A 59,834-nucleotide genomic window follows, 5' to 3' on the forward strand; every position below is an offset into this window, starting at 1 on the left:
TGAAGCTGTGCTTCAACTGGGCCCCTTTGAAGCTGTTTGTGCTCCTCTTCATTCTAAAATAGGCCACTAGCAACCAGAAGCGGTTTGATGAATGTACCTGAAGCCGTGCCGGTAGCCTTTATGTGCTTCATGGCCCACTAGCGACCGCTGTTCATCACCCTATCGGTTCTTTGCATCGGAGCCACGTCCATTAAAGTGATGAGAATGTTTATTAGATGGAATCCAAACCGTGTACTATTGCCTCTGAGCGTGGTGCAATTCACCGGCAGCATGGACGTTCTGGCCATCGATCTGTGCGATGAAATAGCAGTGTTCGTGCCTGCAGTACAACTCAATCCCTAATGTATCCTAGTTTTATGACTATCCCATGTGAAATATTCCTCCTTTTGTACATCCTTTCGGTTGCCGACGGTACGAGGAATGTTTGTTAATTCTCGATCCATTTAGTTGAACCTATTGTTCACATTCCATCCGCCCTTGATTGGATGCGTCACGAAGGACATACTCCGGTTCTGCTTCGGTGTTTGTCCGTTTTTCTCTTTCGATATTTTTGGCAACAAATTTACCCCCAAACGGCTTTCGATCGGCTTTCGATGGCTTTTCACAGCTTCAACCCATTGTCTGGACGTCGGGTTCCATTATGCCTTTTATTTTAAAAATCCCACGAAAAACCGCCGCGACCCTCGTACCGGTTCCGGTGGGAAGAGCATGAAAATTCGATTATGCCGTTAAGCGAACATCAATTATTGAGCGTTGTTTATGCGAGGGAATGCGGACGGCAGATGATAAAATGTGCTGCGACACCAAAGCACAATGGTTTGGTGTGAGGAAAGTGGGTTAGAATGCTTCCAACGTGCACACTTGTGCTATTATGTTCGAATGTTGTGGAATATCAATGACTTTCCTCTGTATTGTTGCAACGGAACACCATAGATAAAGTGCTTTGAACGAAGATTAAAATTGAAACATGTTTAGAGGGTTTTCAGTTGGGTAAGCATTTGAAAAATAAATAGAACAGTACGGAAACCAACAAGGACAAATGAAGAAGAACGACAAAATTGGTTGCCGGCTTTTGGATAGCAAAATTAATCTGGCGGCTTTCGTTATTGACCACATGTCAGCTCAATGGTTAACCTTGATAAGCTGCGGCAAGGCTTTACAAAGTAGTCTTTCCTAAATACTCCCACACTTGAAGATAACATTTGATAAAAAGCGGGCCAACAATCATTTGTGGTTCAACCGTGACGTAGACGACTAGACACGAAGAAAATCGGAAAGTCTATTACACGCAAAGAGGCCACACGATGGAACGGAACGGTCTAGGTAGTTCCCCGTTCCATGCACAAAAGTGGAAAAATAAAACTCTGTCTCGTCCCGTGTCGGTTCGATTGCATAACAGCCCTGACAGGGCACGGTGTGCGGGACACAGCGGAGCGAGATGGTGTGTCTACTTCCTTGAACGTTCTTCCCCAACCTCTCGCATTAAATTCGGTGAGTGACTGTGAGGCCCTTTTTGGGTTCGGGCGTCTGAGCGACCGGGATTCGTTTATTTTCTTTCATAAATTTCCCCACCATCCTCCAGCGGGGGGCCAGGGGTTCGGAAAAGATCGTTCCGTTCGTTTGCCCCCACTCCCCCTTGTAAATTATGACGAGAAAAGCCACCCCCCGTCCGTAGGTTTTCTTAGACTCTTAGCGGCTCCAAACGCCACAGTAGTCTTGCGTTTATCCGCACGCACGACCATAATCTTCCCGCGAATGACAAGAAAGCGCTGGAGCGGAGAGCAGCCGAAGGAAAACCGTAATAAAAACGGTGCTGGAAGCGTAGCATGAAAAGAAAAAAACCACCGTCAATCATGCATTACAGCATAGGAATCTACCACGTGCTCAAACATCCGTGCACGGTTCGGGGGGTGACATAAGCGGATTACCCCAAAGTGCCATATTCCGAACACGATGTAATGCCGCACAGAAAAGCATCGGCCGTTGTACGATTAATTAGTTTGTTATTTTCTCCACCCTCGATTGGGTCTGCTTTGTAGGGCGATTTTTTCTCCCACCGACTCGGTTCGCCTACGTTTGGCCGCACAATATTCCTCATTTCTGCTCAAATTAGCATCGTCGACGGTGGAGACACTTACGGTTGAAATAACAAGTCAAGAATGGCGCTGTGTTTTTGTTTGCTCTGACTGTGGCTTTCTGTGGCGTTTGGCGAAGAATGGAAACACTGGAACTACGATTCTGCAATATCTTATGTCACATTTCTCCGGTCGTTGTCATTTAACATTTATATCCACACTTATTTTGGTCACGGGTTTTTCCACACTGAACTCTAATGGCCGCTTAAGATCGAGCACACCACGTGCTAGACACTTGTTTTTTTTATTATTATTTTTATTACGGGCCCACACTTTGCACGCCGCAGCAAAAGCACAACGAAACACTCAGCGAAACAGTGAACCACCATGCGTCTCCATCGATATGTGTTGTGATTAGCTTCCCTCGAGCAACGCTCTAAACAGCACACCCTGCCGCTGCCAATAGCAACGGGCCCTCGCTACTACGACCAAACGTTCTGCTATCCCGAACCGCTGCCTTCTGCCGATTGAAAGCGGAAAAATGGAATATTGAATCCGCTCGAGCTGTGTGGGTCGGGAAAACGGTTGGTTGCGAACAAAAAACCGGGACGCTCCGCACAACGGATGCGACGACGCGCGTGTGCGCGTGTGTATTTGTGCGGCTCGACAACGAACACACCGGTGTGTGAAGCCGACCGAGACGTTTTTCGCAAAACTCGCGTCCTATCGCGTGGACCGGTGGAAAAGCATCCGCACGAAGGGAACGTTCATTTTCGACTGAACGGCGCTGCCTCGAGCCAACTTTGGCAAACTCTTTCGGGCGATATCGTCCGGCAAAGGCACAGCATCCACCGGGCTACCGAGCTACGGAGAGTGACCCACTCCCGAAGCCCCATTCTGATCGGGTCTCGCATTTCCCGGCCACTCAGCATTTCCCGGTTCCGCGTGGTGCCTTTTCATAGTGGATCCCGGAGAGTGAGTTCTCGGTAGTTGCGTGTGGCGGGAGTTCGACGACGTTGGCGTCCAGTCTCTCACGGGCCGATGTTGGCAGGAGGGGAAAACAATGTTGGTGAGTCACACCAATTCCGCTCGTACCGAGCTGTATATAAACAACTAAAATAAAAAAGAAGTACTCAAACAATTTCCCGGAAAACAGCTGAGGACAACGGTTGCTCGCCCGCAAATATCGGGTATGGGTTCATGTTGTATTTTTGCATGCCATTACTTTGCTAGTGTAGCTCGCAATGTATGACACTTAATTGATTTTTGATCACTGGTAATTTTCACCTTCTTTTGTTTATCAATTTCATATTTCACTTGAGATTTTTTACCACATTAAAGAAAATATTTTACTGAAGCATTTCGATTTAAGATTTCTATTCCAATAGTCCTACATTTGGGATGATATTTTTCAAAATCTATTCCAACATACCGGTTCCTAATAGGAAAATACGAAACGATGTGCCCATGGTTCCGTTGACGAAATAAAACAAACAAAAAGCCTTCCAGCTTATCGATAAGCCACACTCAGCACGGAGGGCAACGCGCCCGTCACGGATGAACTCCCTTCGTTGAGTGACATTTATCCTTCGGCCGCGCGATGTTCACGCAAAACAGCAAACGATGGATTCCGGTGGCTTTCTACGGGCCTCTTCATTCACGACGTCTTGTAAGACTGGGTGCATTGCTTAACCATTTCCTTTTGTGGTGAAAAATAATATGTTTTTTTATGTTTTGCCTTCTTGGAGCTCTGGCATTCTGGTTTAATTAAAATCCCCTCACAAATGCCCCCCCCCCCCCCCGATGCAGACAATCAAACGTGATGGAGTATAGTAAGCGCATCGACACGACCGGCTTGTCATTAATTTTCTGAGCTTCTGTACGAACCTCCGTCCTGTTGAGCCCGAGCGATTATGAACGAAGCCCGCTAAAGAGAACAATTTTCGCCTTCATCATACACCGATCTGGGACTGGGTGGTAAAATTACATCCGGATCCGTTTCGCACCCATCGTTGCGGGGTGGTTCCAAGCGATGAAAGAATAATCTGTCCCTTTTCTCGTGCTCGACGATCTTCGTGGTGTGTGGTGCGTGCGGTGAGGAATTCCGAGATTCCCACACGTCAGCACCACTTCCTGGCAAAAGGCAGGCCCATCATCGGAATGTGCCGTTTTGTGTATGCGTGTGTATCTGTGTGTGTGTGTGTGTGTGTGTGATGATAGTTATGGTTGGCTTCAAGTGTCTCGTAAAACTAACGCCACCCCGGGTGCCATTTATCGGACCATTCACACGAAGGATGGCGAAGCATGAAACCGGCGGAAAACCGGTTCGGTAAAGCCGGAAAAAGTGAAAGTTGCAGGGAACACCCCCGAACCCGCACTTTCGAGGAAGCGAGCAAAGTCTCGTGGGAAGAGTTTGACAGAATGAAATAGGTCGAACAACATCCTTCCCCCGTCTTCCGCCTTGCTCAGTCCCTTCGAATGTCATCGAGTTCCCTGCTGCGACGTCCAGGTGGTGTATAAAATATGCTTATTTAAGCTCAACAGACGATCGTCCCGAAGCGTAGCCAAGCGTGAAGGTCCTAAATTGTCGCCCGGGTTCTCCTGCTACCCCACACGCCCTCACTTTTCCGCTGCCGTGCGAGGCCAGCGAGGATGAAAAGTGTTGGCAGAAAATGATAATTTGGTGATTGTGATACGGGGAGCGTTTACGGCTGGTTAGCCAGCCCGGGATGGATACTCTTTCAAACAATGTATGGTTTTTTAGATGGCATTTTAAATAGATGTTTGAGCACCATTATCCTTTGTTGATGCCATGCCCGAGAACATTTTTTATCATTATCTCTTAGTGTCCTTCATCAGATGCAGAGATTTTCCGGCACGACTTTTATTTTTGTAAGTGTGTACTTATAATCATGCATTGAGGAACTTTATTGACCGAGATAAATGTAAAACATTCTTTTGGACTCATGCTTTGCCATTGACGGAAAATTTCACATCTATTTCAAGGCTAATTTCGTCCTTCTCCACGTACTTTCCGAATCGTCATATTGTACCAAATAAAGGTACAAGGTCACATTGAAAAATTCAAACTTAAATTATATTTTCAACCATGCATCTTGTTCAACTTTACAAAACAACCATTTTGATAAACAGGCCAAGCGCACACACTACCATAGGGCATAATATTGACACAACTCCGTAGACCGCAATGGCTTCCGTTTCGCTCCATATACCCACGAATCATCGTTTCACACATCGTTCAACGCGTTATACTTATCCCTTTCGGTACGCTTTCGGTAGCACACGTCCTCCGTTTGGGAGGCGGTTTGATTAATAATTAAACGTGAGATCGTCAACCGATGACATCGTGCCGGCACTTGGTCTTTAAGCAGAACGCAAATAATCGAGCGAAAGTGTCATGTGCTGGTTGCGGTGACAACTTTACGTCACTGCTAGAGTTTTTCGTTTGTTTTCTTTTTAATTTTTTCGATCGAATGTTCCAATGCCGATTGAATATATTGCTAATATTACAGTGTTATGCTTCAAAATAAGGCTTTTACATTGCTTTGTGAATGCAAGTGAGCGTACGCGTTTTGAAACTCTCTGCATCTCGAGACGTAAACCAGCCAACATCATCCTTAATCAATAAAATGGATTTACTAATCATTTTGTCCTTCATCGTGGTCTTAGTGTCAATGGCAGCCACGTCAAATCAGGGTTCTTCAAGGCAAGGTGAATGATAGAAGGTAGAAATTTATCATACACAGTTTAGATTGTCTGTGTGTGTGTGTTTGTGTTATGTATAAAGAGAGTATCGTTCCAGCGTTTGGTTGGTAGCATTAAAGATTAACGCACTTAAAAACCCCTTCGTTATCCTATCGCCACGAATCATACACAGCTACCCGCAACGATACACACACTCGTACCACAAGTTCATACCGGCTGATGGTGGGAACTGTAGCGTTAAGTTCTAGCGGCGGAACAGATGTTGCACGTGGGTTGGCGCTACCGAAGATGATACACGTTTCCATAACCTAGACGTCCAATCAAGAAGCACCGCGGTCGGTACAGCTGTACCGAAAGTTCTCATTGTTTGCTTGGCCGGAAACGCGCTGGGACGACGGGACGACGAATTCCCGGCAGCCACGTACACCCCAAGGCCGTCGAGGAAACGATCGGTCGCCCCCGGGGGGCTCAAACAATTTTCTTAAACCCGATTGATGCGTCGAGTGGGAAAGACGTATCATTGTTTCGTCCGAAAAAGCTTTCAACCGGCACTGCAAACCCTTATGCAATAGAATATTGTGTTTTGCGGGCGCTCTCGAACCGTTCATAAATCGATCAAGTTTGTGATAGTTAAAGTTTGGCCACGTACACGAAAGAAGGAAAAAGTTCTGCGCCGTTTCGGAACAAAACGAACGGTCGGGAAGTCAAGCGATAGCAAGCGAAAGACTTGCCCCGCGTTCGGGCATCCTTCCACAAGCGGAAGTGCTCGTCATGTTGCCCCTCTGATTGCCAGAGCAGCGCATCAAATAGTAAACAAGGAATGTGTAAAGTTTTCGCAAACTAAATCGACCTTCACACCGGTGGAGGATTCTTTCACCAAGTTGAAGTTTCTGGGAATCGCTTTTAAATCGAAATCGAAATCGAACACCCGTCCCTCGGAATAAAGTTGTGTGAGCAGTGTTGTGTAGGATACATATAAAATACAAACTATTTCAAAGTAAGTATTCATGGAGGTAAAACGAGAAACAAATAGTTGGAGTTCAAAGTTGGAGAAAAAGTCAATCGTAGTGTAGTACAAGAAAAAGAGTTTTATAAAAATTTGATGAATGAGTAAAAAAAGTAAAAAAAGCTAAGTCAATTGTTCAAGTCTTATAACTAAGACGAAAAAACTTATAAATCACTACTTATAAAAGTAATATATGTTATACGATAAAGTTGAAACAATTGGCAAAGAATGGCACGATAAAAATAATTATTTATTCGGAATACCCTTAGAAAGAGAGTTGAAAACTCTTATAGTTCTTTTTAATTTAAATTGTGTAATCTCTTTCAAAGGTTTAAATATCGATTCCTTTAAAAAAAAACAGGCGTGATATATCTGCTAGCAATAGAGAAATGTAAATGTGTATGGTGAATAGTACCTTTAAAGTGCATGCAACTATCGTTGTTGGATTGAATAACGTACTATTGTCGTAAAGGATATTTATAAACAACAAGTTCGCACGCTTCGGTTTGCAAAAAACAGGAGAAAAAAACTCTAATCCTTGAAATAGGTGATACATGAATAAAGGAATTAAATAGGATTGGCACACAAGTTGAACTGCAACTAAACTAAGCCTTTTCGAGGTATGTTTGATTTGTAGATCGTTGATAGTTTTTTCAAATCAGCAGATATCGAGGCACGATAAAGCGTTTCGCAAGTTCTTCCGTTCGCTTTTTCGCGTTGGCCGTTGCAAAAAAGACTGGGTACTGTTTGTTTGCCAAATTCGATAAATCATTTGATCGAATCGCGCCGTCCTTGGGCAAACATTGGCACCAATTCCGAGCAAATCCTCTTATGACCAGTTCCTTTTCTCTCCGCTCTTCTAACACACAATGCAGATGCAAGTCCAACCGACCAAATACGTCGGGCTGGTCGCGGACCTGATGCCGAACATTCGGCTCATGCAGGCCAGCGGTCACTTCCTATTTCGCTACGTCACCGGCCCGATACTGATCCGGAAGGTGTACTCCTGGTGGACGCTCGCCATGGTGCTGCTGCAGTTCTTCGCCATCCTCGGCAACCTGGCCACCAACGCGGACGACGTGAACGAGCTGACGGCCAACACCATCACGACGCTGTTCTTCACGCACTCGGTCACGAAGTTCATCTACTTTGCGCTCAACTCGGAGAACTTCTACCGCACGCTCGGCATCTGGAACCAGACCAACTCCCATCCGCTGTTCGCCGAGTCCGACGCGCGCTATCACTCGATTGCGCTGGCCAAGATGCGGAAGCTGCTCGTGCTGGTGATGGCCACCACCGTGCTCTCGGTCGTCGGTGAGTATCGTGAGCGTGTCCTTCCGCGAAGGAGGGGCCCGAAAGTCGATGCCGTACGTGCCAAAATGTGGTTCCGTGAAGGTTAGCGCCGATGGTTGGTGCTTCCTGCTGGGCCATCGGGAACGCGAGTCCGAAAATCCGTGGCTTCCAACTTGCGGTTGATTAATCGTTCTTTCGGCCCTTCTTTTCGACAAACTCCCGTGTGGAAGTGCGAAGCTAATTTTCGGCACCGTACGCCATTGCTATTTCTTCCTCCGCTTGCCAACGCTGCAGCCTGGGTAACGATAACGTTTTTCGGCGAAAGCGTGATAAACGTGTTCGATAAGGAAACGAACGAGACGTACACGGTGGAAATCCCCCGGCTGCCCATCAAGTCCTGGTATCCCTGGAATGCCATGAGCGGACCGGCGTACATCTTCTCCTTCATCTACCAGGTACGTACGTAGAACCGTCCGCCGCGAGTCCAGCATCTTCATCATCATCGTCGTCCTTGTCGTGGTCGCAAGGTATCACAAGAGGCGCTGGTTAAATTATGACCACGAGGGGTGCGCGATTTTTCCCGCGACCAGCACGGTGGAAAGATAACGTGCCAGACCCTGGAATGGCATTAAATGGGAGGGAAAAAGACGATTATGGAAATGTCCGACCCATTTTCTCGTCCGAAGTATTATCCGTGGCCAGTTGGTGGGTCGATAGCCCTGCGACCATTGTTGGTCCTTGGGAGGGATCTCGGGGGGAGGTTTTGGAGAGGAAGGTGGACATCCTTTTTGCCAGGTTCCATTACTAATGGACAACGGTTGATTGGAGGTAAGCCGAAGCAATTACGTTCAATATGGCGCAGTCGGGGTCACCTACGCGATTGAATAATGATGTTGAACACTCAGTAAATCTTACGATGCGCCATTAACTTTCACTGGACGATCGGTAGCACAATTGAATTAGACGAGAGCCATGAGAACAATTCATTTTATATTCATTAAATAAATAGGTAAGCTTGATTCTCATGCCACGTTATTAAATGTGAACAGCATTCATGCATTATTCAATCAACTTATTTAGGATATTCGTAACGAAGTAACGAAAGTAGCAACAAATAAGAAAGACGTATATCCTTTTTGTCTAATTGAACTATTTGTCCATTTCAATTGGCGCAATAAACAAACGGACAATTAAAACCTAGTGCATAATGGAGTTGAATTGTTTCCAGCTGGCGCGAAAAACACACAAAACTGCCATCGCAAAATGGCTCCGCGGGGCCTCAAGAATTGCTCCAGCCGGAAACCTGCCCCAGCGCTCCCATTCTCATAAACTTTGATGGGTTGTTTTTAATTTTATTTCCGCTCGTAAGCGACTAATGGACTTTTCATGCTCGGGTAGACTTGCAGTCAACTCGCCCCGAACGCTGCCCGAGGGTTGAGTGATTTCTTCCCGAATCCGTCGGGACAGGCTAAGCTGCCCGGTTGCCGATCGGGTTCCCAGTCTGTCTTACGGGACCGTTCCCCTCCCCCTCCGACGGGTGCAATTCTGATGTATTTTTGATTTTTTCCTTCATTTTCCGCGCGCAATTTAACGCTCCACAGATTTACTTCCTGCTGTTCTCGATGGTCCAGAGCAATCTCGCGGATGTTATGTTCTGCTCCTGGTTGCTGTTGGCCTGCGAGCAGCTGCAACACTTGAAGGTAGGTGGCCAGCTGCAGGAAGACGGTCGGAGGCATTTGAGGTAGAACGTGGGGCATTTGATTTTTCTTCAATTTCACTCACTTACCACAACTTTCCTTCCTTTCTCGTTCCGACCACCATGCTGCTCACAACACCACAATGTGCCCTAAATTGTTGGCGGACGCTCCGTTGTCCCACCGGCCGTTTCGCAACGTTTCGCGCAGGGAATCATGCGACCCCTAATGGAGCTGTCTGCCTCGCTGGATACCTATCGGCCCAACTCGGCCGCTCTGTTCCGAGCAATTTCAGCCGGCTCCAAATCGGAGCTTATCATCAACGAAGGTAGGTGGTGTGCGGGGCAGGAATGAAGCCGGGTCCGAAATCGAGGACCAACCTGCTGTATTCATCGAATACTGATGGAATGGTCGCGTCTTCATCGTTCTCGTTTGACCTTTCCTCGACGCTAAAGCTGGCACGATGAGACAAATGAAATGAAGCACGAAAAAAAAACCCACATCCCGAAACCAAACCCCCTGAGTGGATCAAAATGAAAAGCGAGGAAAAAACAAGGGTGCACGAAAAGGGACAGATAAAACAACGTGCGACACCGGTGGACTAGACTTTGGCGTAAAAAACATCCTATAAATTGAACTTTAAAAATAGCTTTCAATGTTCGCCGACCGTTGTGGCACTGGGTGGGAGTTTGGTTGGAAAACTCACAGTCCACCAGTTCATATGCGGCTACACTAGTGTCAAAATGTTTAGAAGAAAGTCAACATTAATGACATGACAACGAAGAGTAATCAAACATTAATTCAAGTAATTAAACATTAATTCGTTAAACAGTAATTGAACATTAATTCATTCATTAAACATTAATCCAGAGTGCATCTGTAAATTACATTTACAAGCATTTTATGTCAACTTGAAAAAGTTTTACTAATTTCACTTATGTTCTACTGATACGTCACTTCTGAAAACACAAGAAAGCGATTGCGTTTAAATCTGTGGCAATATTCCACAATTTTAAAATACAAAATAGAAATATTTCTCGTCTTACACATAAATATGGGCTGCCCTGTAAAATCACTCAACTTTCGAGAGTCAATTCCAACGAACTGCCACGGGCGTGGCTCGGTTTGTCAGGCTGGTACGCGAAATGCATATTAAAATCCCCCGCCAAGGTTTCACCGTACCTTTCACCAACAGCTAGTTGCTGTACTAGCGTATCCATTTTTAGCTCGCTTCCATTTCATCCCTTTGAACTAAGTGGGGGTCTTTGGTTTGGTTTTTACTTTTTCCATTTTTATTTTTTTTTTTACAAAGCGATACAGTTACGTATGCTTCGGTGAACTTGGCCGCGCCGGTTTATTATCAGCTTTGGCGTTTATCCCCACCTTGCGAGGGGAGGGGGGCAATAGCAGCTAAATGTAATTTATGGGGCTTATGTCGATCGCCAAGGATTTACTCGCAACGCCGTCCGGAAAAGAAGTGGGCCACGGTGGAGCTTTTGAACGCCGGTCAACCGCAACTACTCACCGAAGGGGGTGTAGCTCAAATGGTAGAGCGCTCGCTTAGCATGTGAGAGGTACCGGGATCGATACCCGGCATCTCCAAGGATATTCTTTAATATTTTTAAATTACAAACTTCTCTTGACCCATGCTCTTAGCTTATCTTAGAGATTTTATACCTAGCTATCCGTGTGTAGAGACACAATATATTTGTTTACTACTAGATGTAGAAAACTCTTATTCTGCGCGGACAACATTTTTTGTTTGAAAAGTTAACTTTCGCTTGGTTTTTTCCCAGAAAAAAATCCGGACGTAAAGGACTTCGATCTGAGCGGCATCTACAGCTCGAAGGCGGATTGGGGTGCCCAGTTCCGGGCGCCGTCGACGCTGCAAACGTTCGATGAAAATGGCCGCAACGGAAACCCGAACGGACTTACGCGCAAGCAGGAGATGATGGTGCGCAGCGCCATCAAGTACTGGGTTGAGCGGCACAAGCACGTCGTACGGTAGGTGTTTCGAATGTTGTAGAAATTCTGTTGATGAATTATGCGTAGCTCCGGATGCTCCGATGTACGTCTTCAACGGACAAAAGGTGTTTTTTGCATCACTGAATTTAATATGGTAAACTTCCCGAAAACCAACTCATGACAGTTCCTTCTGGTTTCGCGATCAGCAACGGTAGCTGGATGTGCTCAAGAAAACCTTAAGTATTCTTCAAGAGCAGCAGCCGGTGCTTTCGTCTTCGGTTCAGATGAAAGACGCTTCACCGAACGACAAAAGGAAAGCGACCAAGTATCTTTTCAGGTTGCCCATGGCAACACATCCACTTGACTGATAAGCACGAGGGCGAATCCTGGGCGTCAGTATTGCACCAATTTCTCCAGGCGTCAACAGGTTGAATACAATTTTCCTGTCTCTGCCTGAAGCACACCTTAAAGCTTTGATGTCGTGGCACTGCTCATCAAATTCATGTCAACCGAACCATGAAACGTCTCTGAGGACGTTGTAAAATTGGATTTTTTTCATGACTTTTTCATAAGTGAAATTGAATTGAAAGAAGAATTTGAAAACTTGGAAACACTTTATCGGCAGCTTTCAACTTTCCATGAGGTTCTTCTATTGGTTCTTTTGTCCTCAACTATTGTTAAACTAATTTGAAGCATCACCAAACATATTTGTAAAAATGTGAAAAGTAAAATCCTTCCCCATCCTAACCGCAGTACGAATGAAAGGAAAAACCCTTCCCGACATATTGAATGCTTGCCCAGCATCGTGCGGTCAAATCCCACGAAATCGAATAAACGGTTAGCGAAACCGGAGGTGGGCAGATGTCGGTTGCTCAAATCCCGGATTTGCGGGCTTGTGGAAATAGAAATTGTGATTCCTCCGTAACACTGCCATAAATCGCTGACGGCAGCACATTACCCGTCGTGGTATCGTAGCGGGAAAAAGGAGAGGCGAACAGCGTTTAGATGCCACTCGGGCAAATTGAATCATCTGGACGCGATGACTTGCGTGGGGCTTGAGCGTCGAAGGATAACTGCTCCAACATCTGGCCGGGCTAATACAGCTGTAAATTTCGTTAGACATCGTCTTGATGTTTGTAATACCAGGCCGATGTATCGGTAGGCCGCCGCTGTAGGAAGTGGCGCCGGTGTAATGGTATTATTCTTTGATTCTGCCTTCGTGCCTGATTTAAGACCAAACGCTCGGGGCTCCCTAGCGTCCTTATCGATGACCCACTTCTGCTTCTTGGAGGGTCGAACACTTTGTTTTTTCGCCGATCGTTATCCCAATCGTTGCCAATTTCCACCGAGAACTTTGGCCCAGCGCTACGACGCCCGGTTTGTGCCAAAACCACACGCACCAAGCGAGTGCCAAGCGTTTAACGAACTTTTTCCTAGCGTTTCCAGTGTGCGATGTAGGCGCTTTGTTTGTTGCCGCATCTTCGGGCGGCATTTGGCGCCTAATCGATATGCAATTGGCTTGATTTAGCTTGGAGTTAAGCTTACGCATCGATCGGATGGAGTTTTTATTACGGATTTGGTATTATTTTTATCAATTTCCTCTGCCTTTTCTTCCATTTTTTCGAATTGTTTTACTTATTTTAAGACACGACTAAAATTTCCTTATTTTCAAAAGCTTGATCGCAAAAGGGTGCTCGCGCTTTATGCAAATATGTTAACCCGGCGACGCCTCCTCAAATTATACCAAGCTTTTCTTTATGGCCAACTGATCCCTTAAAGCACAGCCGTCATCGGTGATGCATGCAAAATGAACCATACGAAGGAATTAAGGGTCGTGTTCTTTTATTATTGCGCTCCGTCTCGTATCCGCCGGCCGCGTCTCCATATCCCACCCGGAACCTACGAAACCCAAAGCCATGTGGCATTACGCAATCGAAACGGGTCGGAAAATGAACGCGCCAAATGAAAAGAAAATCCTTCTCGAGTGGTGCTGTTTTCCGGGCTGCCACCAGTGCCCTCCTTCATCTGCTTAAAGGAGGTTGACACGATGGCCTCCACGTTCCCTCACCAGTTCACGTGCCCTCTTTGACGCAATACGCCCCAACGTACGTCCTGGAATGATCTCGGCTTTGCGAATGTTCCGTCCACACGATTGCGACAAAAAAAAAAAAAAAACACACGCCGTTTTCATTCAAACGCTGAGCCGCTCGGTGCACCGAAGAACTCAGAACATCATTTCAGCCTGTGTCGTTTTCCCCGAGGCCAGCTTTTTGTTTGGCCTACCATTTCCCAGCACAGTTCGGGGGTTTCAATTCGGGGCCGCCGGCCGGTGGATGGGACAATTTTCTGTGCTGACTGGTTTTCCGCGTACTTTTAAACGACACTTCGACAAACAGAGTGTGTTGGGGTTTGGCGGTTGGCACGTGGGATATTTAACAGAAACAAGATTCCGCCCGACAACACAGCGACGTCTGACAACGGCGTGATTTGAATGGCGTTTCGCCGGCGGATGTGTGATTTTGGTTCTTCTTTGTGTGTTTGTGATTTTTTTTTGTCTCACTTTTTCCCTCCAACGGCACTGATCCTCAGGAGTGTTCCTCAGAGGTTGCGTCCCGCGAAGTTTCAAATTTCCCCGCCCGTAGGACGCACACTGGGAGGTGGCGAGCAAGCAGCGCGTTTCGTTCGTTCCGTTGAATTGGGAGTTGGGGCCTCGAATGCATTGGGGAATCGAATGTTTTCACATTGGAGGAAATGTTATTTGATAGCATTTCTGCCAACGTTGTTCAAGGCTCATTTATTTTGGACCATGTGCAGAGCAGTAAAATGACTTTGGAGATACGTGTTAACAGCACGTGAGATTTCGAACCGAGCAGCACAAAGCATGTGACATAAAATCTTTAAGGGTGTGTTTCTAGCTAACTAAATTATGTCTCAAATCGTTTTACTTTCTGAACATCGGCGTTGTGAATTTTTAATCTGAATACCCACCCAAAAGTTCGGCATAAAAGGAGTGTCCATGCAAGCAATCAGTTCAGCTTCAATGGCAGCAATTTGAAGCCATTAAGTGAACAACTTTCTCGCAATTGCACCATAAAGAGATGTTTAAAAGTTTCCTAAGGGAAGTCCAATCAAGTTATAGAGTTTCTCAGGGCACGATTTTAATGATGGAAATTAAAATGGATTCTCACCACTAATAGGACTTGAGGATGATAGAGAAAACCGGAACCACTCGGTATTCTTAATTCGGTTTACTTCTCTCCGTTTGCAAAGCTCATCAGATCCGAATTGTGCTCGTATCATTTGTACTTGTCAAATAGAGGGTTTAGTTAGGCTCGATTATGATCAATTGATACTGAATTTCATTTCGATATCACTTTAGGGTATCATTTTATTGAAGTATTCTTCGGGCGCCCGTTTTATTGCTCACAGCAGGAAAAACAGGCTGAACAAAACCACTCCCATCAGGAGACGATGGTGTCCCATCAGCTAATGCTGCCCTTATTTACTTTGCATGACAGATTGAATGATGGATGAATATGGAGGATGGAGCTACCAAGCGACGACCGGAACACGCCAACCGGAAGGGGAGTTATTTTTCTCATGAATCCAAACAGTCCGACCTAATATCGATCATGCATGAATTGATAAATATTTTTATTATTCACAAGTGCGGGGAAGCGACTTGTTGTCAGAATGTTACTTGTTCTTTTTTTTTTGTTGGAAAGCAAATCATCGTGTTGAAGGAAGTGGAAAAAAAGTACAAGTTATAATTTTTGTTGAACGAACAGCTAAAAGTATTTTCTTCAGCTGAAAGTGTGAACAAAAACTTCGTAGGATTGTGACCTAGTTGTTTTTTTCCTTTCTGCTTTAGCCTCGTGTCGGCCATCGGAGATACGTACGGTCCTGCGCTCCTGCTGCACATGCTGACCTCCACCATCAAGCTGACGCTGCTCGCGTACCAGGCCACCAAGATCGGCGGCGTCAACGTGTACGGGTTGACCGTCATCGGATACTTGTGCTACGCCCTGGCCCAGGTTTTCCTGTTCTGCATCTTTGGCAATCGGCTCATCGAGGAGGTACGTGCCGGGAAACCTCGAAAATCGTCCGCTGGAGAACGATGTTTTCCTTCTGCATTCGATGCTGCCAAAAAATAGCACGCCACTTTCCCACCTACTCAGCATCACATTGACGGGTTTCCATTGCGTTTTTCTCTTTTCATTTTTCGATGTTCTCGTACTACATTCTTTCGACGTTCGCCTCCAGAGCTCATCGGTGATGGAAGCGGCCTACTCGTGCCACTGGTACGATGGCTCCGAGGAGGCGAAAACCTTCGTCCAGATCGTGTGCCAGCAGTGCCAGAAGGCGATGACCATTTCCGGGGCGAAGTTTTTCACGGTATCGCTGGATCTGTTCGCATCGGTAAGTTTGGCTTGGTGCAAGAAGAATGAAAGTCAATGCTCGGACGACCATGCTCCAGCCTCCTCCCCGGGGGGGTGTATAATCCGTCCTTAAACGATTTCCCACCCGAAGGCGAGTGCGAGACGAACGCCTTGACAAAGGATCTGACTCGCACCATTCGGACACTTGCCTTCGTCACGTCGCGGTGCCGAAAACTCACTTGCTGATCTTTGATGTGGCGTGTTGTGTTTGCTTTTTTTCATTCTCTTCCGAACGTCGTGATAGGTCCTGGGAGCCGTGGTCACCTACTTCATGGTGTTGGTGCAGCTGAAGTAATCGATTCGAAGCGAGGAAAACATCCAACCACACGCACACGCACCTCCCACCGACATCCTTAGTACATTTAGTACACCCTCACTTTTGTCCCATTCTTCTGACGTTTTACCGAACACAAGGGATGGTCACGTTTGGAGCTGTTATCGAAAGGTAAAGTGAAGCGACCATCGGCATATGCAACCGATTCTCTGAAGCTGAAGCATTTGCTGTTGGAATGAAAGATGATTGTTTGTGAGAGAGCAAAATTACTACAATTGACCTGTTAACTTCATAAACTCTCAGAAAGCAAAAATTGTTTAATTTGGTCTTTAATGTGGCGTTGCCTCTGTGCCTGCTAGTCTGATACAAGTGAAGAAAAAGTACAAGTTTTTTAAAGCACTCAAACAAATTTACGAAACAATAAACAACAGTGAAGAATAAAGATTGCTCTTTATTTATTTTCCTGTTTTCTTTGAAGTATTTGAACTTTTCAGACCGATTAAATTTGTTTTATTTGTTTTTAAACAAATTTGCATTGAGTTGAAAGGATGATGTGAAAACTTGGTTTGTTTAGATACGCACTGTATTCCGTAAAGTGTGATAGTTTAAATAATTCAACAAAAAATTGGCTGATTATAATTTTTGAAAAATTACCAAAACAGAACAAGGTGTAAGTATAGTAAAGTCTATTTTTTTATTATGCACGCAATGGAACACCCCATCTTCAGTGAGTTCGCCTGTTAGACGCTTACGTACTGCATCCGGACAGCGTAACCTCTCCGGTAATTAATGATCACATGGGTGAACACTAACACTGGCAGGCAGATCAATTTCCACGCCCCGGAACGCCAAAGCCATGTTACCCAAAAGATAGTGGTCCAAGAATTCAAATTGTAAAATTGTCCATTTCCTCTTGTCCGCTTTCTTCCTGTCTGGTCCGTAATGGATTGGGAGGGGAAAATGGAAGAGCAGGGGGGATTTATTGCTCTCTGCGCATCTGTTGAGATTGCAGTTGGTTGCTCGGCATAGGAGAGCAAAGAAGAAAAAAAAATTGGAAAAAACAGAAACATCCAGCGATGTTCGCAAGAAAAATTAGAAATGCATAAATTAACAAAAATTCGCGAACCCAAAAGCAAACGCCCGACAACGAACGGGCGGTTTTTTTTTTTTTTTTTTGCTTCCTTCGTTGTTACTTCCTTTTGGCGAAAGAATCCGCTACACCCGCGGGCCCGTTGCCATGGTTCGGGATGAAAACTTTCTCAACGCGCGGTGGAAAATGGGGAAAAGGAGAGTGCGAAAAAAAGACGTTTTAGCGCAAAATTGCTAACTGAGGCTAATATAATTGCAAAATGCAACGGCAATCGGTGGTGGAGCAACTTTCGGAAGCGAATCTTGTATGTTTGTGTGCGTATGTGTGTGTGTGTGCCGCTATGTCGGCAAACGCGTTGCATCGCAGCCTTCCGTCGTTGTTTCCGTGGTTGGCAGTGTAAGTGCACTCATTTTCCACAATTTTAATGGCTCTTTGTTTCTTCCCATTTCTGCGTCTATCAATTCCAATCGACAGTAATCCGTTCGAAAACGGGTCCGAGTTGAGTGAAAACTGTAAATAGGCGAACGATTTGGAATGTTCGGCAGCGAAACAAAAAAGAAAAGTCAATCTGTAAGTCCATTTCTGCAACGATGCTGGAGGAAACTTTGGTAGTTATAACTTTGCAGGAGTCAGTGAAAAAGGTAATTACAACCATTCGAACTATTTTAAAATACGGAATAAAAAGCAAAATCAAAGTTTGTTTCGAGTTAATGCTTTACGAATCGGAATATTTTATTACTTCAACTTTAAAAAAAGTATGAAACCCAGCGGGAAATTTCAATGCATTCGGAATATTCCAACACAGAACATGCTTAAATAAACTCAAGACCACTTCAAACCATATTTCAGCGCCAGATCGAATGATATCTGGAAAATTGCTGGCAATACCTTTGTTCAAGGTTTCATTTCGCCTTTCATCGCGATCGCAATCGCAAATCAATGCTTTATCGACCGAAGCAGCGGCTCTTTGTGTGTGCTTTCTTTTCCAGTTGATTTCGCTGCTGCTATATCAGCTCGTGCTGCATAAGTGAAGAAAATACGAACGAACCATCTTCGCGTTCGACTACCCAAAAATTGTAACCAATGACGTAAAGCTCGTCCGTTGCATCATAAATCCCAAACCTCCCCGTCCGTGAGCCGTTTTTGTGTCCGTGAGTCGTTCTTTTCCGTTTTATTCATCTACATCCGCGCGAAAGTATACTCGCGGGACCCGCTTCGGAATATGATGAACAAATCATAAACATGTGTTATGATGCCCGGGGCGCACTGGGGGCGGAAGATTGGTAATGGCTCACGTCATGGAGGGAACATTTTATGCTCCGCAAGATAGCCCGAGACCGTTTGTCGGATGCTTCGCCAGCCAGACCGTGATTTCGGCGATGAGATCGCCGCTCCGGAAGCTGCGATCGTGCACCACTAAAACATATCGGCGCGGTGGAGAAGAAAAAACCCGCCAGACCGTAACCAATGTTTCAGCATATATCGGGGTATAATTATCTCGTTAGCAAAGCGTGGGCTCGCACACACTAAAACCTGGGGGGAAGTGAGCGTTGTGCTGCTGATGTGTGCTGAGTGTTGCCTTCCGAAAATGTCTCCCAAGAAGCGTGAACTCAAACCGTCACGAAAGTTACAATAACAAACGAAACAGAATTTATTATCGATTAATGGAAGAAAACCCGGAGCGAGTGTTCTATTTCGCGAACACTCCATCGCCATCGCGAACCAAATGGACTGACTGAGCCGTGGCTATCAAGCACTGGCTGGGCTTCGCGTTTTCTCAACGAACTTTTTAATAACACGATAGGAAACAAAGAAAACTGAAGCAGGAAAAAAACCCAACACCAACGCACACCCATTTTCCATCGGCTCATAGCGCCGTACAACATGCAACTGCCAGGGGAAGGAAATGATAAGTTGCAATAGTTTGCTTCTTTCTTGTTTTGTTTTTGGTTTTAAGCACCGGGTGGGGCGATTTTCTTTCATGCGCGCCCTTTTTGCGTTTGATCGCACATTTAAGCGTACTTTATGAGAACACACCTTTCCGCACCTGTACCAGCACAACCTCTCTCTCTTTTTTCTCTCTATACACAGTTCTTCAAGGGCTTCACGTCGATTTTGATGCCATTTGCTTCCTCGCGCTTGCGATTGCACGGTTACGCATCATGGTTCTATATTTTCTTGGCAAATTCAATTCGGAAAAAAGAAAACCACCCAGCGATAGAACATACGAACGTCTTGGCGGCGTCTTTGGAAGGGCAGCATGGTTCAGTGATATGTAGCAGCGACCTTCGAGGTGAGTTGCTCGATTTCCCCAAAGTTCGTTCGGCGCTGCACACACATCTTTGTTGAGCAATATTATTAGTAAGGTTATCGTTTCGTTCTAGGTAAGTTGCTAGACGAGCATCCAAGAAGTGTGTTGCAACATGTCGGGGTTGAGATGATACTTAGAACAACACACAGGTCGCTTCTTTTTCCATGCATGCAACAGCCACCTCAATTTGGATAAATAAATTATATTCAATCAACTCTTCTGTTTCATTCTAGGCAACTTCATTTCAATTTTTCCTATCGGTTTTAGTAAATTACCCATAAAGATAAAATTTTCATTCCACTAATGAGTAACACCGCACAAAGATTTCGTTTAATCATCCTCTGATTGATGTTCGTTTTCTTTCAATTGAGCTTCATCAAACCGATGGCCCAAAAGTTAATCCTCCCGCCGTTAATTGCGAAGCTACGGGACGTGCAAAATAATAGGCAATGGCAGCAGAAGCTCAAGCATCCATGACGAATCCCGGTCCGAGTGGGCATCGACGCTGCCGCTGCACGTGCCGGCTCCGTGCGGAATAAATAATCCCAATTTCACCGACCGCGGCTGGGTAGCCGGATGAAGTTTGCAAAAACTTCACCACACCACGAGGACGAGATGGTGAAAAACGGAAAGAAAGCTCGCAGGTGGCGGTGAATGAAACAGTTGAAAATAAAAATAAATAAATTTGATGAAACATCAACGCGGTGTCGTTGGCGGTTCGTGAGCCCACGCAAGCGGTGGCAGTGGGTGGGTATTGATGGAGGAAAAATAAAAAAAATAAAACAACCAATAGTTGATAATGATACTGGAATTTTAATTGATAGTGAAAAAGCGTAAAGCTTTCAGGTGTAATTATACCGATCGCACCACAGGGCAAATAATAACGAATTCCGACCTGCGTTGCGTGCCAGAACGGGGGATTGGTTTGATGCACGAATGAAATTGGTAGAAGAGCGAGAAAGAGACGGATTGGAGGGAGAGGTGGAAAGATAGGATTACGCGTGGGCGATTGTTGAAATTGAAAATCAAATGTTGAAAAGCACGTAAAAATCGCCCCGCACCTCAACAACAGCATCAAACGTTCCGGCTTTCCTTTGAAATGATATCCAGTTCGGATGGGACTTTGGAGCTTTTTTCGGGTGTTTGTAAGGCCATTACTTTTCCCAGCAGTTACATTTGCAACCAGTTTTCCACTGCGGTTACGAGACGGTCCTGTTTTATTTATTTCGCATGCGCATGTGAAAAGTCGAATTTTTATGTTCCTAAAATAGGTGTATAATAATTTTATTTTCCAAGCACCTAACCATCCGTTTCATGGTCCATGCTTCCGTTCGAAGGCTCCACAAAATTCAACGGCGAAAATTTTTAACACGTTTTTTTCAATTTTCCACCAACGCACACCAACGTTGGGTTGACGTTTGGCGCGCATACGAAACATGGGTCACTTTCTCCTTCGGAATCACTTCGGAACGGCGGGTAAAGAAAAAGAAAAATGTTCAAAATGGTTTCTTCCAACAGTGGAAATTTTTGGACCCGTTCGCACATCCAACCGTACGCCATCTTTTCGGGCCGTAACAGGCCGTCCAGCGGTAACGGCACTTACGACGGTACGGTTGCACTTTGTGTTTCAGCCATTTGCCAGAAACGGAGAGGAAAAGGAAAAAGTTCAACCCATGGCGCGAGGTGGGCGTAGGTCAACGCGCTTCTTCCATTGTTTCGTAAATTCCTCTGGTTTCCGCTTCCTTTTCCGCGGCGCAGACAATGAAACCGATCAAAAGTGACTAATGACTTGCGAACGGCGAGTGATGCACGAAATCAAATTCGATCAATCGAAGACGTTACGTAGTGTTTTTTAATATAGGGGATAATTTATATAGAAATGTTTTGTTACTATCGAAAATCGTGGTGTCAAACAGGCTCATAACACGAAAACCATTTAATATACATGATTATATGATTGTAAAACTCAATGCACAAAACTATGCATTTCAGTACAGTGATCTTATATTGTTGTTTTACAACAGAAAGCCCAAAAGAGTTTCTCTCCACTTCACTTCAGACACTTAATTTCTACCAAGCTATCAACAACATCTCTTACCACTAAAAAACGGGTAAATTTTCTAACAAACTCCATGACAGTTGACTTGATACCCGCTCAAGAAGAGATAATGTAATTCAGGATGTGTGAAAAACAAAAACGAAAGTATTTTCCATCCTAAAAATTATGACGACCGTAATTCTGCGTAATAAAGAAATAATTTGAAATGATAACCTGTACAGTTTCCAACGAATTTTACACTTCTGTTGAATGATTCATAACGTGCGACCAGCGTCGGAAAAGCCCTCTCGGCATGAAAATATAAAGCCACATCACCAGGCTTCTGATTCAATCAGCTGCGCGCGTTGTAAGCGCGTGCTTTATTTCGTCGGTATTTTATCATTCGTTTTGATAAAACCGAATTCAGCAACTGAACCAAATTTCACGATGCGCTAACGAGCGCCTGCAGCCGCCCGAACGAGGCCGGGAAAATCAGGGCTCTTGCGAAAAGGATGGATAAAGGTTGTGCATTTTTGGAATAAAATTGATAGCCCAACAGTGCGTGCGCGTGCCGGCAGCGGAGCAAGCAGGTGTAAGCTACCAATACATAAGCATGAGGAGCATCAGCATTCGTGCGGCGGGAGACCGTGGCTATAATGCTTTCCCTTACCGAGTCGGCAAAGGGTAGACGGTAGATGTTGTCTGCATAACGCCGAGAGCCGGCGAGCTGCGCGCCACGGGGCGCTCATCAAACCGTAATGTAGTTTGCGGCTCGGCACTGGCTACCGTTGGGATGGAAAAACTAAAACACAGCCATGAAGGAACACCCAACATACACGCCTCGCAGGTCACGAACAAACTTTATCAGCTGCATTAATTAATCATTGGCATTTATGATTCTGCACCCTGTACCTCCGATCCCGGCCAAATTGTCGGACGGACCTGGCAGTTTCGAGCGAAAGCAGCGACACCCCGACGAAAACAATTAAATTTCGATCAAACGGCACAAACCAAATGGGCTGCACTACGCTGTGATGCACCAAGCGATGCGTTTTTGCTTCCTTCTTTTTCCTCTAACGCTTGCGTATGGGTGTCATTGGGAAAAGTTTTTCCAGCTTGTCCTGCCTTCTCCATTTTCTGTCGCCCGGAAAGGTGTGGGCGTACGGTGTGTGGCTGATTTAATGAACTTGCAAAAGTTTTCAACTTGCGCTCGGAAGTCAGCGACAAAACGACGGACAAGTGGGCTGCATTTCCACCGGTCCCTTAATTGCACCGTCGGTGGAAATAAAACCAGTTTTGCGCCAATGAAAAGGAAGAATGTAGCTTTGTCTTTTAGCCGAAGAACCGGTACCCGGAAAGTTAGTAACCATTATTGCACGGGTACTTTGAGATGAACGAAGTTCGAAACTACTAATTACTTTCCAATAAAAAACACAAACGATTTTACAAGTGTACCATAATTAATTTAAAATGCTTAACATGTGAGAATATGACAAAATTTAGTTTATAGTCTCAGTTTTTTAGTAATTATTGGAGGACCACTTTGAAATTGGGCCTTGTTCCCAAACATAAAAATAATGTTTGCAGCAATAACTGTATTACACTTCTCGTAGCTGTCTAAATTAAAATTTCAAAATATTTTTCCAAAAAATAGTTTATGTGTTCCATACCTGCCTCTCCAATATTCATAGACCGACGATTCATGCATTTTTTATGATTGTCAATATGGAAACAAAGTTAAAATTGTAGTACAATATTGTACCAAAAAACAAGTCATATGTTTTCATTACTTTGAAAGAAAAATAGTGAATGCGGATTTTATTTTTATTTCATTTAAATTGTTCAACATTGAAAATTCAAAGGTTTTTTTTTATATTAACGTGAGCCAACCCGAATATGTTTGTAGAAAAGTAATTAATTTAAATTTAAATAGTAAGTTAATATTTAAAGCATACTTTAAAACAGGATTATATCCGATTTATTTGATGGAAATATTATGATGGGTAGCTGGAGTTTAATTGGAAGCGTCTGACTGTTAGCAATGATTTTTACCTGACCCATTTCTCATTAAAAACAATAATTAATCTAGAATCGAAACCAAACAAAAGCAACCGTGGGGATAATGTGTTACCATAGCGTCGAAAATTAATTAAAACTCATTCGCACGCAAATGATGGATTTTTCAGTTTTTTCAGGCTACCACACGGATTTCGTCCTAAATACTCTGCAACGGGTCATTGCAGAGGGGGATAACAGCTCGCCGTACTTGAATGTGAACCGCATTCGAAACGCCCAGATGCTACTGAAGGCCACCGGGAGGCCCGTTTACGCATGTTTACCATTTTCCAAATTCCGCAATCACCAACGCATGTGCAATCACTCCAACAAGCCACTGCAGGCCCCTTCCCGGAGCCTTATCGATGCTTCGAGCATCCTTCAACAGCGACAAACTATTTCTACTCCCTGTTGGCGTTGCGTTTCCCCCCTTCCCTCACCCCGCCACCACCACACAAACAAACACCTGTTTCGCCCTTTGGCGCCCTCTGGCCACTGACATGCACCGAGGGCGCATTGTTGCAAGCGGATCGCGTGTCCCTGGCGCAAAAACGGGGGGGCTTCCTTGCAGACAAAACACGCGTCAACACGGCACGAGGTACAAGTGAGGCGCGCGTGCGGTGCGTTACGCGCATCCAACCGCCCGACACGCCCGTACCCGTGCCCGTGTGCCTCTGTGTAGGTGCGGGCCTTTGTATGCTGCGAGCGTTGAGCCATCGGCGCTTTTCCTCGGCGAAGGTGGAAAACTTCCTACCTACCATGGCACGGTGGTGTGTGTTGGTTTGCCGGAGTGTTTGCGGATGTGCTGGTAGCCGGCCATCGCGTATCGCGCGATGTTTCGTGGTGTGTTGCTTGGTTGCGTCTTCATGAATTTTTCGCGCATCACCTGCCTTCCGCTAAGCCCACTTCCCACATCGTGCGAGCGATCGGAGAAATGCGGGCGGCAAAAGGGAGGGAGGGAGGCAAAACTACCGCTAAAACCGGCCCCTCACCCCCGGCCCGTCCGTTGCCGTGGCGCTATGCTCCACCTGCGTAAGCCGTGTACGCGAATGCGTGATCTTCATGGCGTTCCCCCCCCACCAACACTGGAGACAGCGCTGTGTGCGAGCGGCCTTTGATGGTGTGCGCAGTTCTTTAAATATTACCCTCACGGCCCACCGAAGACATCGTTCAGTGTGGTTCCAGTGGTTCGCCAGTGAAGATCTCGCAAAAGACCGTTCCGATCCGATCGAGCCCCGTTCCGTTTGCTGCTGCCAGAGCCACCTTCCTCGAGCGATCAGGCAGGGTCCCGACCAAAGAAATCCGGCAGCCGGAAAAAAAACCAAAGAGTGCGCATAGCCCGTTGTGTTCGTGAAACCGACAAAACCCCAAAACCAAACCAAGGTATGCCCGCCCCGATTCCGGTTCCGTTTGCAGTGAAACTTGTTTTGTGTAGCAGTTCGAAGTTCTAAAACCCGCAAAAGACTTTTGTACCAGAACAATCATACCGCAAGTGATCCACTTTAGCCTCGGAAGGATACAATGAATACAGGGACTTCGAAACCGATACATTTCGGAGCTAGTGAACAAACAGTTTTTCCCCCATCATTACACAATCGCCGTCGATGCAGCTCGTTGCAGCGGGTTTACAAAATCGCGGAAATCACATTGCTCCGCAGCGTCTTAGTTAGTAGTTCCCACTGCTTTTCCCAGTGATCCCCCCCCAGCACGGGCAAAAGCGCCTACTTGGTTGAAAAACCGGTTCACTGTACCGATTGCGACACCATCCAGCACTGCTTCCAGCATCCCGACGGGTGCAGCCGAAACATGGCATGCGGTGCATTCGGTGCACCACTGTCTGCCGTTAGACGTCGAACGATATTTGAACGAATCGCGCAACAGTGTGAGCTTGGTGTTGCTTGTAGCGGATTTCGCCATCGGCTGCAGAAATGGTGATTGAAACGGTGCTACTCGTTGTTGTCAGTGGTGGGCCAATTTTCGCCAGCACCGTGCAGCCTCCCACCAGTTTTTCTTTGACAATCTGTGTCCCCTGGATGACGACAACAAAATACAACCCCAGGGGCCAACCAGGAGGGCCCGTTTTCCACCGGGCAAACTGGTATCGAGACGACGATTTTTTCTGCTTCGCTCATTTTTCGGAAATGAAAGTGCTTTTCCGTTCACTTTCAACACCCGTCCCCGGTTGACGCTGGATTGAACGGACGAAAACGCTTCACCGTTTGATGATCGATTTTTATTTGCTCACTTTGAGGCGGGCTGCGAATGCCGAGACGATACCGTACCGATGAACTAGTTTTATGGTGCGCACAAACGGTAAAAGATGAGAGATTGTTTGAGCGAGGACAGGAAAACCAACACAGCAGTGGAAAATATTTTTCACCGCAATAAAGAGAGATAGTTTTTTTCTGCTTTCTTTTACAACGCTTTTCACATGATCATCGTTTCTTTTCCTTTCATTTTAGTTCTGTCTTAAATATCAAATATTTGACATCAAACATTCTGTTCAATTTTTCTATTTGTCAATTGTAGCATTTTTGTTGGAAATTAATTTTATTTTTAAAAACACTTTGATAAATCATACAAAGGCGTTTCAACGTTTCCAGTTCCCTTCCTCCATGCATTTGACTCTTCTCGCCTTTGTTGCCAACTTTACTTATATCTTTTTCTAGGTCTTTCCTTCAGTCGCACTGCTTTAGTTTTCTCCACCACCGTTCAATCATTCACGATCTAATCTATTGATTCTTCTCTTCTTCCACTTCACACACACACTCCGACCGTAGTCGAAAGCGTAAAATTTGTAGTAAAGATGCCACCCACCGTCCATAAGGAGACCAATTTCTCCACCACCGACCTGAAGTGGAAGGTACGTTCGACAGCCGTCCGTCCCGTGCGGACGGCTGCAGCATATATGGCATGTCGGTTGCGCATGGTCGGTTCGCTAATTGGTTCGCTCGATGGGGGAAACAGCATTCGGGGCCATCCGTGGTTTTTATGTTATGATTAACGAAACTAATACCGTCCGCCGAAGGTGTCCGAGCCTAACAATCAGGTGGGAAAATGAGCTGAGGGCATATTATACGGGATTTATTTACGAGTACCTAGTCCGAATTATTATAGGTAGCAGAAAATAGTTCGTTGTTGCTAACTAAACCTAACGAAAACTGCAGTGCTAACCTCTTGACAGCCGCTTAGAAACTGTAAAACCCAACCATACGCTTCTGTTGACTCATAATCTGCCACGCTCGTTCAGCTAACCCCGTTCAACCCCTGATTTATTCTAATAATGATCTCCAATAGATAAATGTTTCTCTCCGGAAAAATTGCTGAAGTGTCCTACAGATTTGTTTGATGGAATGTAAAAGAAAATCACGCTCACTTCGCTTCATCGCAACGGTTGCAAGCGGCATGGCAAGCATCCGCTGCAGCGGCGGCAGAAAACGAAGCAGAGAAAGCAGCTGCAGCAGCCATCTCCCGAAGAAAGCCCGCGTGCTCCATCTCGGCCCGTGGAAACTCGGCGAAGCGTCAGCCGCAGACAGCTTTCCACCGATAATCAATCAAAATAGCTTCCCCGAGCCTCCGTTTCTGCGCGCTAATTTTCGATTCCGTGGTTTTCACGGTTTGCAAAAGCGTTTTTTTGGCGAGGAAAAAGGCCACCGGATTTGCCCCCCCCCCCCACCTACTCCCATCATTCAGCACACCTTCCCTTCTACCACGATCACCACTGGAGTCAGGCGATCGCCCATTTCCCAACGCCTTTCACCGCGGAAAAGAAAATTCGGGCGGGTTCGTAACAGGGAGGGAAAAATTAACTGCCCGCCCAGTCAGCGTGGTGTTTGATCGATCGGGCCGATTTTCCAATCTGCTCGGGCGTTCGGGCGGGCAACGTTGGATGACCCCGTTTGGCGGGTGAAATTAACTCGACCGGAAAGCAGCAGCTTGAAAATTGAACGCGTCGAATCTCGGCTCGGTGAGCTTTCAAATTTACGAGCCGCAGCATACGTCAGCAGTGCTCCATCTGTGTAATTGTAGCGGGGAATTATGTTTCCTACTCGGACAAACTGTCTGTTCGTTCAATCGGTCCTATTGGCAGTACCGTTCCTTTGGGATTTTTTTTATGGCCAACCAGTTTGCATTAACCGGGTTCGTTTTTGATTTTCATTCTCCGCGTCGGCACGGTTCAGTTGAAATATCTGGCTCATTGCTTCAAAGCTTCCCTCGACGCATTTGCATTTCCGAGCGTCGTGGACGGCGAACGTGCTTGCTCGTCGCTATCTGGATCCCCGTGTTCCAACAATTCGCACACCTCTTTGCACCACCAAAAATGGCAATCCCATGAGTGTGTTAGAATAATTGAGTGTGCGAATAATAATTTTGCACTAATGCACGATGCATTCGATCGTGCTGAACTAATTGTCGGCTACTTTATTTGCATTTGATGGACCCGGGCGAGATGGGGAAACAAACGTGCTTGATAGTAGCACGAGAAAGAAGGGAATGGTAAACCGTACCAAATCCGTCCCGGGACGCAGTTGCGGGTTGAATTCGTGCCCGGACAAACTCCGCACACCCATCGCGCTCGCAGTTTGTGCTTGTCCACGGGAATTTGCGGGGGCAACACCATTTCTGCCTAGTAATCGCGTTCTCGAAGGATGAATTATGACTCGCCCTGCAAAACGCTTTACTGACACCATTTGTAACAGCTATAGGGGATATTTCCCGTTGCCATAAATCTCGCAAAACGCAAACGCTAAGAATATTTCAGACGTTCTTCCCCGGGTTGTTAGTTTTCCAGCTGAAGTAAGGGCAGCAGAGTTTTTTTTTAAGACGTGCGAACGCTTTCGTGCGCCCAAAGGGTGCCATTCGATCGGATGGAGCGATAAAGTAAGCGAAAGCATAAACTTCCCGGCGTCCGTATCGATCCGCACGGTGTCCTTTCCGTCTGCTGGTCGCAGCAGGACGCATCGCTTTTCGGCAATAGATCCCAATTTGGCTGCCGGGAAAACTACCAAACTAACATAAATTTAAATGGAATATCCGGTGGAAAAAGTTGTTTACTACGGCCAGATGTCTGGCAGGAAGTAGGACCGTGAGAGCGATAGATATAGCGACAGATCGAGCGAGAAAGAGGAGAGTTTAGTAGCGCTTGCTGTTTTGCGGCTGAGTCTGCTCCCAAGGTCCGGCTGGGAAAGGTCATGGTTGTGACAGGGCTTAGTGTTTTCCCCATCGGTGGAGTTTTCACTGTGGCATGAAGTTTGTTAGTTTGCAGCGTAATGTTTGACCGTGCATGGGGTATGCATCTGTGAAATAATACTCCACGGAGAGCATAAGTTGGCGGCACACAGTCCTTAGGAGAGTTCCATGTATTTCGGAAACGAATTGCAATGACAAACTTTTTCTATGAAATTTTCCGATGTTTTGTAGAGTCGAAATGTCTTACAGTTGCTATTAATTTTTAGTTTAAAAAACATTATTTTGATCATTTAAATATTCGTCTAGCAAATGAGAGACAACGAGAGTTTGAATGGAACATTGCTTAGAATGGGAATCTTCCAAATAAACCTGTTTTTGTTGTACCTCAAAGTTGGTCACATCATCATCATCATCATCATCATACTCCTCGGCATCAGCTGGGTACTTCATTCACTTCTTTCTTGAATGGGTACCTTCTTCGTTAGCAAATAGGGTCATGAAGTGTTCCGACATTCGAGAGCTCATTTGTATGTCATGAACAAAGCATGAGGAAAATATATGAGTGGCCGAAATGAATCGAGATGATAACTTCACTGGACGAAGCGGGCTGGGGTGACATCAAAAAAGGCAACCCCGAGCCCTCCAGGCTGGAACCTAGTTTTATAACGAACATAAGAAAAAAAAAATACCAAATACTCGCCAGTTTCGTAGGCAGCTTTTGAAATTGACTTTCGCTGCCGCTTCACAGCGCACATGTTACCGAGATCGAGGTGGAGATGACAAGCATGGCGAGTCGGGGCAAATGGCAACATACACGTACATGCCATTGAACGGCGGGCGCACTCGGATCCGGCCAGATGCTGGTGGGGAAAATGATGAAAATACCAGAGAGGGACAGAGGGGGAGAGGGCACGAAAAAACCCTCAACACTGTCTGTTGCATAACTTTCGCTAGGCTATGGCCGCCAGCGCAAGCGGTAAGCCCACTCTCCAGCTTCGACGACCGACGAAGCCAAGCCTAGCGCTTTCTATCGTCTCCATTCGATGAAGTAAACTCAGCAAAAGTGCAAGTAAAAATATTACGAAAGACCTGTACGGACGGACACCGACATTCTGGTTGGCGAGCGGCCGGGGTTCCGTCACTAGCACATCCCTTAACCGTTCTACTGCCGGCGACTCGTTTGTGCCATTCTGTTATGGTAAGTGCTTTTTTCCCGTCCTCGGCGAACCACATCAGTTCCCAAACGGGAACGGAGAGGTGGAATAAAAAGTGTACACACCAATCCGTAACTTCTTGCAGGCGGATTTCCTCCAGGGAGGGCTAAAACATATGAATGCTGCCAACACCGTCTGCAGGGTACAGACGTTGTCAACCTTCGCATGGAAAGGTTGTACACCGCGTGGCCCCCGTTTGGTGGGTCCGGGTTTTTGCTGGGAGCCCATAGGGGAAAATTTATGCAGGACATTCGTTTTATTCGAGTGTCCTTCGGGGCCGATGGGAATAGAAGAAATCTGCGAATTGATGATTGACCTTCCTTTCTGGAACGACTTCGATTAAAACTTTGAAATGACCGATAGCCATTGTAGTTGAATTTCCCCGACCGAACGCCAGGGGAGAAAAATTGGAAAAGAAACCATTAATCATTTGTCTAATCTTGCACCGATTGAGTTGAACAAATCGCAACTTCTGTGCCAAAGAAACATCGGTCATTCTACTTTATTTTTCCAGCCGAATCACATCCCCAAGAATCTACTACAATCCATCCACTTTTTACTCCATGACGTGCGAGTTTTTCGGTGTGAAAATTGTTCGATTTTCATCACAGCACGTGTCCACCCGTAGCTTTTGGTTCCCGCAGGCGAGAGAAAGAAAACGAGTTCAAGGCTGTGTGTGGTCAAAGTTTCCCCGTTCGCCAGCCGTATGGCGATCCAAAACCCGGTTTAAGAAGTTCCGCTCGCTAGCTAATGGATCTAAAATGGGTGTTGAAGTGCACTGATAACCACTTCACTGGCAGAAAAATTAAGTGGACCATTTTCCGACCCGGGGGTGTTAATTAACAAGTAAATTGTGCTAGTCAGGCCTCCGGAGTGGTGGCATAAAAAACAGTTTGTGGTAGTAATTTCCTTGAAAACAACGGTGGAAAAAAAGTTGTCTAAAAATCGAAAGCAACTCAAACATCCATTTGACTTTCTTACGGTACCTTTAAGCTTTCTTTCGGGGCAAAAGTTTCACAATTAGACTTTACCGTTTCTTTTCCTCCACTTTCTGGGATGGAGTTTTTCTTTATTATTTTTTAATAGAAACTGGACCAACACGGTATCACACGTCACCTTGCCCCGCAGATGCTGCCCTGCGTCGTGGTGTCAGTTGTTATTTGTTTCAGCTGGAGACTTTTTCGTTTAATGACCGCCCGGCAATCAGCATTACGTGGCACATTATGAAACAGTAATAAAAACATCCAATTGACCAACTCGTCCGCTCGGGTCGTTTGTCTTACGCCCGGTCTTACGGTGGCCAACCGGGAGGTGAATAAATCTTGCTCGAACTGTTTCCCAAACTGCTTACACTTTGCGTCATTTGGAGCTAGTTTGTTTAATTTATTTTCTTTTTTCCCTTTCCCTCCCTCTGCCCCTCGTCGCTGTAGTGCTCGTGCAGTCAAAGATGGTCTTATTTATGCGACTTTTCGTCACTCGGTCTGCGTGATGGTGTAATTTTCCTCCGACCCCGAATGATGAGAAATAACAGAGCATTAATGATAATTTAGTTTCGTTTCGTTTTGCAGCACTGCAAAAAACACTGGACTTTGGTCACAACGGTAGGGGAAAAAAACAGCAGAGACCTATACCCTCACTTGATGAGATCAGATGGTACGAAAAAGGTTCCGGCAGGGTTTGTGCTGTCTCTTCAAACTTTGACACGGGTCTTCCCGTGGACATGGCCATAAAAAGGCTGGCCCGTCGTTCAGAAATTGCCCCGAGACACTCGCGTTGACACTGATTTAATAATCTAATTTACCGTAGCGCGATCCGAAAAAATATCTTCCTCTTTCGGAGCGTGATGTTCGCAACAAGTGCGCCCCGTGGGTGACGTTTGGTTAAATACCCACCCAAAAATTGCGTCCTTGTTGCATGCCAAACTTTCCCCAAACGGTCGATCGATACGGTCAATGTCAACAGCAGCAGCAACTTAAAACGGGACGTCACATTAAAACTGGGTGAATGTCATCACCGACCAGGACGCCGGTTATTTGATTTGGTTGACTCGTTATTTGATTAGCTGGATTGAAGTATGAACTCCCGAGTGTGCCGAACCGTGTACACACTTGAATCATCCTGAAGGTAACTCAAAATTCAAGGTGGACCAGATGCTCGTTTGAGGTGAAGCAAGGGCACTACATTAAAATAAAAAAAAACATTCCTACCAACAAAGATTCGGTTGAATAATAACTTCATCCAAGCAGTCAACAAGCCGAACGAAAGCAAATTGCTCCAAAGAAAACAAAGTTAACCTTCACGCCATCAGTAACGATGGAGCAGGAAGAAAATAAACAACTTCTTTGGAGCAAGAAGTCTTCAGAGGTGGGTGGATGTGCAAAAAGACCTCGCCTTTTAGCTCCGCTGGCTTTTTCTCTCTCGTTAGATTTCTGGGCAGCTGACGTTTGATAGTTCGCTCGTATCTGAACATTTTCCTAGCTCTAAGGAACCAAAAATAATGCTGAAAAGCTAAACCAGAAACCAAAATCCACCAGGCGCGGTTTGTGCAAGCCGTCTATTACGGCAACACCCCGGATTGAATTCGCTGTATAGCTGCGGGTTGGAAAAACAGCTCACCATCTGCCACGTTGGAGCGAACGGATTTAAGCTTCACACTCCGGAGGGGCCGCTTTCTAGCGTTACATGAATAATTGTGTTTCCTTTAAGCTGCCCCTTTCCCCCGCCCGAGCCCGCAAGCACCAGTAACCACCAGTAACCACCTGGTTCGGACGCTGTTTGCGTTTATGGCTCGGGCAGCGACGGTGTGCTCGCGATGTGGCGTGCCTGCGCCGTCATCAGCGGTTTTGGTGAGTCGGCTACCGATGCGGCCCGGTACTGCAGCATCTCACGTGCCTCACCGGGCTCATTATGGCCATTATGACGCTTGCTTCATCTTTTATTTCACATACCTTGGTATGTCTGCTGGTTTCGTGTCTGATTTATTTCTGCTTCTATTTTCCACCGTCCCACCACTGACTCTTTGCGTGGCTTTTCCTACGTGGCTGTAGAGTAGGTTGTTATTGCTCTCCTTCTGGCCCAATCACTTAACTTACGGCTAGGGGTTTTTTCGCTGGAAATCTGCTGGAGTGGTTCGCTACACCGTATCGTCCATGTTCGTTGCATAAGCGCACAAAGTACCTTCGCCTGCTCGGATCGGTACAATCGGTAGCCACAACTTCATTCCATTTCGTCTCTGCCTCCTATAGTCCCTAGGTTTGTTTGGATGCGCCAGCAGTGTTGATTAACGCCCCAGCCTGCCCAAACCCAAAGGCCAACCCAATCCCCCCTTCCCCATCAGTTCTCCTCACCCTGCTAGAAAGGACCGGAGCGCCACTCTGGTTCAGTTGTTGCAGGTTTCGTTTCAACGAACGCGACCACCACCGCGTGTTGTTGCAGTTCGGGTTGGAAGAAGTATATAGAAAGCTGCACCGGTGACGTGGCAACGCGAAGGTGATGGTGGCTGGCCATAACCACAACCATGACGGGGTGGAGCGCGACGCATCATTCAAGCGACGGGATTGATGCGTTCGCCATGCTACGGAGCAGGAGCTTCTCGTATAATTGGACCGATTCGGAACGCGAACGGGAGAAATCAGCTGCTTCTAATTGCTGGCTCTATCCGTTCGGTCTGGTGAGCAAGGGAGTCGCGTGATGAGCTAATTGTCTTGGCCACGCGCTCTATCTCTATGTGGCTTAATGTTACTCCGACCCAACTACCAATCGTAGTCCCTGATGAGCTCGGCTAGCAAACAAACAAGTCCTCCGCGTCGACTGTGTTGCGTAGGGTATAAAACTAATATTTAACAGAGTGAGTTCCTCCGGATATTTCAATCTGAACATTAAATCTATTTGAAAAAGTTACACACCCAAACAAACATAATGCTAACACATGTCCCCTCGCCGTCAGCAAACAACGTCCTCACCGATCTAAACTTCCACGTCTCTAATCTAACCCAATGCGGTAGACACTAATGATCGCTTCTTCGCGGTGTCTGGTTCCGGACGTCATTGGTGCGCATCGGTGATAGTCAAGGTTACGCAAAACAACCTGCCTCCTCCCTCCGCTTATTCGTCAATCGACTTCAAATATGTACCTTCATGCATCTCTAATTCGGTGCCGTTGTTTGGTTCCATTTTTTGTTTTCCCCTGCAGATGACTCTCGTCCAGCCATCCGGAGAGCTGAGCGCCAAGATCAAGGAGGAGCTGCGCGAGCCGGCAAACCCGGCCGACATTGAGCGCGACATTGGTATCATCCGCGAGTGGCTCGGCAAGCAGCCGCATCTGCCCAAGGACATGGACGATGCCCGCCTGCGCACCTTCCTGCGCGGCTGCAAGTTCAGCCTGGAGCGCGTCAAGCAGAAGCTGGACATGTACTACACCATGCGCAACGCCGTGCCGGAGTTCTTCACCGAGCGTGACGTCAGCCGTGCGGAGATGACCGAAGTGCTGAATGTGATGTGAGTATCAAGCCACCTCGTTGGAAGAAGAAGTTGTGGGATAGACGAACTAACCTGGTGTATATGCGTGTGTCTCTGTAGCCAAATGCCACCGCTGCCGGGTTTGACCCCGAACGGATGCCGTGTGGTGATGCTGCGCGGTACCGATAAGGACATCGCCACGCCGAACGTCATCGAGTCGATGAAGGCCACGCTCATGATCGGCGACATCCGGCTGGCGGAGGAGTCGGTCGGTGTGGCCGGCGATGTGTACGTGCTGGATGCCAGCGTCGCCACGCCGACGCACTTCGCCAAGTTCACGCCGGCGCTGGTCAAGAAGTTCCTGATCTGCGTGCAGGAAGCGTACCCGGTCAAGCTGAAGGAGGTGCACGTCATCAATGTGTCGCCGATCGTCGACACGATCGTCAATTTCGTCAAGCCGTTCCTGAAGGAGAAGATCCGCGAGCGCATCCACATCCACAGCAACATCGAGGACCTGTACAAGTACGTCCCGAAGGCGATGCTGCCGAGCGAGTACGGCGGCGATGCCGGTTCGTGCAAGGAGCTGAACGACCAGTGGCGCGCCAAGATGGCCGAGTACACCGCCTGGTTCAAGGAGCAGGAAGCCTCCAAGGCCAACGAATCGCTCAGACCCGGCGCACCAAAGACGGCCGATGAGCTGTTCGGCATGGACGGTACCTTCCGGCAGCTGACCATCGACTAGACGCCCGCACGGTCGGCATCTGGAGTGCATTCCAATCCATCATCATCGTCATCCATCCAACCCGAGCCGGGAATCCCCCGTGGTCCCGATCGGTATCCACCGAAGCTACGTCATGACCCGCTTAGATCATCTCATTCAGTGTTTCCTTCTCGTGACCCCTCGAGGGCTAATGAAGTAAACACTAACCAAAAAAAAACAACATCATTTAAACCCATACTTCCTACCATTTAGGTTTGTCCCATTCTCAATCCTTCATCCTTAATTTTTTTTGCGTGTAGTGTTAGTAATGGAAAAAAAGTATCCCACTTCTCAAGCATTCCCCAAATGTTGCCTTTTCGCCGCTCCTCGGAACACGCGAAGAGGTTGGTTTTGAACTTGATTCGGAGAATTGTTTAAAGATTTCAGGGCTTATAAAGCCCCCTCGTAGCGAAACCTAAAGTAAATGAAACGAAAAGTGATCCTTCTTGCGGAGCAACGGCACGGGAGGGCACTTCCGGCCGGCTCCGTTCCTCTTTACTTAACCTCGTTTTGTGTTCGTTGCACGAGAATTGAGATTTTTCCAGATTACTCATTAATATAAGCAAAAAAAACGGAAAAAGTCAATTTTGTTACAGTTTGTTGTATTGTGTATTGCTATTAAAGACTTTCTTGTTTAAAAGGAAACCCATGTCGGTGTGTGTCTGTTTCTTATTAGTTAGAGCGAAAGTATCACACGGGAGTGTAAAGTCCTTCCCAATCTTCCTTACTTTAAACAGGGCGGTAAGGTTCGGTTGAAAGTGGGAAGGAATTTACTTTCATTAAAATTTTACCACCACTAATGCTGGAAGGTTTTAACAAGCTTCCCTTCAAATACCGTAGCACGAACCCCAACGGGCAACCCTTTTCGGGACAACCAAACCCGTCGGCTCGCCTTTCGTCAATAATACATACATAATTTGGCAATTAATTCTCACGGCAACACTTCGCCCCGCTGGGAAAATGTGGAAGGAAAATAGGATGCTAAATAATTTACCCTAATATATTTTGACGTGAGCCCGGATCAGAAAGTCATGCTGGCGGCACAGCGTGTAATAAAAGGAACTTGGTCGACGGCCAATCCCACTGCTCGTTCAGTGCAACCACAAACTTTCGGTGAACAGTCAGCCATTTTGGGAAAACTTTAAACCGTTTCGCCATGTTGAAGACGCACGCCGAGGACGATCGAACGATTTCGCTGAACTTTCGGTTGCTCGAGCTGCTGCTGCGTTTTGTCGGCGTGTGGCCAACGGACTATAGGCCGTACCTGGCGAGGTTCTTGGGATGGCGTTCCGGCGCCGTCTCGTACGTGCTGGACGCGGTGTATCAACTGTTCTGGCTCTTCGTCTGCCTGCACATCGCAGCGTTTCATATCGTGACGATCGTGACCGCCGAGCTGAAATACGATGAGCTGTTTTTGATCCTGATCACCACCAGCATCTACTGCATTCTGCCTGCGCTCAACGTGTACCTGCGGCTGTATGAGGGTAAGGTGCGTCAGCTGTACGAGTACGCGAACCGGCTGTTCCGAAAACGATCGGCAGTGGGGACGTACTATCTCTCGATCAGCTCCTGCTACCGGTTCGCCAACCGGTGCATCTTCTGGTGGATCGTCACCTGCGTGCTGGGTACGATGCATTGGGCGATCTACCCGATCCTCTCCCAGGAGCGGACATTGCCCTTTCCCTGCTGGTACCCGGTCGATGTGCAACGCTCGCCGATGTACGAGCTGGCGTACATCTTGCAGGTGCTCGGACAGCTCCAGGTCGGTCTCGTCTACGGTCTCGCCGGGGCCCTCTTCATGGTGTTTGTGTTTATGGTGAGCAGCCAGTTCGATATGCTGTGCTGCAGTCTGATGAACATCCGCCACACGGCCATGCTGCTTAACGGGACGTACCGGGTGAAGCTAAGCGCATGCCAGCAAAATCTCGAGGTGGACACGAGTGTGTACTTCCTGCAGGAGGCATTCCGCGAAGATCTGGACTCCGTCGAACCGTTCCGCGGTCCACTGAAGAGCGATCGTCTGCCCGTTTCGCAAATGTACCTGATGGAACTGTCGGCGGAGCTAACGTACGTGCTTGAGGACTGCATCCGGCATCATCTGGTACTGCTGAGGTTTTGCGACCTGCTGGAGGGCTGCTACCACCCGTACGTGCTGCTGAAGCTATTCCAAATCCTACTTCTGCTCTGCTTTCTTGCCTTCATGGCGACCGTGGTAAGAGTGCGCGACTGCGAGGGTGTAGAAATTCAATCAAAATTCCTCGCCCACCGGTTGTCATTTACAGTAAAACCCGTCACAAACATCCAAACTCTACCACACCCGTTTCAATTCCAACCACTTTAGTATCCATTTCCGTTCGAAAATCCAGACAACTCACTCACACAGTTGCTTTGTGCACTGCTCTGTCCCCTTCCTGTACCTGTTCGCAGGAAAGTTTGTCGACAATGAAATTAATTAACGTGCTCGAGTACTTCATGCTCACGATGACGGAACTGTATCTCTACTGCTTTCTCGGGCAAATCCTGAAGACCCAGGTAGGTTGGTGCACCTGCTCAACGGTGAGCTTTTCCGCTCGAACAGGACGACCCACGACTTCGACGACGATGTAGGATGGCGGATTGATTTATGTGTTGTGTTGCTAACCTGCTTTTGTGTCACGCATCCCTGGCTCAACCAACCACTCCACACATCTCCCATATCCATCCGCCCAGGGTCTGAAGGTTGGCGACGCCCTGTGGAAATCGCCCTGGCACCTGTGCGGCGCCTCATACCGCCGGCGGATGCTGATCATTCTGATGAACGCCCAGCGACCGGTTCGCTTGACTGGCTTGAAGCTGTACGAGCTGAACCTGGAAACGTACTACACGGTAATGGAGTGTTTTCCGTAAATCATCCCGCAGTCAGTTTATTGACATTCTTTATTTCACTCTTTTTAAAGGTTCTGAAGGCGGCCTTCTCTTACTACACCATTATCAACAAGTTCCGTTGAAATGGCTTTAAAGAGGAAAAACAGACCATCTCAAATGGGTTTTTATTGGAACGCATTGGAAAACGGAACGGAAAATGTACGATCGAATTTCAATACACAAAATGGGAAAAATTTGTAGACACAACCTATTAAACGGTTGATGCTCAGCTAACAAATCTCGTCATGGATTCGCCGCACTCACACACGCCTTTTTGGCATCAATCATACAATATCTACCCCATCCAAAATGGCCCGCTGTATGGGATGGATCGATTTTTTCATCCGTCACGATTCGCATCTCCATTCGCTTTCACTCTTAATGCACCATTTATTTCAATCTCTACCCACAGGAAAATCCACCGCTAAACCACCCATCGCCGGTGGCTTGATTTGAATGAACGGTTCCCGGTATGGCCCGGCCGGCACCGAACAACAGTTTCGATTTTGGGTGTTAACCTTCGTCAAAAAAAAACCCCACCCCTGCGGGCCCCAAGCTCTCTCTCTCTTGCTTTTCTTCCCTACCTCGTGGACGGGAATGATCATAAAATGTTATCTTGAGCCCCATTACAGCCACCCGGCAGGAACCGGAGTTTAGCACGACGCATAAAGCTGAATCATACATAGTCAAAGGGATGTTGCGGCCGGGCAAACCACACGCGACAGTCTTTAAGATTCCTTCGGCTTCATGAATACATTTTTCCTTCACGATCTTCTCAGCCGGTTGTTGTTGTTGTTGTGTTTTCCCCCACTGCTGTAACGTCTCTTTGACCCAGCTCACTAAGAACGATGGGCCTTTTGGTGGTATGCTCTGAATTCTAAAACGACTTCATCGATTCCGAGCACGCTTCACCGCCCCGATGGGAGATGGTTTCCTATGAGGTTCCGGTTCAATGTCATTTCATTTTGGTTTTATCTATTTACTTTATTCCGGCTGCCACCATCCGGGTGCTTTAAACGCCGAACGTCTGCGAAATTGAAAACGAATTTTGCCCCCAGGACAGTGTAGGGGCAATATCTCTTGCTAGGAACACTACTTGAGCTCCTTTCCATCAGCTCCAACTAATGAACTGCTGTATGAACTCTGCGTGATGGGGCAAAAAGGAGTAAATGTAATAAATTCAATTCACACAATTGTGGCTTGCAAATGAACATTCTTTGATGTTGGGATGCAAAGCATCCTTGTCTTAGTTCTACATACTCCATTCTAAGCCACATATCTTACAACAAATCAGTATTATTTTTTACTCCACACGATATTATCTTGCAACTCATTCGTCCTTATTTTCGGTGGTTCATAGAAAGGGTTCCTTTCTGTGCAGTCATTCTTCACATTTTCCAGATACTTCCTACGACACTAACCCTTTTTCACTGAGCAAACGGAAAAGGCACTTCCCAACCGTTGGGAAATAAACCAGGCAAGAGAAACGAATGGCTCAAAATGGGTACAAACAGTCATCCTTGCCCTGTGTCCCCGCGGAGACTGAAAGATGATGTTTCCTTTCCCATTTCGGTGACAGCTTTCGTGATTCGCCGAATCGTTTGTTCGCTCCTTTCCTGTGATTCATCCTTATGCTACTCAATATTCCCGAGAACTTTCATGGATGCACATTTTTGTGTTAGAATTAGAGGTATATGGTCTAATTTCGGATCGGGAAACAAGGAACACGTGCGACCGATTCCACTATACACACAGGAATGAATTCTTTATTCAACAGTTCCGGTCATTTGACACATGCAGTGCTGCCAGTGTCATCAATTCAGTAGTTGTTCAAACCAGCTTGGTTCAACACTTCTTGTCAAACCAGGTTGGTTCAACACTCCTCCTCAACGCTGAACGTTTTGATGCCGATTGCCTCCCGATGTTGTCGAAGCTTCACCGCTTGCAACGGTTTCGTGAGTAGATCAGCTTGCATGTGCTCGGTCGGGCAATACTGCAGTAGCACGATGCCGTCCCGAACCATTTCTTTCACAAAATTGAATTTTGTATCGATGTGTTTTGCCTTGCGTTCAGCTCTGTCTCCGCTAACCATCGCAATGCAACTTTGGTTGTCCTCATTGACCACGACCGGACCAACCTGTTGTTCGCCAATATCTGCCATTAGCTTGAGGACCCATTTTACCTCCTGCAGACACTCGGCAAGGGATACATACTCGGCCTCGGTGCTAGATAGTGCCACACACTTCTGCTTATGGCAGCCCCATCCGATGAGCCCGCCGCCGAACTTAAAAAAGAACCCTGAGTTGGATTTGCGGTCGCTCTCGTCTCCTGCCCAGTCGGCGTCCACAAAACATTCCAGCTTCTGTTCGCTTCTTCCGAGGTAAAGTACGCTGTCCAGTGTACCCCTTAGGTAACGTAGTATTCGCTTAGCCTCATTCCAATCCGCTTCTGATGGATCTTGTACTCTCCTTCCCAGAATGGCTGTAGCTATTGAAATATCGGGTCTACTGGTCACAGCAGCGTACAACAGAGCCCCAATAAGACTTTGGTACGCTTTCGCCGAATCCAACTTCTTGCCAATCTCCTCCTTTCGTTTTAAGAAGCCGGGATCCATCGGATATTTTGACGGCTTTGCATCTTTCATGCCGAATCTTTCCAGAACTCTTTCCAAGTAGGCTTGCTGATCAATACAAAATTGTCCTTTGTTTAGCCTAACACGTATTCCAAGAAAGAATCTTAGATTACCCATGACACTTATTGTAAAGTTCTGTTCCAGGACGTGGACCACCTCAGAAAATTCCTCCTCCGTGTAACAAATGACAATTACATCGTCTACGTAAATGAGTACAAAAATGGACTTATCCGCTTTTTTGCAAATGTATAGGCACGGGTCCGCCGTTGATTGAATGAAACCCTTAGTTTTCAGTACGTCGTCGATTTTCTTATTCCAAACACGAGCTGCCTGCTTGAGCCCGTAAATACTGCGACGCAGCCGGCAGACTTCATTCGGTTTACCACTCTCGTACCCTGGTGGTTGTCGCATAAAAATCTCCTCCTCGAGATGACCATGAAGATACGCTGTCTTTATGTCAACGTGTTTCGCCAACATCTTCCTTTTGCTCGCTAAAACCAGCATCGTCCGAAAAGTTATCTGTTTTACGACTGGAGCAAAAACTAGATCATAATCGGTCCCGAATTTTTGGCAAAAGCCCTGCGCCACCAAACGTGCTTTATAACGAACGAGATTGCCGTCTTCGTCCGCCTTGCATTTGTAGATCCATTTCGACCCGATTGCCTTCCGTTGTGGCGGCAGTTCCACTAGCTCCCACGTATTATTTTCGCGATGGGACTGCATTTCCTCTGCCATTGCCGACTTCCACTTGGTGCTCTGTGGACCGGATACAGCTTCCTTATACGTCCTTGGTTCAGGCAAACTTTCCATCACCAAATTCACTTCCTCGTCGTATCTTACCGGCGGAACGCCTGCTGTTTTCCTCTGTGAACGACGAACGGTATCAGTAGACTCCGGAGGTTCGATCTCTGGCACCGCAGCTCCAGCTTGAACTTTACAGTCATCATCATCCCACAGTCCACGAAGCCAATTGTTGTCGTTGTCGTTCCAAAACCCTCGTGGCCAACCATCACCTGGACAATCCTTGCCGTAGAATTCGGACTCAGAGGTTGTTTCGTGAGTCAAATCGGGTTCAGCTTCCTGTTTCACTGTTTCATCGAAAGACCACTCGATTTCTTCCCTTCCAGTCGGACTATCCTCCAGTTTGGGTTCATCGTGATGATGCTCCTTAGATCCGTCGCTGAATTCGAGAAAACGAACATCCCGACTGATTTGGATTTCTCCCGTCCGTGTGTTTAGCATCCGATACGCTTTATGTTCCGCGGAATAGCCGACGAACGTCATTCGTTTCGCCTTGACGTCTAACTTCTTACGCTTTACCGACGGAATGAACACGTAACCGACGCATCCAAATAGTCGCAAGTGGGTCAAATTTGGTTTTCTTCCGAACCAGATCTCGAACGGCGTACGGTCTACTGCAACAGATGGCAAACGATTTTGCATGTAACAAGCGGTGTTGACTGCCTCCGCCCAAAATCGCTTGTGCATGCCCGCGTCCTGAAGCATACACCGGGCCATCTCACTCAGAGACCGGTTTTTCCGCTCCGAAACCCCGTTCTGCTGTGGTGAATGCGCCGCAGTGTACTCCACCTTTATTCCTTCATCCGCGTAGAATCTCCTAAGTGTCTTGCTGGAGTATTCTCCACCCTGATCGGAGCGAATGATCCGCGGTTTACGTCCGAACTGATTTTGAACCAATTTCACAAATTCGCGAATCTTATCCTCGACCTCAGATTTTTTCTTCAGGAAATAGACGAAACTATAACGACTGTGATCGTCTATTAAGGTCATAAAGTAACGACATCCCCCTGGCGTCGTCTCCTCCATTGGGCCGCACACATCACTATGGATTATATCCAGCACTTTAGTCGATGTCTTTTCTGCCACCGATGGTGTGTCGGCTGTCATTCACCAATAAGGCCCGTTCATCAGCCATATTCAGTCGGTATAGGCCACCCACTTTATCAGCTGTAGCCACGACTTTCGCACCGTAAACAAGCTTGCAATTGCTTTTGTCGAACACTGTATGAACACCTTTACTGCAAAGTTTGGGCACTGATATAAGGTTGCACTCTATACCCGGGGCAAAAATAACGTCCGTTAGTGTTATCGACACGTTCTTTCCATAGTCATTGTCGCACGAAATAACCACGCAATCCCCTATTCCACCCGTACGGATAGATTTGCCGTCCGCTGTAAAAATCTCAGGACGCACACTTCTGTCTAAACGGCTGAACAACTTTTCATCGTTGGCTAAGTGTGATGTTGCACCAGAGTCAATAAGCCACGCACGCGTAGTTCCGGGAACACTGGAACGCACCGAAAGAAGGAACGACGCTTGGTCGTTTTCGCGCACTGTTTTTGCTCGTTCTATCACCTTTTTCTTTTCGCTGCTTTTCTGCTTCAGGAACTGCTTGCACGCCTGCTTCTTGTGACCGGGTTTTCCACAAAAGAAGCACACAATAGACTCCTTGTTCGTTCGGCTGCCCGTTTTCAGCGCCCGCTCCTCCGCCGCATCACCGCTATACAATTTTTCGCTTTCATCCAGTAGCTTGGACCGCACCAGCTCCATTGTTAGATCTTCGTCGGAGCGGTTTTCCAAAGCGGTGGTGAGGGTATCGAAAGCCTTTGGTAGGCTCCGCAAGATCATGGCTACTTGCATGTATGGTGACAATTTTTCTCCAGCATTCTCGAGGCGAGAATACAATTCCTCCATGCTGTAGAGGAAATCCTCCATACTCTCTCCTTCACAGAAATTTGCGCTGCATATTTCCTTTAGAAGTGCCACTTTTCCAGTTAATGTAGCTTTATGGTGGTGAGCCTTCAGGGCATCCCACGTGGATTTGGCGCTTGTTTTATCCAGTATGAGGTTATGTTGGTTGTCCTCAACCAACAAAGCGATGGTGGCTCGCGCCTTCGAATCCCCTTCCGTCCAATCGGAAGTTACCGGTGCCGGCGCGACACCCGGGTCAACGTATTTCCACGTTCCCTCCCGCATCATCACCATTTTTACCTTGAACGCCCACGCTCGGTAGTTCCGATTATTCAATCGAACAACACTCACTTTAGAGAGATCCATTGTATTTTTTGTTTTTCTGACTGCGACTAATTTCACTTTAAAAAAAAAAAAAAAACTTCGCCCGAAAGATTAACAACACTTAATACACACCGCGTGGCCTGGGCCCATAACCTGTTAGAATTAGAGGTATATGGTCTAATTTCGGATCGGGAAACAAGGAACACGTGCGACCGATTCCACTATACACACAGGAATGAATTCTTTATTCAACAGTTCCGGTCATTTGACACATGCAGTGCTGCCAGTGTCATCAATTCAGTAGTTGTTCAAACCAGCTTGGTTCAACACTTCTTGTCAAACCAGGTTGGTTCAACATTTTGGCCATGCCGTAGGTGTGTGTGTGTGTGTGTGTTTGCCTGCTTTATGATTGAACAGCAACGAAACTGTTTCCTTTCCCGTGGGCAGAGAAAATGGAACAATGCCAACCGCGTGCTACGCCATGGACAAAGTATCCAGTGAAAAGCTTTCCATTTTATTCTCCGTCTCTCTCTCTCTTTTATCGAGCGTCTTTTGTTGGAAAGAAGATATGTTCGAGGCGCCTCCCACGGGAAGGACTTTGTGAATGGATTCGAGCAGACCGGTGCAGTGATGTTAACTTTTATGGAGTACGTCGCATTGTTCGCTAGCAAACAGCTTGTTGGAACGAACATTTTCCTTTCTGCCATTTTCAAAAGCCGATGGGCATTGTGTTACATGCATTGTGCATGATTGAGATGGAAATTAGGGCGTCGTTCCTAAAAAAATGGCGTTAAAACAGTCAGATTATATACATACTTTTGTTTTAGATTTTTTCTCGGGAAAAAAATAGGTGGTTCATCAACCATCTTGTACGTCGACATATGGCAATCGATTTTGGTAACCCTTTCCATACAAAAACAAATGATTCCATAACTTTTACTAGGCAGGAAAATAATTTCTGTTGTACAAATAACTCAAGAACCCCCGTTCAAATACAGCTCCAACGTTAAGCCTACCAAATTGTTCGGAAAATGTTTGTCGAAATTCCTCGTTATCGCAAATACCTAAACGTTCTCTGAACCAAGGTTACTTTTTGCGTCCCATCAAATGTTGCTTAGCCTCGCCGAAACTCCCCGGGGAGGGAGAGCCAGAACGGAACGGATATTTGTTTGCCTGGGCCTTGTTGCTTGGCGCCAAACTTTCCTAGCCTTCTCCGCTGCCGGTTGAATACATATTTTCCCGACCAGGATTTTCCGGGACGATAATTTGGTGCGTTAATTTATACACCAGAAACAACCGTCGGACGATGGACGCCCGGCTCCGGGTGCGTTCCGGAAGGTGGAAGCCATGATGATTAGGGTGCTCCGATAGTCAACGTTTATTCGACCAGACTTGCCCGACTCCTCGCTCGCGGCGGAGGTTGAGGAACGTTTGCGACAAATCCAAAACGTGACGGTTCGGTGCTGTTCGTTCGCTTCCGAAGCACTATCGCCGTCATCTGTCGCCGGGAGGAAGTCCTGCTTAAACGGACCGTAGTTGGCGTGCTCTGAGTCGGCGAGACACGGGTTTAGCATCCGTCCATACCGTCGGAGTTTATGCCCGGGAAGCCTGAAACAACAAAATTATGAGACAACTGGATCATTCGTATTATCTTTCATTACCCGACGCTGGTGGATGGTGGACTAGCATTCGCGCTCCGGCCAAGCCGCTGGAGGTCGATGGCCGGCACGGCAAATAAAACTTTGCAATAGACTGGCGCATGATGGCGTCTACGCTATCTATATCCTTCGTCCGCCAGTCCCTCCGTGTCGACTGCCACTGCGGACGAGGTCGATTGTTTCACCGCACGGACCGAGCAAATGCCTTGGTGAGGTATCCCATCTGTCCCCAGCCTGTGGCGGTGACAACGCTCAGCTGGAGGGGGTCTCATAATAACGATGAATTATTACACTGTTTTCAGGGCCAATTCGTCGGCATCAAGCTGCTCTTTGTTGGTAGTAGGCAGTGAATTGCACGCGCAAGGTTTTTGTTTGGCATCGTTAGGAACCAGTTTGGACTTATTAAGTTTAACTTTGCCATTATCGGTAGCAACATTGACGCGACGAGAAAATGTCGCGTTGTTGTCGCACCAATGTTGCTACCGATAATGGCAAAGTTAAACTTAACAAACCCAAAGTGCTTCCTAACGAAACCAAACAAAAACCGAGCGCGTGCAATTGACTGCATACTACCAACAAAGAGCAGCTTGATGCCGACGAATTGGCCCTGAAAACAGTGTAAAGCAGATTAATTAATTTTCATCTTCTTTGGTAAAGTTTTCGGGCGGAAGCAGAACTATACCGACGACCCGGAAGCAGCTAAATGTTGGCGTGGTAACACTGTAGGTAAGTTGGGGTAGATGTAAGCGTAGCATGATTTAATTTGTACCATTTATCAGCGACAACTACACGTGTGAGCATGGTGCTTTATAATGTCTAAAAGTGGTCTGATGTGGCACTGAAAGTAAACTATATGATCAAATTATTACAAAACGGTCTTCTAGGTGTATTTAAATCATCAGGTAACGAAAAGCACGTTAATATTTACTTAAAGAGAGGAAAGATAATTACAGACACAAATCGTTAAAGTTAGATGATGAACCCAAAGCTTGTTTATGGTCTTTAATGGTCTCGAATGAAAAAATGGATCCCGTTACCTATAATTATATGTTTTTCTAGTTGTCGGTGAATCTTTCTTATTCACAAAAAAGGACGAAGAAAAGTAAACATGGAGCTACAAAGCACAAACTCTTGCATATCCTAGTAGTATCGAGCAGTTTTAAGCCCGTCATTACAGGCGCAACTATTCAACGCCGCAAGGTATGCAATCAATAAATCTAGCAGCCACTAACCAGCCATTTAACAAACGGCTTGTCAAGCCAACCGTCAAATCGTTCATCAAACTTTTTGAGGTGGTGAACAGATGTGTTTGAAGGTGGTTTCACACACAGCTCGGAAAGTTAACATGATTGTGATAGCTTCCTAATGTTACTTGCAGGATGTGTGGCATTCATCTCAAAATATAAGGTTTTAAGTTGATACTTTGAGTACGAAGATGTATATTTACATAGGTATCATAGCAATTGAGCATTGTTGTCAAATATAATACAAGCAAATAAAAAAATCTGGTTTTTATTCAATCAGCTTCATTTCTTAATTATGGTACTCATTATCACTAAAATGGTTGGAACTGTTTAGCAGAACTACTAGAAAAATTAACAGTTTTAAATATTTTTCCTATCAGTATTTTCATGTGTTTCTCAAAAGGATACGGCATTTTGTCGCAAGAATGTCATTGACACAATCCCAAAATATTTGTTGATTTGTGTATTCCTATTTCCTTTATTCTAATTATCGCTCTTCATTCAGGTTTTCATTCATTCACTCTTAGATTTTTATACAGTACCTTTATCAAATATGATCTGATACCCTTCCATAAAAAACACACGTTTTGATTTTCTTAAAATTTGGGCAAACTTCTTGAATTAGAGGAATCGACACTGTTTAGCGACTGATTGTCAAATCCCTCAGCAAATTGTTGAACAGGACTAAACAGGAAAGTTAAAAACCATTGTATTGAACCGAATGAAGAATTTGATTAGAATCGAGCAGTCATAAAATGGATTGGTTTATTCATTATTTATTTCGTAAATTTCATCGACATGTAAGAGTAATAAAACAAATAACTACTCTTTTGATATCACTATAATTAACTTTCCCTAGAACTTATTTGACTCTCAAGCCATTTGTTTGCGTATTCATGTCATGTCACGACGAAATAAACATAATTTGATTTACGGTAGGAAATCCCATGTTCCATATTATCAGGGGAAATCCCTGACAGTAAACTGTGGCGATGGCCGCGCACTTACTGCTAACCGGAACGCCTAGAAGATCGTGGACAACGGGTTGCACCTTCGACGGTAAAATCCCAGCATCGGGCAAATGCTCAGTCACGATGGCGCCGGTCGGTTGAGAAAAGAAGATTGACTGAGAGCTGATAGCGAAATTTCCAACCACGCCAAGAAGCCCCCACATGTGTTGCACGAATCCGTGACTTCGCAAACGCCCGTGCTGCAATACCAACACCTTGCTTGCCAGAGTGGCTTGATTAAACAAATGCAAACACCACCCACGACCACCGCCATCACCCCAAGCCACACCGACGCTGCATAATGATGCTGTGCTACAACAGAAAACAAAAATCTCCCAAACGTGTTGCAAAGTGTTGCTTCCAGCAACGGGCGGCCTGGGCTTTTGAACCAATAGTCTAAGTCGATCCGATGCGTGCGCCCGATCCGCAACGGATTTCCCCCCGGCAAGGGGGGAACTAAGGCAATCAGACCATTTCTTGGGAGGGAGGTATCTTTGGTAGATGGGAATTTGGTAATGAGATTAAAGACACAAAATCATCATTGCACGGCGCCGCTATTCGATGGGAAGCAGCCGAGCTGGCGGTGTATTATTTGCTTCTCGTTTGGGAAAACCCCAACGCGTTCGAGTGCGGGGCTGGAGTTTGATCCGAAAAGTTTGGATCCAACTAATGGCTGACGCGGCCCCACTTGCCGGCTGAAGAAGCATTAATTAATCGTCTCTTGACATTCTGTCTCGGAGGGATTCGAGGCCGAGTGCTCGGATGAAATACCGGCAAATGGCACGGGTGCCATTTCATCCCACGTCGACATAATTGAGCAAGTGAACCAAGACTTCGGTCTTCGGTCGGGCTCGAGCTGAGCAAGGCGGTTTTTTTTTAAATCAACTCTTCGTATTGTGACTTTATTTTGAGGCAAATTTGACTCCGGAATTACGTGCCAGTGATGCAATCGGAAGCATCGTTCCGAACAATACCATAAAATTGCCATTTTTAATTGACGAGGGCAATGAAACACTGTCGACGCTTAATGATTCCCGAGTTAAAGTTTTTCCTGAGCTGTTTGATTGATGTCTTGCAAAGTGAGAGTGAAAGAAAACAAAATCTGGGCTGAAATAATCCTGTAGATGACGCTTTGTTTCATCATCTGTTTTTATTGTATATTGTTAGCTACCAAAAATACAACTCTCTTAAATCGGCAAAAAAAGGGTACGTGTTAACAACTGTAGGATATTATTATTGATTTTCATGTACGAATGATTTTTTCATTCATTTATTTTATTAAACCTTCAATGAATCTAAACTTTGTCTACACCGTATTTGATTTCATTAAAAAATAATGTTTTGCCCAGCAGCGTAATTCGTATTTAAATTTTCTATTTTACAAACATGGAATGAATTAATGCTTTTAGTGTATATATTTTAAAATTAAATTAAACAAACAATGTATGTGCAATTTATTTGCTTTTAAAGATAATTTCATAGTGGTATAATTCGGATGCAAACTTTCATATGGTTTCCAATTGCAAAAGAACAGATTCTTTTGAAAACATATATTATGTAAAAACCTTCAAAATAACAAAAATTGGTCATCAATGTAACATATTTGGTTTACTTGGAAAGGAATGGATATTTATAGCAAAAAGTATTGTGTTAAAACCTTTAATTCTACTAAAATATTTCTGTGCCATGTTTGACTTTCTGTAAAAATAATGTTATGCATAGCGGAATAATTCGGATTCTAGCTTGCATCAGGTTTCCATTTCTTACACTTTCTAAAAATCCCGTTAGACAATAAAATAAACAGCGCTTGGTGAAAGTAGTTCTTGAAAAGCAATCCCAAGAATAGTGGAATGGAAGAAAGTTTTCTTGCGAGGAACCAATAGCATTTATTACACAGTACCCTTACAGCTTCCACTCTTTTGTCATCAATCAAACCGTATTTTCTACACTTGTGCTCCGAGCCGACCGAATTAACTGTTGAAGTTTCTCGGCGTAATAAGCCTCCCAAGAAGTCATGCATGGTAACAATCTAGATAGCGTGCCAACCCATTACCAACACACCGGGTTGTGGTGTGACGCAGACGCAAAGCGCTCGATCGCGTTCATCCAGAACCGTGCAGTAGGTTCACCGCAGTTCGACCTCGCCGTTTGGCTGCAGGGGCCAAGACGCCACACGCTCCACCGGCGAAGATCGATCCGGCGTCGGGTCGCGTCATTGGGGCCGAACGATCTCCACGCGACCGCGGCCCCCCTGCTCCGGGCAAGCGTGATAATGCAAAGTGCCCAGCTACCGGGTGCGGAGGGAAGCACAGCGCAAAGCAAAAGCAAAGAACACGTTGCGAAAATCCGTTCCCTCGCTCCCAGCCACGTTTGGAGGCAGCAGAAAATCCAAACTCACCGGGAGACTATTAGCAGCAGGAACCGGTGGGTGGAAGCGATCGAACGGCAGGGGGGTGGGGAGAGGGCAAAACCGGCAGAAGAAAGAGAGACCTCGCGGCGCGAAACCTCGCCGAAGAAGGCGCCGAAGACGGTGGATAATTGTTAAGAAACGCGAAGAAAACTTCGACGCACTAATAAGCCACCGGTCAGTCGTTGGCCAAAGCTCGCCGGAGTCAGTTCGATCAGTCGTGGGTTGGAAAAAGCTTCTGAGCTTCCTTTTCCTCCCTATATCCCCACGTTCCGCCTGCCCTGCAGTGTTGTTTGTGTGCTGATTATCCCTGTTTACTTTGCAGACGGCCGCTCCCAGTTGCGAGAATCTTCGGCGCTTCTCGGCTCAAGATCAACTGATCGTAACATCACGGCGTGGAAGAAGATTTGTCTCCCTCTCTCTCTCTCTCGCGGACACCTCGCGGAGTTGGTGTTACGAAGAGGTGGGCTTTGCTGCGGATGCGATTTTCCGCCAGCCCAACGGAGGCGGGCGCGATCGAGAGCCGATCAGTCGATCGAGTGTAGTCAACCGGTACGGTTGGCTTTTCTCGTTGCTTGTCGTCCGTGCGCTTCTAGTAAAAGTGTCCCTGTGTGCCATAGCCGCTTCCGTTCCAGTGAACTTGTGGGTGACATTTGCGTTTCTTTTCAAACATCAAACGCCCCGTTTTCCGGAAGTGTCCGCACGGAGGAGTGTGCGAGGTGAAAAACGAAAAACAAACATATCAAGCAACATCGATCGAAGTTGGCCGTTACGCCATCGAGTGTGTCAGTGTGTCTGTGTGTGTGTGTGTACGTGCGCGTACACGGACAATACGGCGTGACAGAAAGACGACGGCAGCCGTAACGCCAGTGCAGTGATTGCGCCACCTTGACACTCCGTCGATAGAAGAGGGGCAACGGAAAGCCGCGCGCTCGACCGAGTGAAAAAGTAGGTGAATTTTCCGCACTTTCCATCGCCATCGTTATTCCTCAGTGGTTCGCTTCCTATTCGCTGGTCGTTGTTTTCTCTGTTTTCCTGGCCTAACAAGTGTCTTCTGCCTGAAACTTAAGTAAAAACTAACCAACATTAGACAAGCCGGCTGAAAAACGGCATTACCAAACTAATTAGCCTACCTTCATTGTTCGGCGGTCACATTTCCCTATTTCTACCATCATCATCGCGATCGGCGAAAAACAAACCCACCCCTCCTCCCACCAAACGAGCGACAATATCAGCTTAGCATAATTTTTCGCCCCCTTTCTAGTTGCATTAATCATTTCCACGCGCTCCCCGAGTGCGTGCAGTCAACTAATCCGATGGTGGAAAAATAAAGTAAAAATGAAAACACGAGCCGGGAAATCAAACAAACAGCAAACAAACCATCAGGGAGGGTTTTCCCTTTCAAAATTATTTTTTAACGCGTCTTTTGCCTGTTTTCGGCCCGAGATTTCTGAATGAGCTTTTTGCTTTAATTCGTACTGACGTACGGTGCGTGTGTTTGTGTTAATTTTTCCCTCGCTCCGTTTCTCTTTCCTTTCGGGAAATGGGTGATAACAACGCCGAACGAAAACGCGAGAAATGCAAAACGGAAAATGTTGAAATTATTACCGTGGGAAACAATGGGAGAGCATTTGTAATCCGCCCCAAACGCGGGATGTCGTTCCTGCAAAAACCGAGCGCAACACAAACGTATCCACAGGCGCACGCTTTGGGCACCCGTTTTTCCGGCTCATCTTCTCCGAGCCTCCGCCGCGCTAAAGGGCTACGATTGTGCGGAGAGATGTTTTATCGGCCGATCTCGTCCGGATGTAACCATTTCTTGATTTCCTCTCCCCGTTCCCTTCCTCCTCCCTGCGCGAACAAAGACAATCGAAAGTAAAACCTTTTTCGGTTTTCCCTGCCTCACAACCTCCGAGGAACGTTGGGTTGGCTTTTGCAGATGCGCCGGGAGAGGTTGGTTTTGTGAACGAAACCCTTTCACCCCAGCGTTCCGGGAGGGAAAACATCCGGATGGATCGCACGCCAGGCCGCGCGCGCGCGCCTCGTGAAAATGGCAAAAAATCGTTAGCATACAAAAACCACATTCCATTTCGGCATCCGGAGCGTGTGGTGGATGCTTACCGTCCACCGATGTTTTGACGCCACACGCACCTCCGTTTCGACGGTGATTTTCTGAATCGTTACATCTTCAACCGTTGTAACGTTCCTCTTCCCCGTGCACATTTATGACAACCTTCTACCCCTCTTTCCCGCCGAATGAAACCAGCTTCCCAATTCCTCACTTTCCACAAAACGCCCAACAGAGGTCCAGAGGGCGGGTTCGGATTGTGCCGTGGAAAACCACCCGGTGTGAGGAAGACCGCCGAAGAAAAGGGAGGGAGAAAACATTGCCGTGGTGAAGGTTTTCCCCCCGGGAGGTCACCGAAAGCGATAGGGGTAATGGGGCTTGCCGACTTTTGCGGGTGGCGTCCCGCCGTGACGCCCTTTTGGGGCGAGCGTGGGAGCTTGAATTCGTCGGGGGATGAGCCGAAAGGAACCGCAAAGAAAGACAACCCGGCCATCGTACCTTACCGTTTCAATTTCGAGCATAAACCCCTAAGCCAGGCGGGAACGCATCCGGCTTAGTTCAGGAGGGGGGCATGGAGCCAGTGGGAACGTTGTGTCGAAGTGCCACAGATGGCAATTTGCATTTTTTAATCACTGGATCACGAGACGCACGAAGATGGATGCTCACGGATCGGCACAAAACATTTGGAATGATTTAGCATTCGAACCGAGACAACGATTTGCAACGACGGCTTCAAGGAGAGGATGAGAAGTGAAGTAAAGTAAAATCAAAACTAGAAGCAAAACAAAAAAAACAAACTAACCATCATGCTGATTATGGAGTCTTTGTTTATGAATCTTCTACGACCATCGACCATCCTCCATCGTTGGCGTCGTTATGTTTTGTTTTACGAAATCGTGCTCCAAACACTTCCCCCTTGTCGTCTCCCGTGCCGTCGTTCCACTCCACTTAATCGGGAGCCATCATCGCCGATCACAGCTGGATCGGTGGCACGGGGAACGATTTTTCCTCCCTCCCCTTTCCAACCACCGAGTGCCCATCCCACCCCGTTCGGATGAGTTGACCTCCCGCTCTCCAAATGGCAAATAATAAGTGCGAGGCCAGCGGGCTTAGGTAATCGCACTGGCAATGCTAATTTTCGACCACCTTTTGGGCGGCCTCCTTGAGCCACCGAGCCCCCCCCCCCCCCCCCTCCCCCTCCCCTCCTTGCTTTGGGCGATGATGATTGTTTAGGAAAGCAGCGGTGCCCTGAAGATGACGTCTGTAGCGTGAAAAACGAACGAAATCCAACCAACTCCAGCCACCCATCCGGGGCATGTCAATAGCGGGCGACTAGCGAATCGTAACAGCTAGCAGGAGGCAGGAATTTCTAAGCTGCCCTTTGGCCTAGCTTCTTCAACCGCCGACGTTTCGTAAGTTGGGGAATCCGTTTATTTGCAAACAACGGCGTCCACGGGTTGTTTCCCAAAGCACCTCCACCACCGCCAGTCGATGGGTGGAAACCTTGGAAACGGTTGTTATCAACGAACCGTACGCGAAAGGGCGTTGTGGTTGGATGGAATAGATTATAATTTGCTGAAAGCAACAATAAATCACACTCGGAATCTTACTTAGTAGATTTGTGTTTCTTTTAAATTAAATCTCTACTCTACTGTTGGATTTAAATTAAATCTTCAAACTTTAATTAAATATAGGGAAAACTATTTCAATTAAAAAATGTATGTTCGTTCATGATTTTTACAAGTTGATTGTACGAAGAAAATGACATGCAGAACATCCTGGCGTAACCTAAGAAGGATGCAATTTAAATACTTTCTTTTTCGATCTCCGGTGGAAGTGATGGAAAATGCTTCCAACCAGGAAAAGCTCTCCAATATGTTTATCATAAACTCATTCCAAGTTGGAAACCATTTCGTATATAATTGGAACTCAAACTTCGGCCACTTTCCTAGCCGAACAAAGCGCCTTTGGAGTTCGTGGCCCAGACCGTCGGGCTAGCGTGAAGTTATTATTTTATCGTAAAAAGTATTTACTGCCCATTTTCATGGTGAACTGGTGGCACATCATCACCATGATCGCCCCGTAAATGGTTGTCCACGTTACGGCAAGGAAGCGAACAGGGACACTCATCTCCGAGCACTTGTGTTCGTCTCTGTTCTTTTACCGCCTCTACCGTGGGCGACGGGGGTGGTACGAGGGCGGAGGACATTTGCTTAACGTATCAACTTTGCCGATAAAACTTTTCTTCGTTTCGGAAAGCGTCTGAAAGGATCCCCGCCATGACAATGGACGCCATGTCAGAACCATAGCCCGCCCGTACGATGGTGAATCGGGTCTCGCCCGCACTGTCACTCGTGCACATCTCCTTGGAAGTGTGAAAGCGCAAAAGTTGCTGCCAAAAGTTGCTGCCACTCCCAGCACCGGGACGGTCACAAACGTCACGGTACGGTTTCCTAGAACGCACGCGTGTGAGAAGTCCTGACGTGGGGCTTAATTATAGCGGACGCTTTAACCGACACTACCGTCAGATGACCAATTAATGGCTTCCGAGTTGCGACTGCCGTGGAGGTTTCTTCTATTTTGCGTCATGTTACCTCCCCGAATAACACTTTTCTTCCCATGATTTACTCATTAGTGGGCCGCGGCGTCTGCATCGGCGTGTTCCCAAATGGTTCCGGTTCGGCCGCCGCCTAATGATGTCACTTTCGGGACCGAGCAACGCCCAACGCAGAGGCCGGAAGGCTTTCCGACCGTTCCACCTAACCTAATTATGAGCTTCCAGTGAACGATTTTTGGACGAACCCCCAGACATTCCCCAGGGTCTTGATAGATTTATATGCCGACAGTGAATAACTGGCTCCGAGCTGTGAAGTCTGCGTTGCCAGAGGGGAAAAGATGATTGTGACAAAAATGATTCCGATCACCCTTCCCTCGCGTTATGCAACCCGATACATCGCCAAGCGTCCCGTTGATGGGTTTTGTTGTTTTGCACCTCCGACATCCGGTGCAAAAAGGTCGGATGGGGAGAAAAAAAAACCCGGCACGACCACAAGATAAATTTGTGCAACGCGAACGGTGCGAACATGGTGTGCGCATTTGATAAATTGCTCAACCATATCGATGACGCTGCCAAATTGAATGTCTTGTTCCGCCTGCTCGACCGCGCGGGGATAAATCATCGCGATCATAATCGACAGCGTAACGAGCGATGTTCTGGGAAGTGAAGACAATTCCCAGGGGGAGAGGGGGGTGGCGAAACGATGTGCGATGGAGGAGATTGAGCCGTTGAGTTGACGTGTCCATTTATTTATTTATTTCGCGGGATAACATTCGTGCGGTGGCGGACAGCAGGATAGGATGGAGTGCAGAATAATGATGGTAAAAACAAATTGCACATAAAGCGGTTGTTTTTAGCTGGAGTTATTAAATCGATTTAAATCTGCAAACAACTTGTTATGTCTCTCAGCACTACAACGATTCACTTGAGCCTTGTTGCAGTCATCCTGTCTTTGTTACGGATTAATGTAGGACATGCACTCGCTTTAAATATTGCCACTTAAAATACTTGCTTATTAATTGCTTAAAACCACCATTTGAAGTTGTTCTGACTTCTGTTTTAAAGTTTAATATTACATATAAAATAAAATTATACTCATGGTTGCTCCGTGAAAAACGAAAGATTAACAATAAAGGTGGTCGAGTCTTATATTTATGATGTCTAGGCTAAGTTCCGAGCAGTTAGAATGATTCAATTTATGGTTGTAGAGCTGATTGCAGAATAAACACAATTGAAGTCTCTTGTCATATTCTGAAACAATTTATTTTCATATTCAACTGCATGAAGATGCGCTATCAGATAAAAATATGTTTACTTCCACCTATTTCAATCTGCAAAACATAACTAATTAACTTTAATATTCGTAACAATGCTGTTTCAAAAATAAGAAGTCTGAACTTTATGCCACGAAATGATTTATCGTTTTAAAAAGTATATTCGAAATTTGATGTGTTTTAAAAACATCCTTACTGATGACGTTTATTTCCCGATCAGCTCTCAATTCTGGCAGCCAGTTTTAAGCAGATTTTGCTTGTTTTCGCAAAGGATTTGATGTGAAAGTCAATGGGTTGTCCAAGTAGAAGAGCGATTTAATGCCAAACAAGCATCACCGTTTCCGCACACTAAACTTGCCTAATGTATTCATCCCGTAAAAGATCAGCCAGCCAACTTTCCATCGAAAATTTCATAAATCTTCTAGCTCGCTTTCCTAAACTTTCCTCCCCAAGCATTATCATAAATTTCCATTCCATCCTTCCCAAAGCGTCGATCGCAAAACCGGGCAGATAAGAATCCGATGGAACGAAAACGGGGAAATAAAAACGAACGTTTGTTTCGTTCGAAAGTGAATCGACCCAAATTAGACTGGCTGTGGAGTAGGATGATTCGCGTCGGGTTGATGGAGTCCGAATGCAAATGCGGCTCGCGAATACTGCCGCTTCGTGGGGTTTTCCTTTTCCCATCCCAGGCATACATAAATCGACAGGTTCGACAATCTCGAGAAATTTCCGACGCGCCCGTTAACGTGTGATTTATGCCGTTAGAAAACATGCGCAACCCACACCTGGCGGATCAAAAACCCCCTCCCCGTGGTGGGGGGAAATCGCTAACGACATCTAAACGTCGTCAAATTTCAACCCGTAGCCAAATCTCCCTTCTCTCCGGTGTTTATTTTGAAGCTTCTAGGTCAGGCTATTTTTCGGGCCGATCATCATCGGACGGATCGCCGGCACGAAGTAGAACGGACCGGTGTGCCGTGCATCGTCATCCGAAAGGTGCCCACGGTGGGTCGGTAGGGTACGGTCAGGGCGCCGTGCACCGGCCATTTGTCACGGCACCGACGTCAGCGTCCGCAGTAAATGTACAGTTATTCGCCGGCGGTGCGCGGTTTTGTAAATGTTTGGCATTTCATGCCGCTGGCTCGCGTGGCACAACAATCAAGGCCAAATGGGTCGTTTTGCCAGCCCGGTGAGGCCATTAACAGGCGCGGGGGGGCCGGGCTGATGCGAGAAAGTGCGGCCCGTTCTGGGGGACCGTGGGGTGCCCGTTCGTGCGCGGAAAGCTAAAACAGGGGAAGAGAAATGGAGAAAGAAGTTAAATGCGGGAGGAGAGAAAAAAATAAACGTATCCGAATCCCTGCGTACATCGTCCAGCGTGTGCGGGCCTGCGTCTGACAGCATGGGCCGAGCGATGACCTCTTGAGATGGCGGTCAGCAGCGAGGGACTTGGGTTGCGTGTGCTTCGCTCTTGAAAAGGCAAATAATCGTGCCAACATAACCGAGCGCTGGAAAGACGATGGCCGGTTTCTCTTCCAAGCCCAGAACAGGCAGCGAGATAAAAGGGGATATCGGAGGGCTTTCGGGTGGATGGGGGCAGGGACTGGAGTAATGGAACTGAGACTTGAAGCCTTCGGGTCCGTTCCACCTTCGTCGACGGACTGTTTTCAATCCAATCGGTCACGCAACAAACCGTTCCCAGTCCGCTTCAGCCCCGAGGGTGTTTCGTGGTGTGCGGTTTATCCCAGATGTCGTTAGGTCGATATTGAGAAATGTTCTAGACCCCTGTGCTGGGCCAAAAATAGCTACCTCATCTACCCGGACTCCGATGCGAATGCGAAATGCGTCAGCGTCTGCTAAAACCTGGTCAGACCATCCGCGAAAGACGAGTCCACCCCGAGCGCAGCTAAGGGTAGCTAACCCTCGCTCGCATTAGTCCAACCTTGAACTTGGAAAGCCCCACTCGTTCGCGGAGAAATCCACACGCGGGGAGGGTGGTTTGCACAGGTGAACTGCCGCCCGCTAACCGGTTCGAGCGACACGTCGAACACCTCGGAACTACTGCCGATGACCGGCCAGCGCTTCGCCAAACCGGTTGTGTGCCCCACCCGGATAAGGGAAGTGCCGTACCGGGGAAGGAAGGCCCGGTAAGGAAGCGATTTCGCGCCGATGCTCCTCCGAGGCGTAACCGCCATCGGTCGGATAACCATCGACGGCGATCCAATCTCGGTCGAGGCTGCTGCTGCTGGGCAGCGAGCCGTAGCGCGGCACAGCGTGGCGCTTCAGTGTCATCTTTGTGCTCGGCCCCGGCCTTCCCGTCCGTCGAATCCGATGTCGCCGTTGTCGGTCACGGCTCGGAGGTCACCGATGCGCACCACCTCGTCCTTTTCGAGCGACACAAACGAGATGCATGCTCGATGACCAGCGATGGAAAATCAAGGACCCCGACGAGCTGCCCTGTTTTGCGCGGAAATGAGGACCGGAAATCGGAACCAATCTCGCGCTCGTTATCGTCGCTCGTCGGCTTGGTGCTGGCAGAATTATAAAGTTCCCCCCGTCGGTTGATGATTGTGGGTTTGAGGATTGCTTTGTTTTTCCCATCGCTCCGAAGGCAATGAGCTGACGTTGGTTCCATGGCCGGGTAGCATCGTTCCGGTCATCCATTCCCCGCGAAGTGGGACCAATAACGGACGGTTCGAATTTATCTCGGGTGCTCGGGATTCGATTGGGATTTTGTGGTTTCGCTCTGCCGCCAGGCATTGGGATTATGATTCAATATAGCGATATCGATTGCATTCCATAATTGCATCCGCTTTCCATTTCGCGTACCATCGTTGGAAATGGGCCGGTATTAGGTATTGCTGAAAATGAAATCGAATTATACAAATTGCATCAGTGTTGGGTTTTAACTCTGCAATTACACGGGAAGCAGTAGCTTCACTCAAACGAGTCTGGTAGTTTTCCCGAATATTTACTTTCTTAGGAACGGTGTTGAAAATTTTCAAAATTTAAACAAACAAATTCCATAATGAAATACTTTACTTTTTACAAAATACGATAACTCATCACATTCAAGCAGCATCCCAGAGCGTACGATATTTTGTTGCCTTTCATAATGCGTTTATAATGCGTTTTCCCCATTATTATTAAAATTTTTATAATGTTTTTCAAATTTAACGAGCAATTTGAAATATTCAATGAAGGAAAATGACTAAATGAAGTTCTTGCTTTACATGCGAAAACCCGTCCAAATATCTTTTCAAAATAACAAATCTCTTCTAAATAATTTGCTTCATCATCTGCTACTACTTTTCACACTGAAACCATTTGAAAATGAAAATTATACACATTTTCGTCTTTGTATAGCTCTTCTTTATTTTTTGACCGGATCGATCCACAAAACGATCACCAAACCAGTTCTGCCGAGCCAGCGCGATGCAAACTTGCTTAACATG

At 46.6% G+C, this 59,834-nt stretch overlaps 3 protein-coding genes and 1 non-coding gene across 4 annotated transcripts; all 4 read left to right on the plus strand.

Annotated features, from left to right (window-relative positions):
• Positions 1 to 7,676: 7,676 nt before the first annotated feature.
• LOC131290040 (odorant receptor coreceptor) lies at positions 7,677 to 16,493 on the plus strand. Its single transcript, XM_058319421.1, has 8 exons — positions 7,677 to 8,121; positions 8,395 to 8,555; positions 9,702 to 9,800; positions 10,005 to 10,122; positions 11,591 to 11,798; positions 15,631 to 15,835; positions 16,023 to 16,178; positions 16,443 to 16,493. Exons 1-8 carry the CDS (start codon positions 7,677 to 7,679, stop codon positions 16,491 to 16,493), a joined length of 1,443 nt encoding a protein of 480 aa, XP_058175404.1.
• Trnaa-agc (transfer RNA alanine (anticodon AGC)) lies at positions 11,324 to 11,396 on the plus strand. The gene has a single exon. It is a non-coding gene; the product is annotated as a tRNA-Ala (tRNA).
• Positions 16,494 to 26,772: 10,279 nt separating the features above from the next.
• On the plus strand, positions 26,773 to 35,570 carry LOC131289713 (alpha-tocopherol transfer protein-like). The gene is made up of 3 exons (XM_058319014.1): positions 26,773 to 26,829; positions 34,563 to 34,867; positions 34,949 to 35,570. Exons 1-3 carry the CDS (start codon positions 26,773 to 26,775, stop codon positions 35,568 to 35,570), a joined length of 984 nt encoding a protein of 327 aa, XP_058174997.1.
• A 1,174-nt stretch (positions 35,571 to 36,744) lies between these two features.
• LOC131284904 (odorant receptor 83a) lies at positions 36,745 to 39,112 on the plus strand. Its single transcript, XM_058313763.1, has 5 exons — positions 36,745 to 37,796; positions 38,009 to 38,120; positions 38,298 to 38,453; positions 38,525 to 38,557; positions 39,077 to 39,112. The coding sequence occupies exons 1-5, from the start codon at positions 36,745 to 36,747 to the stop codon at positions 39,110 to 39,112; spliced, it is 1,389 nt and encodes a 462-aa protein (XP_058169746.1).
• Positions 39,113 to 59,834: the final 20,722 nt, after the last annotated feature.

This window comes from Anopheles ziemanni, chromosome 3 (genome assembly GCF_943734765.1).
Source record: "Anopheles ziemanni chromosome 3, idAnoZiCoDA_A2_x.2, whole genome shotgun sequence".
Lineage (NCBI taxonomy): Eukaryota > Metazoa > Arthropoda > Insecta > Diptera > Culicidae > Anopheles > Anopheles ziemanni.

Excerpts from the sequence above, each read along its gene's own strand:
- LOC131289713 (XM_058319014.1), top strand. The coding sequence starts at position 26,773 with ATGCCACCCACCGTCCATAAGGAGACCAATTTCTCCACCACCGACCTG. Across the intron at positions 26,830-34,562 it reads CCACCGACCTGAAGTGGAAG|ATGACTCTCGTCCAGCCATC; the intron begins GTACGTTCGACA and ends TTTCCCCTGCAG. Across the intron at positions 34,868-34,948 it reads ACCGAAGTGCTGAATGTGAT|CCAAATGCCACCGCTGCCGG; the intron begins GTGAGTATCAAG and ends GTGTCTCTGTAG.
- LOC131290040 (XM_058319421.1), top strand. The coding sequence starts at position 7,677 with ATGCAGATGCAAGTCCAACCGACCAAATACGTCGGGCTGGTCGCGGAC. Across the intron at positions 8,556-9,701 it reads TCTTCTCCTTCATCTACCAG|ATTTACTTCCTGCTGTTCTC; the intron begins GTACGTACGTAG and ends AACGCTCCACAG. Across the intron at positions 9,801-10,004 it reads AGCAGCTGCAACACTTGAAG|GGAATCATGCGACCCCTAAT; the intron begins GTAGGTGGCCAG and ends CGTTTCGCGCAG.
- LOC131284904 (XM_058313763.1), top strand. The coding sequence starts at position 36,745 with ATGTTGAAGACGCACGCCGAGGACGATCGAACGATTTCGCTGAACTTT. Across the intron at positions 38,121-38,297 it reads GGCAAATCCTGAAGACCCAG|GGTCTGAAGGTTGGCGACGC; the intron begins GTAGGTTGGTGC and ends CCATCCGCCCAG. Across the intron at positions 38,558-39,076 it reads CCTTCTCTTACTACACCATT|CTCGTGGACGGGAATGATCA; the intron begins ATCAACAAGTTC and ends TTTCTTCCCTAC.